Source organism: Phaseolus vulgaris, chromosome 3, assembly GCF_051622355.1.
Source record: "Phaseolus vulgaris cultivar YP4 chromosome 3, ASM5162235v1, whole genome shotgun sequence".
Lineage (NCBI taxonomy): Eukaryota > Viridiplantae > Streptophyta > Magnoliopsida > Fabales > Fabaceae > Phaseolus > Phaseolus vulgaris.
Window position 1 is genome coordinate 31354925 of NC_143500.1, and position 72089 is coordinate 31427013.

Below are 72089 nucleotides of genomic sequence, written 5' to 3' on the forward strand. Positions count from 1 at the left end.
CACCAAGTTCTTGCTCCCTGCCATTTGGAACCCCAAAACTTCTTCCTGCTGGACTCCTCTCTAGATTATTTTCTCATTCCTTTATCAAATCTCTATGTCATTTTTACCATTTTTATGACAGTATAAACTAATTTTTTCGGGATAAAAAAATAAAAAATAAATTAAAAATAATGTATGTGTGTGTATATATATATATATATATATATATATAGATTAAGCGCATGAAATTTGAGGTGACCGTCATTTAATATGATACGTATAATTATTAATGAGTTCTGTAATTTCTTATTGCCTTCATTTTTAAAACATGGATAAATAGTATATTAAGTTTCTTAAATTGTATAAAAAATCCATAGAATAAACAAATTATGTTGTCATCCATGTATTATGGTAATTATTTGGTAAAAGTGTATTTAAAAGTACAAAATGAGAAAATTTCACAAAAATATCATATTTGGATTCTTTATTTCATAAGATAGGATATTGTGAAAAATATTTACCCAGATTAATAAATAATTATATAAATAGCACAATTTACTCTAACAATTCATAACTCGGTTCCATTCTTAACTTGATTTTATAGTTTTATTTATTCATTTAAAAATAAAGAAAAAACAATTTTAAAACTTTAAATCGAAAAATATTATCTTAAAAAATAAATATTATAAATAAAATTGTATAAAAATATGTATTTAAAAAATAAAAATTTAGAAAGGTAATTGTATTGAGGAATAATATTTTAGAAAAATAAATATATTAAAAAATATAAATTTAGTAAACTAATTATATTAAGAAATAATTATTTAAAAATAATATACGTTTAATAATAATTATTTAGAGAAGTAATTATTTTAAGAACTAATTAATTAGAAAATAAAAAAAAATGTGAAAATTTAATTTGTTAAAAAAATATAAGTGATTGTTTAGTTTTGTATTGAATTAAAAAACATAATATTAATAGCTATTTATTTACAAATAAAATACATATTAAGTAAATGTAAAAATGTTAAAACAAATCCTATACTAAAAAATATTCTAGTCAGTTTTCAATATTACATTTACAAATATTTGTTGTTACAAATCAATAATTTTAATATTGTTACAAATTTCTACTTAGTTTTTAAAATTCCTTTCCTTTTTTTCTATGATTTTTTCAAACTAAAAGTTCAAATATATCGTTTTCTAAATTATTATATCCTATATAATTATTTTTATAATTGTACCCGGGACTAGACCAATCACATTACCTATAAATAAGCATGTCCTAGGTAATAAATAAGCATGTCCTACCACTGAAGGAAGAAACATTAACCACTAGACCAGATAAGTTCTTTGGTCATATTATCATTTTTATTATATTTATTATTATTAATATAATTTATACTTATTAATATAATTATTATTAATAATAATAAAAAAATAAATTATATTCATATTATTAACATTTATTAATATTATTCATATTATTAATATTATTACTAATATTATTATTATTATTATTATTATTATTATTAATATTATTAATATTATTAATATTGTTATTAATATTATTAATATTTTTAATATTATTAATATTATTAATATTATTAATATTATTAATATTTTTAATATTATTAATATTATTAATATTTTTAATATTATTAATATTATTATTAATAATATTAATATTATTATTAATATTATTAATATTATTATTAATATTAATATTATTAATATTATTATTATTATTATTATTATTAATATTATTATAAACCCTAAACCCTAAACCAAAACTGTGGTTTTAACCATGGTCAACACCCTAGGCAACCCCTCTCCCTTGTCATTTCTACCCTTCACCCATCTTGCCCACCAAGGCACCCCTTCCTATCAATAGGATGTCTTGTCGCATGTATTTTCAACATTGAAATTTTAAGTAAAGAAACTCTGCTTGGGTAAATTGAGAGTTTGAGTACTCCGTTTTATCTGGGTCTTATCTTGGGTGGGCAGTATCCAAAGTGGCGACTCTGGGTCTTATCTTGAGTGAATGACATCTCAAGTGGCGGCTCTTGCATCACTCATCTTAGAGTCCCTCTGCTCCAAGTGGAGTGAATTCTCTTTCTAATCCATAAATTATTTTCATCCCTTCATCTTTTCCTTCTTTATTTGCGCCATTATCCATTTCCATTTCATGTTCCTTCCATTAGGTCATTCTTTATCATTTTAGTCTTGTTTCGTTTCCTCTTTTATGTTCTCTTCAATTCCGCACCTTTACATCATAGGCACCATAGTATTGTATTTTTCTCTTTGCCCTTGTGAAGTGGACCTTCACACTTACTTAACCACTTGATTAAGTTCGTGTCCAGTGGGGATCTTCTTAGGGTTCTCACCTTTAAATTGCTAAACTCCAAAATCTAAACAAAAGCGAAACCTTTAAAATGTGCAATCTAAAATAAACTCACATCATGTGGTAATCAGAGCATGGTTCTAATTGTGCTTATCTTTTTTGAGTTGATTTCTGCCTTTAATTTTTCAGCATATTTCAATTCTTGTTTTTACCTTCACGCAATTAATTTCCGCTTTACAATTCAGCACCTTTCTTTTCCGCCTTAAATTCCTGTCATTTACAATTCCGCTTTTTATTCATTAAGCACCTGAAATTCTGCTTTTGAATTTTTTTGTGTCAATTTTTTTTCCTTACCTTATTTGCTTGAGTCTTATGTTCTTAGTGTTCTAGGAGTCTTTAAATCCTTTCCACTTATTTTGCTTTTAATTGTGAAGAACTAAAAGGAGTTAGAAATTTGTTTGAGTAGAAGTTAATTTAGTTCCAAACAAAGAATTCAAGTGATCATATAAATTGAATCCCAATCTATTTGTGAAAATTGAAAGTGAATTAAAATATGCATGCCAATATAATAGAAATTTTGAATCCATAAAACAAAAGCAAAGACAAAAAAAAAAGTTAGTGCAATTCACTTTTCAAATTCAAAATTATTAAAAGAGGATTCCTTTTACGTGACAAATTGTTTTCATATTTGTGGAATTTTTCCTTCTTGATTTTACAATTTCTAAGAAAATTCAAACTTCATAGTTAAAAGTTTAAGTAAGTTTCTTTGAGTCTTCATTCTTGCTTTTCTTGTTTGTCTTCTTAAAGTTGTCATTATCTTAATTCCAATTTGGTTTAGCTTTCTTTCTTTTAAGCTTTTCTTGCTTGTCTTTCAAATCTTTCTTAAGTTTTGTTGTGGGGATCTTTGGTGAGCAAGTGTAAGAGCTTTGTCATCTTTCACTTGAAGTATTGCTACCAAGTGTAGACCTTTTGGAGTGTGAATCTTTCTTGAGTGATACACATGAGTGAAGTTTTAAATTAAAATTTTCACTAATTGTTTGTTTCCTTGTGCAAAATCATGGCTCAGGCTGGTGGAGGGACAATATTGGGTGCAGGAGTAGAGGCACATGGCTCAGCAGGAGGTGTAGTATCAGAAAAAAAAATCAAAATCAGAATTATATGTGTTAGAAATAGGGAGAAATAAAGTGTTAAGGTCCCTAGGCAAGTCACTCTCCAATTTATATGGAAAGTGGTTTTCATGAAAGATTACATGTCTTGATATCTCTATGCTATGAAACTTTAAATTTAAGATAATATAACCTTTTGTATTTTGCGGGAAGCCAAGAAAAATACCTTTGATAGATCTATCATCTAAGTTTTTCCTATGTGCAGTAATGGTACTAGCATAACAGAGACAACCAAACACTTTTAAAAAGGAAATGTCATACGGTTTTCCAAACAACTTTTCATGAGGAGTGATGTTATTAAGTAATGGAGTAGGAATAGCATTTATTAAGAAAACAACATGATTTACAACAAATTCCCAAAAAATAGGAGGAAGATTTGCTTGAAAAAGTAAAGCCCAGGTTACATTTAGTATGTGTTAATGTTTACGTTCTACAATGCCATTTTGTTGTGGTGTTTCAACACAAGATTTTTTATGTATAATTTCCTTTGAAGCATAAAAATTTGACATAACAAACTCAACATCATTGTCAGTACGAATCGTTTTGATATTAGTTTTGAAATGATTTTGAACGAAAACAGTGAAGTTAATGATGTGCTGACGCACTTCGGATTTGTTATGCAGCAGAATAACCCAAATATAACGCGAGTAATCATCAACAATAGTCAAGAAATAACGAAAACCTTGCATAGAAATTATGGAACATGGTCCCCAAATATCAAAGTGTAAAAGATAAAAAAAATAGCAGAGGTAACAATATTACTTAAAGTGAAAGAAAGTTTTCTATGTTTTGCACGACTACAAGTGTCACATACATGATGAGTATCAACAATAATAAAAGAGTATTATTTGCTTAAGACATGTAATCTTTCAAGTGAAGGGTGTCCTAGTCTATAATGCCACAGTGTTTTGTCCGTGATATTACAATTAATAAAAGGAGCAAAACAATGCGGTTTAGAACGGCTAGAAACAGGCAAGGTAGTGACAAGGTACAAGCCAACAATGGCTTTAACTATACCAATCCTCTATTAGGTGAGATTGTTCTGTATAATGTAATGGGTTGAAGTGAAAGTTAAAGTGCATTTAAGTTGATGTGTGAGTTTAGAAACCAATATTAAGTTTAATTGAAAATGAGGCACATATAACAAATCAGACAAATAAAAATTATCAGAAAAACGTACTAAACCAAAATATGTGGCATAAACAGTTTGGTCATTTAGAAGACTAATTAAGACAGGTTTAATTTTAGTATAAGTAGTAAAAACGTTCAAATTGTGGCAAACATCCGTGGCACCAAAATCAATAATCCAAGATTCTTTTATAGCAGATAGTGAAGAGAGAAACTTACCTGTTGAAGAATGCTCAGTATTAGGGATTTCATCCGCAGAGAAGCGCAACAGAGCTCTTCATTCGAAGAGCTCTGATACCATATTACAGTCAATGAGGATGAATATTCTTTGTCTGATGTGGTGCATCAAATGGAGCGCACGTAATTACAATGGAGAAAGGGAGGTTCTGATGAACCCTAATTGCAAATGAAAAAGAGACAATGACTTAAACATAAAAGAGAGAAAAGCAGAGAAAAGAAAATACAAAAGAAATTCTTATTTACTTGTGTATTAGAGAGTAAAATACATGGTGTATATATAAGAAAAATACTAATACTTAGCTGAGACAGAAAAGGAAAGTTGGGCCAAACAAACAAAGCCCAGTAACTTAAAACAGAAAAACTAAATATGTTAACAATTTCGACAATAGAATGTGTCATCTTCAAATAGACAACTTGGCATATCATCCTTTAATGTGTATGATGACGAGTCCCTATTAATAATAAGATTTCTGAAGCCATCGTAAACAATAAATTAGAGTTTTAAGGCAAATGGGACATAAATGTGAATATCAAGTAATGAATTAAAAGCATAAAATGATAAAAAAAAATATAATTTACAACACTTTTGTGAGCCTTAGAAGATTCACACATGCATAAATTTTAGTAGTTTTATGGATCTTCTGGAAAGGATCTAAGTGATATTTGTCTTTTTGTTTAAGATATAAAATAAATGGAATAAAAATAAAATTAAAGTATATTAAATACCAATCTTTTTTAATGTTATGATGCAAGGTTTAATTCTCTTATATGCAATGAACCATAAATTATGTGATGGACATTAATCTTTTCTCGTCTTATCAATCTTGGTTCTTGTCATTCTATCGAAAATCCAAGCCTCCAAATCAACATTGTTATGCATAACATTGCATAATAACATTTTGATAAATCTTTAAATGTTTTATTTTCATATATATTATCCAAATTCGTGTCTCGTTCTTTCTATTAAAAATATTCGACATTATTAATATATATAAAAAAATTGTTAGGTAATCATAAACCACATATTCCTTATCCGCGTTCCCCAGATTGTACACCATATCATGTAATCAGAGTCAAATAGTGGAAGAGGTAGTCATGTGGGAAGGGGACGTCTGGCGATGGAACTTAAGATGGAGGCGGGCCAGGTTCGAGTGGCAGTCGGTGATGGAAACAGACCTAGTCTCATATATTTCTAGGGTTGTTATTACACGGCAGGAGCAAGACACTCGGGTATGGGGGATCAATGATAAGGGGTGTTTCTCAGTGAAATCAGCTTATGCGAGCATAAGAGGAGATGGCACCTGCAATACTGTTTTAGACCTCCTTTGGAAGGCCAAGGCTTTTCCCTCTGTTCTGACCACTGCGTGGAGGTCCTTACTGGATAGACTACCAACTAGAGAATGCCTGAGTAGGAGGGGGGTGACGATGGAATCCACTTTATGCGAGTTTTGCCATTCTAAAATTGAAACCAGCCATCACTTATTTTTGGAGTGTGAAGTGGTAGTGCGTGTTTGGGACTTATGTCATAGATGGCTGGGCATCCTTTCTGTTCAACACAATGTTCTGAGTAATCACTTTGAAAATTTCACTTTGATTCAGGCCAATAACAAACAAGACTTGATTTGGAAAGGTATCTGGACTGCTATAGTACGTAGTGTATAGGAACATAGGAACTTGGTCGCGTTCAAGCAAGGAGTTGTAGATGCTGAAGAGATGTTACAGCAAGCTCAACTGAAATCATGGCTGTGGATGAAGCATAAGGTATGCAGGTTCAATTACTCTTTTGTGGATTGGGTTTTAAACCCAATCTTATGTATCAAGAGCTATAAGTAATGGACCTCCAAAGTAAAGTCCGGTCCAGGAAAGGCAGAAGGGTCCGTGGAAGATTGGAAGATCTGTAGGCATGCTAGCATTTGTGGTAAGATCGTTGGTTTGTAGGTGTTGTGTTCAATAGGTGCAAGCCAAGGCGCGACTGGGATGGATGGAGGCTATGGTTCTGTTTGCTCGGCGGAATGGCTAGGGCATGCTCGAAGAGATTGTTGCCTTGGCCTGGGGAGCTCTATTATAAACGGGGTATATGACTGTTACGTAACATGGTGCATGTATGGACTGGTATGGAGTAAGGATTGTAGGGGACGTCTGTGGTTGATCGAAGTTATGCAAAGGTCAACATGATCGCCGGTCGACGAAGCGGCGTTCTCCATACGTGTGTAATCGGTGGTCGCCGGTCGTTATACAAGGTTAACATGATCGCCGGTCGATGACACGGCGATCTCCATGCGTGTGGAGTCGGTGGTCGTCGAAGTTATGCAAAGGTCATCGCGGGTCGATGAAGCGGCGTTCTCCATATGTGTGTAGTCGGTGGTCACCGAAGTTATACAAGGTTAACATGATCGCCGGTCGATGAAACGGCGATCTCCATGCGTGCGTAGCTGGTGGTCGTCGAAATTATGCAAAGGTAAACATGACCTCCATGGTCGATGAAATGGCGATCTCCATGCGCTAGTCGGTGGTCGCCGAAGGCAAAGGTAAACATGATCACCGTGAGCGAGTAGTCGGTGGTCGGTGAAGTTGTGTATCATGGCCGTATTCGAAGAACGGAAGATCAGGTACTGAAAATCACCGAGGTAGACACATCGCCGGGTTTGTGCTGGTTCGATAAAGATGTCTGTTAACCTTAATAAGAGCAATGAGATGGGGATTTCCCGAGTGGATCCTCCTCGAGAGCAGGGTTTACTTAGGTCAAAGCATACATGGCAAGAAGCATTGGCGGCAGGCGATCTTGCTTGGGTATATTTTTGGGTATGTTTTTCTCACTTTAAGGTTGTTTTTTTCCAACCATAAAGGAGAGATATGAAGTACTTTTGTGGTTTCTGTATATGGGTTGGGATACCCCTGAAGTATCTCCTTTAATTTTATTTATTCATTGCTGATAAAAAAAAAATAAACCACATATTCCTCACACTTAAGTATAACCTTTTTACCTCTTTTGTATTATTCTTGACTACTCACAAATTCTCTTTTATATCTAGGAAATCTCCAAGTATGAGCTAAATAAGCCGATCACACTTATAAAACGACACACAATAAACAACAAATACAAATTTAAATAAATATAACCACTACAAGAAAATGATTAAATGGTAACAAATTTAGAAAAAAAAATTAGTTTCTATAGTAACTAATTTAGATACCATTTTATAAACTAAAAATTATTGGTTACTAAAATGGTATCTACCATTAATAAAAATTATAATATAATTAGATACTATATTTTTGGTAGTTAAAAAAAAAGTTTTTTTTATATAAACCATTTTTTTAGTCTCTTGTTAAAATGTAAAGGGAAACCATTTTTTTAGTCACTTTTAATCTATTTTAGAAACTAATTTTTGGTCTAAAAATAATAAAATTAGAAACTAATTTTTTAGTTTCTAATCATCATATAATTAGATACTTAAATTTTTAGTCACTATTATTTAAAATTAGATACTAATTTTGGACTAATTAAATTTTATAAAATTAATTATTAATTATTAATTTATAAAATTAATTATTAATTTATAAAATTAATTATTAATTTATAAAATTAATTATTAATTTATAAAATTAATTATTAATTTATAAAATTAATTATTAATTATTAATTTATAAAATATTTTAAATTGATATGAATAAAATTACTAATTTATTAATTTTAGTATAATATTAAAATAATTAATATCAGTTTAAAAATTACATTTATAAAAATTATATTAAAATAAAATAATCTTTTAATTTTATTTAAATATAAAATTAAATTAATAATTAATATAAGTTTTATAAAATTAATTATTAAATTAATTTTTTTTATATTTGAGAAAATAGGCTGCAGGGGCTGTAGGGTTTGAATTTCAATCTTTTTCTTTCTCTTTAATATTTTCTACATTTTCTGTTCATCTTTCACTCTCACGGTAACGCACTCTGCAATTGGAACGGTACCTACGCAACGTACCCGCCCGCGACGGCAACGCATTGCACCCTACGACGGCAACGCACAACGACAGCATGTAACAGCAGCACACCTTGCGACGGTAACACGCTCAGCGAAAACGACGCTTCTCTGCTTTAAAGGAGGCTCTATTCTCGCTCTATTGTAAGTTTCAATTCATGCTCTATTCTCTCTGTATTTTTTAATTTTAAGGAGATATCAGATTTGATTTTGAATCTTTTATTTTCAATGTTTTTTCATTACAATGAACATATTCTTTATAGATTTTAGGAACCTGGCTAAACTTTGTTTCGTTGCATCAGAGTAGGATGTTTTTCCTTATCTCAAATTTAACAATTATATTCCAATGTGGAGTTTAAACATTTGATCTTCAATCCCGTAGACTCTTTGAATAGTTCTCCTACACATTTTTTTAATTATTACCATTTCAGAAATCCAAGACTTGGCAATTCTTTTTAATCTTCTCATCCAGTAATTGCGTAAATACTTAACTAACTATCTCAACTGATAATTCTTTTAATCTATGTATAGATTCTTTATAAGATAATAGTGTTAGGTTTTTGGAATAGAGTGTTCCCTGTGTGGTATAAAATCAAAATCAATCCGTTAATTTATTCACAAAATTCTCCATCACTTAAATTTATGCATCTTGAACACATTAATAAGATATATTTTTATGAAATTGGCCTTGTAATCTTGCACACACTTTTTGATTCTATAAACAATACATATGATGTTTCTATTCCAATCTTTTTAGCCCTCTTAACCACTGTGTGGCTTTTGGTATTTCCCTGCGATGCTATATGCTGTATGATATTGGCTTTTGAGCTTTTAGAATATTAACAATGTTGTTTGTAGTCTGACATGCAAGTTTCTCCAAGGATCTTCAATACCCTCTTCCTTTGAGAAACAACACTTCAATATTGGAACAATTCAATTTCCAAAAGTATTGAAGTAAGCTCTTGGTCTAAAGTTGACGGAACAAATGTTTCTTCAACTTTTCAGAACAATTCTGATCATGTCTTGTTATGATAATATCACCAACATAAATTACTAGATAGAGATGTTATGTATATAAAAGATTGTAGGACTAGAATCAGAACAAGACATGCCAAATTTTTTAACATAGCTAAACCTTCAAACCAAGCATGTGGCAACCATAAAAAAAAATGAAATTTAGTACAAGGCACATACGAGACACAAACTTTGGAGGAATGGAAGATATGCGAAATTTCAAATACAGTATATATCCCTACTGTCCAAATTTTCTGACACCGGGATAACCTCAAATTCCTGCGGCTTGATGACTAAATTTGATTTCTGAACTGTTTGTATGTTTTAAAAAATTGAAATTGTTGTGTGAGATTGTACTCCTTGAATGTGTAGGTTCAGTTTCGTGGAATGCATTATGTTGTGAAATTGATGTTTGTTGTTGTATGATTTGAAAAAGTTGTTAATAACCTACTACAATTTGTAATTTAAATGCATAGTTACATGGACGACTTCATGTGTAGGGAAAAGAAATTTCAGTACATATATTAAATTCCATTTGAAACATAATTTATTCTTTGAGAGTGAATACCCTTGTATCAGCTAGTCAGTCAATTTCTTGTGTTTTAATAAGTCCCCTTTTGTGCAATTTTTTTTTGAAAATTTTCAGTTGTACTTTCATTTTCATAGGGCACTACCATCAATGTTTCATATAGGATGTCTTTCTGCTTTCCACAAACTTAAATGACACTGGAAAAGGAAAATTTTCCATAATTGGATTAGATCTTAAATGTTTTTATGGTTTGAATATATGTCCAATTATACGTTATACTACAATTGCACATTATATTTCCAGACATTTTTTAAGTAATTTGGGGATGCATTGATCTATCCAGCTATTTCTTCTGTGATGTTGGTTTTATTGTTATGATTAAAAGAATTCTGCATAACCCTTATATATGTACTTTTCACTTCCTTTTTATTCATAGATTATCTATGGTAGAAATTGTGTCCGTTAGTCCCTGAAGAGTTAAAAAAATAGCAGATCTTTTGTTTCTTCGCTGCTATTACTAATTACAATGGACTTTTGTTGTTATCCAATTGAATGGGTAGAGTTCTGCAACTTAGACGTCTTTGTTGTCTTTCACTCTAAAATTTTGTTATTTTTCTGTTTGAAAGGAGTCTAAATGCAAGACCTCAACCACTTCCAACATGGGAGGTTTTCTCGAGATGTATTGTTGGTGCATGCAGAATTATCAGAGGAAAAGGTGACAAGTTTTTGGTTGGCCGACCTACTAACTCAGATAATAATACCTTTCAGAGTGTGACTATATAGGGTTTTTGACCATGATGGGGTTATTTTTTTTTTTTTTTACCAAAATGGGGTCCGTTTAAAAAAAATTACAAATTTAGGCAAGTCGTGCCAATTTGGCACGACTTCATATGCATAAATTGTCCCAAATTGACACGACTCTGTCATGTCATACTGAAGTCGTGCCAAGTTGGCACGACTTCTGCCCTGTCATACTGAAGTTGTGCCAACTTGGCATGACTTCTGCCACGTCATATTTTTATTTTTATTTTATTGTTTATATATTGGGTAGTAAGTTATGTAATGTTAAAAATTAATTTGATACATAATTTTCTAAGAGTGTTAGTTTTAAGGAACAAAAAATTGGATAATCGTGTATGGATCATGTTTGACGGTAATGTAATACAATAACTTGTTTATTTGATTAATTAAAAAATGATGAAAATTGTTATTGAATTTGGAAATAAATAGATAAATGAAAATTTATTGTATTAGGAAAATAAATAGAGAATTATTGTTGCGAATTAGCAAAATAAATAGCTTGAGAAGTAATGATTATTAGCTGACTTGACCCATGTCGCCACTTATAGTCATTACTTCTCAAGCTATTTATTTTGCTAATTCACAACAATAACTCTCTATTTATTTTCCAAATACAATAAATTTTCATTTATCTATTTATTTCCAAATTCAATAACAATTTTCTTCATTTTTTAATTAATAAAATAATCAAGTTATTGTATTACATTATCGTCAAACATGATCCATACACGATTATCCAATTTTTTGTTCCTTAAAACTAACACTCTTAGAAAATTATGTATCAAATTAATTTTTAACATTACATAACTTACTACCCAATATAAACAATAAAATTAAAAAAAAAATTATGACGTGGCAGAAGTCGTGCCAAGTTGGCACGACTTCAGGATGACATGGCAGAGTCGTGTTTAATTGAGACGATTTGTGCATATGAAGTCGTGCCAAATTGGCACGACTTGCCTAAATTAGTAATTTTTTTTAAACGGACCCCATTTTGGTAAAAAGCAAAAAAATAACCCCATAATGGTAAAAAAACCGACTATATAAGTTTTATGCAGTCCAAATCTGAGAAGAAAAGGTGGAAAGATATAGTTAGAGATGTTTTAAAACTGCTTGCCCTTTGGATTTAAGAATCTGTTATTTTTCTTGATCAGGGATCATAATTTGGTGTTACCCCTAGTATCAATCTGTGCACATACAAGGTGTTACTCACTTGTGGGCATATATTTTTGTGTGTCCAGTTTTAATGAAACGCATCAGTATCTTGCCTAGTACTATCACTACAAGAAAATGATGGATTTGCGTGGGCCAGAAACGGACGCTTATGCGTCCGCTAAGCATCCCACGAAAAAACCCTGGAAGCAAATCGAAATTAACGTGAGCCAGCAAATTGGACGCATTTTGCGTGGGTCAAGCCCACGCAAAAAGCGGACGCACATGCGGCGGCCTATCCCTAAATTAAATTAATATTCCAAGGAAACTGCAAAAACCAGGATTTGAGCTTGAGTCCTTCCAGTGACCCAGGGTAGCATTAACCACTAGACCAGAGAAATTCTTTAGTCATATTATCATTTTTATTATATTTATTATTAATATAATTTATACATATTAATATAATTATTATTAATAATAATAAAATAAATTATACTTATTAAATTATTATTAAATTATTATTAACATTATTATTAATATTATTATTAACATTATTATTAATATTATTATTAACATTATAATTAATATTATAATTAACATTATAATTAATATTATAATTAACATTATTATTAATATTATAATTAATATTATTATAAATATTATTATACATATTATTAATATTATTAGTATTAATATTTAATAAATTTAATTTAACTAATTTATATCATAATTTCAAAAATAAAATAGTTATGACAATATATAAATAAAATAAATTTAAAATAAATAATATTTAAAATAAACAAATATTTTATATAACATTTAAATAATTTAAATATATATTTTATTTTACTCAATTAATTTTAAATCAAACGCTTATTTAATTTAATAAATCTAATTTAATTAATTTATATTCAAAATTGATAAATTAAATAATTTATTATGAAATAATTCTAAAATAAATATAATAAAGAATTCAAAATTAAAATATTTATTATACATTAAAAATATTTAAATTTTAAAATTCTAAACATGCGTGGGCTATAGCGAACGCATATGTGTGGGTTCTGTGGGCAATGCAAAACGGACGCATATGCGTGGGCCGCGGCCGACGCAAAACCGACGCCTATGCGTGGGCCGCGGCCGACGCAAATTTTTTTTTTAAAAAAATAAAATTAAATCAATATATGCGTCCGTTTTGCGTCCAATGTAAATCTTGCGTGGGCTTTTACTCATTTTGGCCGACGAAAATAGTTTCCGCAAATGGCCCACGCAAAAATTTGGAAGCTAAATCAAGTTTTTCTTTATGGAAAGAATGTAACTTTTGTTTTTATTAGTGTTTCCATCCAGGGTGGGGTATTCTGGATGTGGGTTATTCCTGGAGTCTACAGTAGGCTGTGAAAATCTTAAAGAATACTAAGGAATCGAAGATATTGGATCTTGGCCTTTCATGTACCTATTGGGTGAAAAATATGATTGTGTATATAATTTTGGATGGGAGTGTGTTTTTGATATGATTGCAACCACTTTGAATGTTACTGCATTTATTAGTTTCATCATAATATTTTAGCTAATTGTGTTGGTTTTTATGTGGCAACAGTTCTCCTTCTATAGTTGACTATACTTAGATGAAATATTTCATGAATTGCTTGATTGTGTGTTTATAATTATTAATGTTGATTTTTTGGATGCGATAAGTGTAAGTGATAATTATGTCAGTCAGAAGGAGTTTATTTTATCATATTTTTGAGTGGTATTTAATTTTTCTATATTCGAGTTTTTTACTCAATAAGATCATGTTCGATGACCATATATTTTCGCCTCAAGGTTAAGATGATTTTCTTTGTTCTTCAAGTATTTGTGTTTAATAATCACCTAATTGAATCAATTACTGAAGAATAAATAAATAATAATAAAATAATATTTTATAATAAATTATATTATTTAGAGACCAATATAATGACCATTTTTTAGTATTTATATATTTGGTCACTAAATGAATTTCTATATATTTTGGTCACTAAATTGGTTTAAATAAAATTGGTTGTTAATTTGGTTTTATATAATTGGTCACTAAATTAGTTTTTACATATCTGGTCACTAGATTAGTTTCTATATATTTGGTCACTAAATTGATTTCTAAATTAAAATCTAAATTGGTATTTAAAATTAGCGACCATGATTTTAGCCACTTAAGACTATTAGTTTCTAAATTAGTTTCTTATTAAGTTAGTTTCTAATTTTATCATTTTAGAACAAAAATTTAGTTTTTAAAAACACTGTAGTGTAACAAGTGATTTAATAATTAAAAAAATTCTCATTTCTTAAACATTTTGTGAATTTGGACGAATCTATCTACATCTAACGGTATCAACCTTTCAATCAAGTTAGTGCTTCTACTTAACATGTTGTTATTAACATTAAGCATTGTTAAGGACAACACAGGAGAAGAAAGAGAAGAGAAAACACAAAAACTTATGATAGAATTAAAGAAAATGAGTGTTGAATCGTCATCATAAATATAAATTTCAAAACAATTATCATTTAAAAATTCTTTTTTAATTATAAAAATATCACAAGGTCACTCTCAACAAGAGTTTACATTTAAAATATTTTTTAAAGACAATTTTAATATTAGTGCACATATAATAATATGTTAGTTTTATTCTTATAAAAAAAATCTATATAATTTGTATTTAAATTACTATTTTAATGAATTAATTAATAATTTTTTAATGATTGCAATATTATTTTCCTTTTATGAAATGTATTGTTATCACATTCATTTTGAAAGAAATAAAGAATTAAAAAGAATTTCTAAAAGTGCAAGTAAGTGTCGTTTAAGTCCTTAATTAAGCTTTTTTATGAGTTCCTAAATATAACCACACTTTATGGTTTTGATTCATAAGGATAATATTTTTAAGTCGCACATTAAAAGTTAAAATAAAGTGAAGGGCAAATTATACTTTTTTTAAAATTATTTTAAACTTTTAAATTGTAGATATTATTTTGTTAATACCAAAATAACCTTTTAATAATTTTCAATGGAGTAATTTTTTTTCGTTAGTCGCTTGGATTTGTAAAACTATAAATTACTTTCTATCCGACATAAACCAATTTCAAAGACCTGTATTTTTGGTTTAGAAATCAAATAAAAAACAATTTAATATGTGAATCTATTTTTAAAAAATTAACATAATTCAGAGACCTCTTTAGTTTAGAAATAAATTTAAAAATAATTTAACTTTCTTAACCTATTTAATAAGTTAGAGATTATTTGTATTACTATTGCAATGGCGGGAAACAGGAAATTGTTTCCATTATTTATAATAATTGAAAAAGTTATTTTGATACCATTACTCATAAGTTACTTTCATCTTACAACCCTTTTCTTTAATAAAATAATTTGTTTTAAAGTGAGTGTAAAATTAAAAAGGAGTTGTGAAAATATAATGACTCATTTTGTAATTTTTAAAGAAGATACTCAAATTTCCGTAGCATGCGAAAGTCAAGAAACCTGAAATTTACATCAAAATTGAGAATTAATGTGACAGGAAAGGCATAAATTAAATTATTTATTTAAAAAAAAATTAAATAAAAAATGTAAAGTATATTAATCATTAATTAGTAGGTGATTATGATGGAAACTATGTTGATTGCGTTTGGATTTGCTTAACTTAATTGTAATGTCCATGAGACCATCTAGATTTATAGGATTTGGATCTTCGAATAGTATTATTAAGAAATTATTAAATAAAAATCAATTTGTAAATAAAATTAAATAATTATTATATTGATGATTAAATTAAATATTATTTTAAAAATTAAAAAAATTATTGATATTTAAATTAATTTTTATTATTGATAAATAATATTTAATTAACAATTAATTATCAATTTTTTTTTATCTTTAAAATTGATTTATTTGAATCTTCAAGGAATGCAACACAAAAGTTTATAAATAAGATATTTGCACTCTTTGAACGTTGAATGAAAGAGAAGCACAAAGGTATAAGTGATCTTTTTAATCAAAACTCTAATAGATAGAGTGCGTTTGTGAGAAAATATATAGGATAAGTGGCAAACAAAACCAATTTAACTGTTTAAATTCCAAAACATATTTCTTGAGTAATAAACCTGGAGACTGAATTTTAATTAGAATAATATATTATAATGGATAATTTATATAATAACTGATAATAATGTTAAAAGGATAAAACTTATAGATTTATAAATGTTATTGGTACTGTTCTCTAATTAGAATTGAATTTTACTTCAATAATTAAGATTAACATTTAAATAAATAATTTATTATTTTGACTATTAAGATAAACTTTCAATCTTGAACGAGAACACTAACTAATTTTAGACTATGTAATTTAAAAGTAAATAAAGAAAGAAAATGTCAAATATGAAATGACAGATAAAAAAGTAAAAGACAAAATCCAAAAAGATGCTCGCATCAGCAAAAACCAACAGATAGAAATAATAAATGAAGGGAAAAGATTTCTACATCACACACAGTAAAAACATATATTTAATATGACATTATAATAATACAATAATATTTAATAAATTAAATATAATTAAAATATTATTTTATTGTATTTGTAAAATATACGTTCTCTACCGTTTATGGTGATATATGACCATTCTAAATGAAGTTTATTAGTAGTTAGTTACATATGTTGAAGTATGAATCGAATAGAAGACTTTTAGCTCCTAAAGAGATGTTGAAAACTATTTTGACGAGGGATGCTTTAAGATTTGGAGAACAACGAGAGGTATTACGTTGGGTTTGAAGTAGGCGTTATTCTCCGTTGTTAAAGGAGAGTTGTTCCCTGTGGGATTGGCGAATAACAGTTGACAACCCACTGGGGTATCTAAGGATTCGCTGAGCTTGGTGCCAGCAGTGTCAAAATCCTTGGCCTTGAAAGCAACCACAGCAGCATCTAATTCCACAATGGTATCCTTGTAAGAAACAAAGCAACCATTTAGGCCATCCTTCACCTGTTCATCAATGCTTTTGTCCTCCAAGAGCTTCGAAATTAAAGAAACCATGTTGGTTCCGTTCGATTTTAATAACTCAATTGAATTCACCCAGTAATCTTCCAGGTTGCTGCTTGGTGGCTGCCAATTCGAAAGGAATGCAACACAGAAATCAAAGCTCAAACCTGGGTCAAATTTAGAGGCCTCCATGCAATATTCAGAGACCGACCCACCTGAGCATTGAGAGACAAACACACAGAAAACGATAAGGCATGCTGAGAATTTCATTTCTTTATCTTTTTGTTTGTGATAAATTCTGTGAGTGAAAGGATTTGTGTCATGCAATGCAAATTCCCTGTGCATATATAATGAGAAGGGAGATACCATTTTAAAAGTTTTTATTTTCAAATCTCCAGTAATAAATATGGCTCAAAAACATGCGATACGATATCAAACTAAAATCATTCCAAGTATTGATAAATAAACTTTTTTATTTCAAACAAGTATTGATATTGTATAGCATAATACTAACAAAAGTAACAATTTCCAATTTTGGGGCTCCAAAAGGAAAATAAAATTATATACAAAACATCATAATCAAATCTTACTTATTTTTTAGGAACTAATTAAAAAAAAATTAAACCTTATACCATTAATATCAATGTGATTAATAGATAAATTGTTCCATGTTTAAAACATATTTTCAGAAACTTTATAATTAATTAATACGTAATCACAAAAATTTATACGTCATTGATACGTAATCAGAAAATTTAATTCAAAAGTTGTATATTTTTATACGTAATGAATATGAAATCAGGAAATTGCATTAGCTGATTTGCATTGTTATATTTTTATATGCAATTAATATGAAATCAAGAGCATGATTTGTGTGTATCTTACTAACGCTACATAAATAATATTTTAAAAAAAATAGATAGAGAGACCTAGATCATAAATATATTAAAAAAAATAAAAATAAAGATGGTCTAGCCACCTATAAGCCATAAATTATATTTAAAAAAAAAAGTTAGAGATGACTTAGCCTATATGTCATAAATTATATTTAAAAAATGTAAAAAATGAATAATCCACTAGGAGAATTTGTGTGGGTGACACTACACAGATTATATTTTGAAGAAAAAAAATAGAAAAGGAGGTAAAGAGAGCTTAGCCCACGCATGCCAATGTTAATGGAATGACGAATTTGTGTGGGCTTGGCTAACACTATTAATAACATGGTGCAACAAGGGTTTGATTGATGCTAGATTTTAAGTGTGTTTGTGTGGGCTTGACGGGCGCTATGTAAGACTTATTAGTGAGTTCAAATTCACTTTAGAGACATGATTCAACATCATTATTGTTCTATTGCTTAAGGATAAGATATATTTTGCACTAGAGGATGTGGTACTAATTAAGATCAGTGACTAAGTGAAAAATTCAACATAAATTCATATGTTCTCTAACAAATATGACTCTTCTTTTTCAACAAATAACATGTCTTCCAAACCTTTTTTTTTAATTAGCATTCCAAATTCTTATTTTCTTCAACTACATTGACATTTTAAGAACTTTTTAAGAACTTGAAGAAGAAGGTTTAAAATTTTCACCCATTGATCTTAGGTTATAAAATCATCTTTTTTTGTTCATTATTTCGACAATAGAATGTGTCATCATCAAATAGATGACTTGACACATCATCCTTCACTAGCACAGAAATGCTAATCAAATGCGGCTATTTTACATTTACAAATGCGGAGCCGCATTTGTAAATGCGATTATTTGAAATAGCCGCATTTGTATATTCTTCTGAATGAGCTGGGGTTTTAGGGGTTTTAGATTTACGAATGCGGCTTTGGTAAATAGCCGCATTCGTAAATCACTATTTACAAATGCAGTTATTTACCAAAGCCGCATTTGTAAGTTACTTGACTTACCATCCAAGCCTCATTTTGACGGCTTTCTTTAAAAAGATGCCATGTCTTTTCATCAATATGTTTGTACTTTAAACATGGATTTTCGTCTTTAAGGTCGCCAAAAACGCATCTCGAAGTCAGTCTTGACTTAAAGGTACGAAATTTGAGTCCGATATTGGATATAATCTTTGATTGAAGCGGTTCCACATCAGGAATTTCAAAGTTTGCCTACAAAATAACATCAGCAAATTAAAATTAATCAATGAATATTAAAAAGCATTATATCAAAATGTAAAGCTTACTAGAACATCCTCCCAGATCATGTTCCGGTCGACCTCTGACACCTCATCCCATGAATTAATCAGAATGGAGAGTCTCTCACGAGAAACAACTCCAAGATATCTCATAAACTCATCTGCTTTAGGACCAAAAGCCACTCCAGTGTTGACGTCAATGTCAACACGTGTCTTCTCACCAGCAGCACGTCTCAATGCGAGACGCTTCAATCTAGTAGGTCCTCTGCTGCCTCGTCCGGATCGAGGTCTGAGTGGGGTCTGATCGTCATCCATGTCTCTGTTAAAAAAATTAGGTAACAAACATTAGTTAATCTGCATCGAATTAAAATCTTATAAAAATAATACATAAAATTCTAAATCTAAAATGCTTATTTACAAGTTGCATGGGGGTTGAAAGTTCATATGTAAATTCCTTCACTGTGGTCTTTACGGGTTGCATGTACATCATCAAGTACATCGTCATCTTTATTATTTATCATTGGTGTGAATGAACGGGGGTCACCATTTTCAATATCATCTATGGCCTCCCCTTGTTTTTTGCCGTGTAAAACGACATACCAATGTTCTAACGTAGGATCTTTCACGTAGAAAACTTGAGATGCTTGTTGAACCATTATAAATGGCTCATCTCGATACCCTATCTTTCGAAAGTCCACTAGTGTGAATCCTGAATCATCAATTTTAACCCCACTTTTATTGTCAACCCATTTACACTTGAAAACTGGAACGAAAAACTTAGTGTAGTCAACCTCCCATATCTCTTCTATAAACCCATAGTATGCCATTGATCCAAGTGCTGGATTTGTATCTTTCGAAGTCGAAAACTGCATTGACTCGGCTTCAAGAGTAACACCAGAATTTTGAACTGTACTCTTTTCATCCATGGACTTCGTGTAAAATATACAATTATTCACTTCGTACGTTGTACATAGATGACATCAAACTTCAATCCAGCAGCCATTCAGGTCAAGGTCTCCGATGCCGTTGAATCCTTGAACACCTCGTCTTTAAACCAAGGCATGAAAGTTCTATTATGTTCCATCAAGACCCATTTCTCTGCTTGTCTTGGGTTATTTGCCTTCACAATGGCTTTATGAGCTTCTACGTAAGGTATAACTTCATCTGTGTTATTCAATATGTACAAATGTGCTTGCAAGACTTCTGATCGAGATTTGCTTACAATATTCACACCACGTAAACATTTACTTGTAGAACGCCTGTGGTGCCATGAATTAGCTGGAACACCTATTGGATTTGCTTTTGTTATGTACTCTAAAAAAAATTCAATACTTTCTTCAGCTATGTACCTTTCAATCATTGAAGCCTCTGGACGATAATGATTTTTCACATAACCTTTCAAAATTTTCATATACCGCTCAACAGGATACATCCATCTTAAGTACACTGGTCCACACAATCTAACCTCTCTTACCAGATGCACCACTAGATGAACCATGATGTCAAAAAAAGACGGAGGAAAAAACATCTCTAATTCACACAAGATTACAACAATTTCATTTTGAAGTTCATCTAGTTTTGAGGGATCAATGACTTTACAACAGATGGAAGAGAAGAATGAGCACAAACGGGTTGTGGTATGTCTAACATTTTTTGGTAAGATCCCACGGATAGCTACCGGCAACAACTGTTGCATCAAGATGTGACAATCATGAGACTTCAACCCAATTAACTTCAAATCTTGCATTGACACTGGTCTCTTCACATTTTGAGGAATGTCCTTGTGGCACTTTCACACCCTTTAGACATTGACAAAAACTAATTTTTTCATCTTTTGACATTGTGTAACAGGCTGGGGGCAAATATGTATGCTTACCCATTTTTATGGGTGCCAACTCGCCGCGTATGTTCATCTCAATCAAATCTAAACGAGCATTTAGACCATCCTTCGTCTTCCCGTTAATGTTAAGAAGTGTACCAATTAAGCTATCACACACATTCTTCTCAACATGCATTACATCTATACAATGTCTGACTTCTAACCTCAACCAGTACGAAAGATCAAAGAAGATTGATTTCTTCTTCCAAATATTTGACACAGATGACTTTTTTTTTACTGACTGAAGGTGTGGTCTATGTTATTTACCTTTTCGTAAACCTCAACACCGGTTAATGGAGTTGGTGGACCACTACCCTCTTGGTGTCCATTAAAGGCTTTTTTCAACCTCCGGTAAGGATGATGACTTCTAAGAAACCTCCGATGCCGAAAATATACTTTTTTCCTTCCATGTTTCAATTGTTGAGAAGCAGTGTCTTCTTCGCATATTGGACATGCTTTATGACCCTTAACACTATAACTTGATAAGTTACCATATATGCCAGAAAGTCATTGATGGTGCAAAATAACATGGCATGAAGCTTGAAAGTTTCATAAGCAAATCCGTCAAATACTTCAACACCGTGGTCCCACATTAACTTCAAATCTTCAATTAGAGGACTTAGATATACATCAATATCATTCTCTGGCTGTTTTGGACCGGATATCATCATAGACAACATCATGTATTTTCGCTTCATGCACAGTCCAGGAGGTAAGTTGTAAATAACTAGTAAAACAGGCCATGAACTGTGATTTGTACTCATATTACCAAACGAATTCATTCCGTCTGTAGCTAAACCAAGTCGGATATTTCTTAATTCTTTACCAAACTCTGGAAACTCATCATCAAATTTCTTCCACTGAACAGAATCAGCTGGATGTCGGTACATGCCATCACATTTCCTCTCATCTACATGCCATCTAAGATTCTTAGCATCGTTTGGGTTTGCAAACAAACACTTCATCCTTGGAATGATGGGAAGATACCACATAACCTTCATTGGGGGTCCCTGCTTTTCTATATCTTCAATAGTATCATTATCTTTTTGTTTCAACTTATAACGTGATAACCCACACCTCGGACAACTTTTCAACAATTCAAAATTTTTCCGGTATAATATACAATCATTAGGACATGCATGTATCTTTTTATACTCCATACCCATTGGACAAAGAATCTTTTTGGCCTCATAATTACGATTAGGTAGAGTATTTCCCTCTGGAAGCATATCCTTCAACAACTGAAGCAATTCCGTGAAGCTTTTATCAGTCCATCCATTTATTGCCTTCAAATTCATCAATCTTAACACCGCCGACAACCGTGTGAAGTTAGTTGATCCATGATACAATGGAGTCTCTGCATCGCTTGACATACTTTCATATCCATGCGCTTTTGCAAAAGACTCAGCTCCTACATCACGAATCATGTCTTCCAATTGATCATCATCGTGTACTACTTCATCCATGGTGGACCCCACGTATTCTTCAGTTACGGAAACACGTGGTAAATTTAATAATTCACCATGCCATGTCCAAGTTGTATAAGATCGAAGAAACCCATCACATAGCAGGTGCTCCCTCATTATATTAACATCAAGTATCATTCCATTCAAACAATTAATGCACGAACACCTGATATTTGCTCCATCATGACCACTATTAATTGCGTTACGTTGTGCAAATTGTATAAATTCTTCTACTCCTCTTTCGTACTCCTCACTTATACGAACATAATTCATCCAATTTCTATCCATATTATATATTCTAGAATAATTAGAATTTTTAAATCAGTGTTCTATTTCTCGCGTTTACCGAGGGTCAAACACCCTCAGACTCAATACCAGAACGTATTATTGCTAAATACAAGTAACAACTAACTTATTTAGTATACTAAATAATATAAATTACATAATACATAAAAAACATACAAATTCAAATTATAAATTTTGAAAAATAAAAATTATAATACATAAAAAACATACAAATTTGAAAATAATAAATACTAAATAATATAAAATTTAAAATATACAATAAATTATAATACATAAAAAAAAATCCAAAAAATGCAAAAAAATAAATAAAAAATGTAAAAACCAACCTTGTGGTACGTTGTTGGTGAAGAGTGGAAGGGGAGAAGAGGAAACACGGCAGTGGCGGCGAGTGCAACGGCGGAAGCAGTGGCGGAGCGGCGAGAGCGAAATGCGACAGCGGCTGAAGCAATGGAACAGTACACCTTCAAAATGCAGAGCGAAACCCATTAAAAACGAAAGCACAATGGAAAACGAAAGCCATTGGAGTTCAATGCAGTTGTGAGGGGCAATGGAAACAAGAGAATGAGGGGCAATGCAGTTACGTACCTTCGAAAATGCAGAACTTTGCAACGAGAGAAAACGAAGAAGATATGAGTGCAAACGGAGAATGAACAAAACTGTTGAGCGCGTAAAATTTTTAGGGTAAAAACCATTTACAAATGCGGCTAAATGTAAAAACCGCATTTGTAAATCAAAAAGCTTGATTTACAAATGCGGTTTTTACGTTTAGCCGCATTTGTAAATCAAAATAATTTCAAAAATGCCACCGCGTTTTTTACGAATGCGTTTAAGCGCTGAACCGCATTAAATAAGGAGCGCTCTTTTCTTATTTTTGTACTAGTGTTTTAGGCTCTGTTTGCTTCTATGGATGTACTATTCACAGGAAAAGAAGTGAGAGGATATCAATTGTTTGGATCCATGGTTTTGTAAGGAAGAGGAGGAGAGGATATACATGTGAACAGTAAATATCCTTTCCCCTCAAAATGAAGAGATGTAGAGGGAAAACCACATCAACATGTATTAATTCTGAATTTACCCGCATTCATCTGCAAAGATTTTTAATATTAAAAACCAGTATTTTTTATTTATATAAGATGTGATTTATTTTCTAAGATGTGATTTATTTTCTAATTTTATAGTATATATTTAATATTTTAAGAAATTATTTGAAGTTCTCTTTTTATTTAATTTGTTGTTGCATTTACATTAATATATTTTTTTATAATTATAATGTTTATGAGTTAGTAATTTATTTGATAATAGTTTTTTATGAAATTACTTTCTATTGTTAATTACATTATATTTTTTTATAATATTTTTTTTAATTTTTCATTACTATAGGGTTTTTAATAATAAAAAATATTATTTTTTATTTATATAAGATCTGATTTATTTTCTAATTTTATAATGCATGTTGAATATTTTAAAAAATTACTTGAAGTTTTTTTATTTAATTTGTTGAGTACATTTTTTTTCTAATTATAATTTTTAAATTGTATCTATTTATATTTAATATATATTTATTTTCTAGTTTTAATTTTTAAATCTACGAAATATGTGAAAGTTGTTTATTTTTAAACAAAAATAACTCATTTCATTATTAAAAAATTTTAATAGGTAAGGATAAATTTGTAAAGTAAAATTTAACAATTTAAAAAAAATTAAAATTCTCTCACAACCATCACATCACTCACAAACTCTCATAAACTTTTCTCACACATCCACTTTAACATACCTCAATCCAAATACTCTCACTTTCTTCTCACTTTCCTCTCACATCTCCACACATTCACTCCTTCATATCCCCACACATCCCCTCACCAATCCAAACACACCATTAATGTGTCTTATGACGAGTCTCTATTAATAATAAGATTTCTGGAGCAATCCTAAACAATAAATGAGAGTTTTAAGGCAATGAAACATAAATGTGAATATCAAGTCATGAATAAAAAACTTAAAATAATAATAAAAAATCTAATTTACAACACTTTTGTGAGCCTTAGAAAATTCACACATGCATAGATTTTAGTAGTTTTATATCTTCCGGAAAGGATCTAAGTGATATTTGTCTTTTTGTTTATGAAATAAAATAAATAAGCTAATTTTTGTGGAATAAAAATAAAAGTAAAGTATATTCATTTTTTTTAATAATATGATGCAAGTTTTAATTATCTTATGTGCAATGAACCATAAATTATGTTATTGACATTAGTCTTTCCTCGTCTTATCAATCTTGGTTCTGCTATTTTTGTTGTACTGTCTCATATTCTATAGAAAATCCAAGCCTCCAAATCAACATCGTTATGCATAACATTGCATAATAACATTTTGAAAAATCTTTAAATATTTTATTTTCATATATATTATCTAAATTCGTGTCTCGTTCTTTTGTATTAAAAATATTCAACAGTATTAATTGTTGGAGATCCCACATCGACTAGAGATTAGAGCCTTTCATTGTATATAAGTGGGTGCAAACCTCAACCCTATGAGCCGGTTTTAAGGGGTTGAGTTAGGCTTAAAGTCCACTTTCGTAATATGGTATCAGAGCCATTTCGAGCCTATCCTAGCGAGTGTTTGTGTTGGGCCTATCGTGCCACCCGCTATCGGACCACCCATAATATATAGTCCCACGCACGAGCTTCTATCTATCACTCTCGGCGTGAGGGGGTGATTTAATAATTAAAAAGTTGTCGTGTATAAATAAGAATTAAAGAAAATGAGTTTAAATCGTCTTCATAAGTATAAATTCTAAAAAAATTATCATTTAAAATTCCTTTTTAATTATAAAAATGTCACCAAATCACTCTCAACAAGAGTTTACATTGAAAATATTTTTTAAAGACAATTTTAATATTAGTGTATATATAATAATATGTTACTTTTATTCTTATCGAAAAAATCTATATGATTTGTATTTATCTACTATTTTAAATAATTAATTAATGATTTTTTAATGATTGCAATATTATTTCGCTTTTATGAAAATTTATATGATAATGAAAATCCTGAGTAAAGGCATAGTATTTAATTGAAATCCTTGAATATAATTTTTTGAATTAAAATTATAATGTAATTTAATTTTTTAAAACTAGTTAATCCAATGAATTTAGTTAATTAAATGTTAAGTATACTTAAAAATTTAAATTTAGTTATTTTTTATATATATTAATTTAATATTTAAATGCATGTAATTAGTATATTTTACCAGTTACGAAAAATATTACTTATTTTATTTTAAAATATAATGATTTAATTAAAAAGTGTATTATATTTATTTATACAGTGGATACACTGAAAAATCTCATTTGATATTTTGTTATAATAATTTAAGATAAAGTATAAAAAACAAATAGAGTAAAGGTAAAAAATCACATTGAAATTATGTTTTCTTGACCCCTATTATAACAAAAACTGGTATTTTGGAGAGGTAATAAGACGAGTCATTTTTCATCTTCAAGAATCACACTTGAAATATTCAATAACCATCTTGTAAGATATGAAAAACATCCATACAAATACTAATATGTTCAATTTCAGAAACTAGCCGACTCAATTATAATTTTTTTTCTTTGAAGTATGGTATTCAAAAACTTATATATTTGTGTTTGTAACACCTGAGATACATATTTCATTTTTTAATCTCTCATTTTTCATAACCTCTCTTCTCTTTTTCTTTCAGTTTTTTACTACAAATCTCATATTTTAAAATTTGGTCATACCTCATAATAGATTAGAAGTCAAATAGATCTTCAAACAATAAATTTCTAAGATCTCTTGTTATCTGATTTTTACTATATTTTTGTCATCAATCTTGGTCGGGTCAGTTGAGAAAAGTGATCATCTACACTTGTTTTACCACATACTGAAATATGTTATGTTTGGATAACTTGTTCTAGGTCCCTAGATTTTGGAGTAACCCAACTGCTTGGTTTTACAAATTTTCTTGAAGAGAAACAATTTAGGTAAGAAAAACTACTTATATGTTTGATAGAATTTTAGAATAATTGATATAGATAAGAAATTAGTCTATAAACCAGGATTATGCATATTAGAGTGGAAAACTAGATAAACTAATTAAGATTTGATTTTGGTTGGAAAGGTGGAGGAAGTTGATCTAAATATGGTGGTATAATAGTTGGATTGCTACATTGAATGCATGTATTAATTGAATTAACTTTGAATGGATCTTGAGAATGAATATAAACTATTAGAAATGTTAGATTTTTTGTTTAAATTAGGTATTAAATTACATGTCTTGTTAAATCTGCTCAGCTCAATGCAAGCATAAGTGGATTGAGCTACATATTTTGGGATGCTCTCTGCCCCAAATTCGCTCAGCACCCGAGCTTTATGCTTGAGTGAATGCCTAATCTACTTAGGACATCTCAAATCTGCTCAACATATTTTTCTTTGCACCCAAGTATATTAAAATTTCTTATTTGAGGGTACTCTTGATCTCAAATATGTTCAATGTTTTTACTTACGCTTAAACGAATTTATGTGCAGAGTTTGAGGTGCTATTAGTTATCCAATTGATTTTAACCAAGGTACACGGATAAGAGTGAATCTAACCTTCTTGCGTTGTGAGTAGAAAATTAAACCTAAAGTTATGGCATGGAATAGTGCAGGAACTAATTGAAGGAAATAACGAAAAGCAAAAGGTTGTAGAAACTGATTGAACGTAATTGCACGAAATTGCAAAATTGTTGAACTGATTCATTCATTTTGATTTACTTCAATAATATATATAATAAAATTACAAATGCTGGTAGCTATAAAATAGGAATATTAACAGCCCTGTAAACTGACCATTAATGCAATAGTAACGGTAAATAATTTAAGGGTAATAAAATTTGAATTAAATAACCCACATCCTCCCTTAATTCTGATTTGGAACAACCTTCATGCCCAACATATCTCTTAACTTGATGAACACATTGATCTTCAATGGCATAGTGAGAATATCTGCAATCTGATCTTCTGATCTGCAGTATTCCAATTTGATCATGTTCTTCCCAACTTGATATCGCAAGAAGTAATATCGAATATCAATGTGTTTACTTCTTTGATGAAAAACCGGATTCTTTGCAAGATTAATTGCAGAGACATTGTCAACATAAATATTAATTGGAATATCTAGATTAAAACCAATTTGAGTCATGATATTGTTAAGCCAAAACTGATTGACAAGCACTTGCTACTGCTACATACTCAGCTTCACAAGTAGATAATGCAACAATTGACTATTTCTTTGATAACCATAAGCAAACCGTCTTTCCGATCATAAAACAATTACCACTAGTTTCCTCTTGTCTGAATCTCCACCCCAATCATTGACTGAGTATCCGACGATCTCAATCTTCTTAGATGAAGAGTGAAATAGAGCAAAAGTTGTAGTACCTTTGATGTAGCACATAATTCTCTTTACAGCTTGTAAATGAACTTGCCGAGGTGACTCCATACTGACTAATCCCACAGCATAACATATGTCAGGTCTAGTACACGTGAGATATCTAAGGCTCCCAACAATCTGCTTAAAGTATGTTGCATCTACAGTTCGCCCATCACCTTCCTTCGTAAGCTTAATTCCAATTTCAATTGGAGTCTTAACTGGGTTTGAATCCGCCATCTTAAACTTCCTTAAAAACTCAGCAGCAAATTTTCTCTAATGAATGAAGATTCCATCGTCTCCTTAGATGACTTCAATGCCCAAAAAGTAGGACATAAGACTGAGATCAGTCATCTCAAAGTCCTTCATCATGATATGCTTGAAGTCACCAATCATTTTGAGATTACTTCCTGTAAAAATCACATCTTCAACATAAAGACATAAAATTTGCAAATCTCCATAATCATTAGTCTTTACATAAAGACCATGATCTGATGCACATTTTTTGAATCTAGTGACATGAAGAAATGAATCAATCCTTTTGTTCCAAGCTCTTGGTGCCTGTTTAAGACCATATAAAGCCTTAGTTAGTCTATACACCTTCTCCTCTTTTCCAGATTGTATGAAACCCAGCGACTGCTTTACATAAACCTATCAAGTGGGTCGTTTAGAAATTCAGACTTGACGTTCATTTGGTGAATTTTCCATTGCCTTTGTGCAGCTAAAGCAATGATTAATCTCACTATTTCCATTCGAACTACAGGAGAAAATATTTCTTCGTAATCATAGCCTTCTCTTTGCTCGAATCCCTTTGCCACCAACCTTGCCTTGTATCTATCAATCTCACCATTTGCTTTCACTTTAATCTTGTACACCCACTTCACATCAATTGCTTTGTGTCCTTTTAGAAGATTAGTGAGCTGTCATGTATTGTTTTTTCTCAATCGCCATCAATTCTTCATTCATAGCCTCTTGCCATTTGGGGTGTTGAATGACATCTACAAGTCTCACGGGTTCTAAATCTGCAAGAAAAGCAAAGTGAACCAAATCTCCATTGTCATCAACTTTATCATCAAGATTTACTTCGCAATCTTGAAGGTGTACAGGTTGTCGTTGTTGCATTCTTGGTCGTTCCATCATAGTTGCAATTGGAGCTGCAACTTCAGGTTGAATTACAACATCAGTTTGAACTGTAGGTGCTTCAAGAGTGACTCCATCTTCCACATCATCGTTCAAAACGTAAATATATCGTTTTTTCGAATCCATTTCAGTTGCTGCATTCCATTGTCATTCCTCATCTTCGGCAAATGTAACATCACGACTGACAATCACCTTCTTTGTCATTGGATTGTACAGTTTGTATCCCTCATGCTTATATCCAATGAAAATGGTCTTCACTCCCTTATCATCTAACTTCGATCTTGCTGCCTTGGGGACATGAGTATAAGTAATTGACCCAAATACCTTCAAGTGTTGCACATTGGGTTTTCCTCAATCGAAGTTGTGTTAGGAACACTTCGAGTGGATGATCTGTTTATCAAATAAACCGCACATGTTACGGCCTCAGCCTAAAAAATAATTTGTCATACCTTTCGCTTTAAGCATGCTCATCGCAATGTACATGATTGTTCTATTCTTCCTCTCAGCAACTTCGTTGTGTTGAGGTGTGTAGGGACATGTTATGTTATGCTACAACCCAAGTTCTTCACAATGCCTCTTAAACTCATTAGACTTGTACTCACCCCCTCCATCACTATGCACCATCTTAATTAGTCTACTACTCTGTCTTTCAACAAATGCTTTAAATATTTTAAAGCAGTGGAATACCTCATCCTTGCTTTTCAATAAATAAATCCAGGTTTTCCTTGAAAAATCGTCAATAAAGGTTAAAAAATACTTATTACCTCTAATTGATGATATGTTCATCGGGCCACAAACATTTGTATAAACAAGCTCCAAAGGAAATTTCGCACTCCAAGGCTCCTTAACAAATGGTATCATGTGATTCTTTCCAAATATACAAGTCTCACACAATTATTCAGGGTGATGAATATGGGGTAAACCATTCACTAAATTTCGTTTGGAGAGATTTTCCAAACTTTGAAAATTTAAGTGCCCAAAGCGTAAATGCCACAACCACGATTCATTATTCACTATTGCATTCAAGCACTTGAAATCACCCATATGAAAATCTACTGGAAACATGTGGTTTTTTGATAAAAAGGTTTTAAGAATCAAATTACCTTTTTTTTTTATCAAAAATTGATAATTTATTTTCAACTATGTGCATCACGTAACCCTTTTCGGTCAGTTGTCCCATACTCAACAAATTACTTTTCATATAAGGTACATAGAAAACATCATAGATGTACATGTGATCACCATTCTTCAATGTGATAAGAATTCACCCTTTTCCAGTCATCGGAACGAACCTGCCATCACCGAATTTCACTTTTGTGCGAAATGAGTCATCCAAATCTGCAAACAACTCCTTCTGACCACACATATGATTAGTACAACCTGTATCCAAATACTAAGTCTGATTGTTTGGAGTTTTATTTGATGTGGCTGCCATTAATACTACATGATCCTCTTCTTCTTGTTTGTGATTACTATCTTCTTGAGCACAATTGGCAGCATGATTATCACCTTTTGATCTGCACTCATTTGCATAATGGTTGCATTTATGGCAGTTATAACACTTAACATTTGATTTATTATACATGCCTTCTCATCCTCCACAACCACGTCCTCCGCACCAAGAGTTATTTGAATTTGGATTGTGATTGGGACCAGTGTTGTTTTGCTCAGCACCTCCATGATTCTGGCCACCACGACCTTTGCTGGAATAGCTACCACCACGTCTTCGTCCTTTGCCTCGTGAACTACCATGTTTATGATAGGAGCTACCAATTGAGGCTTGTGCTTGTAAAGCTTGTTCAATTGGATTTTCAATCTTATTTTCATTCATCCGCTACTCATGCGCTCGTAAAGACCGGACAATAACCTTACTGTCATTGTTGAAATGTCATTGGGCTCTTCAATTGCGGCAACAACATGTTCAAATCTGGGAGTTAAAGATCTCAAAATGTTCTCCACCTTTGTCTGGTCCGAATGTGTTTCACCATTGGTCTTCATTTGATTTGCCAAGGCAAGGACTTTATTTATATAGACATCAACAGTCTCTGTGATTTCCATCTGCAACAGTTCATATTGGCATCTTAGGGTTCGAAGACGCACCCTCTTGATCTTGTCATCACCTTTATAATTGGGTTACAAAATGGTCCAAGCCTCACTTGCTGTTGTTGCTCCTTTTATCTTGTTCAAACGTCTCATCATTCATCCCTTGATGGATGAGATACAAAGCCTTCTTATCCTTCTTCTTTTGGTTAGGATGCGCTACTCGTTTCGCCTCCGTTGCATTATCAGCTAATGCAGACACTCCACTCTCAACGACATTCCGTAACTCATGATGATCAAACAAAACTCTCATCTGCACACACCACCGATTGTAATTTTTTTCCATCAAGGATAGGGACTGATAATTGGGTAGAGTTCATTATAACAAATTGGCTCTTGATACCAGTTGTAGGAACTAATTGAAGAAAATAACGGAAAGCAAAAGGTTGTAAAAACTTATTGAACGTAATTGCACGAAATTGCAAAACTACCGAACTGATTCATTTATTTTGATTTACTTCAATAATATATATATTAAAATTACAAATATTGGAAGCTATAAAATAAAAATACTAACATACTTGAAACTGACCATTAATGGAATAATAATGACAAATAATTTAAGGATAATAAAATATGAATAAATAACCAATAAATAATTCATCACCAATCATGTTACCATTTTCTATCCTCCTTAAGCATAATTATACTTGACTTCGACTCATTCCAATTCCAAACAAACACATGTACAAATGCCAAGAACAAAGAGATTTAGTTATCTAATTGATTTTAAACAAAGTAGCATATCACACATATGGGAATTATGAAGGTAGGGGTGTGGAAAACTGCCCAACCCACGCTAGAAAAGAGGTACACGTTCCAAGTCCCCGTCATGACGTTCTTTGTACTATTTCGTTCACTTTGAATACTTATAATATTATCTATTTTGTTCCGGTGAACAACGTTTTGGTGTTCATAATTGTTCCGGTCGGTTGACCTGGGTTGTCTTTGTGCGTGGCTTGTTCTAACGAGCTAGGGCACCTTCGTTTTGCTTCGTCTGTCAGTACCTGAAAAAAGAAGAACAAAGGGGCGCCCTCGCGGCCGTTTGCACTTCGACGATCAAGTCAGCTAGCGAGAAACACCAAAGTAACTAGAAACTGTATGATTATCTCAATGACTGAAACTGTATGGCTAAAACTATGCTACCCTAATTGTCTTGTGCTCTCAGCGGATGCGCCGTCAAGAACAATTAGGGTTTTTGCTCTGTATGTCTATCTGGGAAAATTAGGTTAAAACTCGTGTAACTGTGAACTGAAAAAATGTACCTCCCTAGGGCTTATTTGCGCCCTATATATAAGTAAAACTAGGGTTCACCTCTGTGTTGCCTGTTATTATCTAGGGTTCCTTGGAGAAGGTCCTTGCGCCGCTATCTTTAGGATCTTAACGTATCTGGCCCATGGACTTCCCTTATCTGGAGTGCAATGTATAACCTTATGCCCATTTGGGCTCTAACTTGGGCGTTGTATTTATCGCGCCATCATACTATTCGAGTGCCCTAATTGGACACGTGTCATGCATGCAGCCTTTCTGGATACCTTTAATGAGCACGTGGGCATTACCACGTGCCCTTTTGACTTGATCATTTATTCTGTGCCTAGGGACCCACAGTTCCGCTGCCCAACTTAGGGTTATTCCCTCGTGTGGGCCCCCTCTCTGTGAAATGCTTACGTCATGCGGGTTGACTCTTCAGGCGATGTCTTACTTAGGCGATGGGCGATGATCCATCTTGGCGGTGACACATCCCGGCGATAACCGCTTATTCATGCTGCAGAACGCCGCCTTTACACACAACGACTACGTTGACTTCTTGACTACATACCTTTCTCTTGTCCACGTCATCACACCCGATGACCTGGTCGGTACACAAGCCCCCCAGTCTTGAGCTGATAACTTGCTTTCAGCGAAAAGACTAAAGCTTGCCCCCTACTACCCTTGCGGCGTTTTGATGACATGCCACCTTCCGATCGATTGACGTGACATTTCTGTATCGTCGGCGCAATGTACCCTTAAGGACTCTGACGATGTGACATTCTCTGAGTGAGACAAATGACATTTTAATCTGTACCTTTACCTCGCGACACGTGGCCCACTCACGAGGCGTTTGTTTTACCGCTTCAGCCATAAAGCTCGAATCTTGAAAACCCCGCATCTCAACTCATTGTCTCTGCTTCTTTCGTATCTTTCTTGCACTATTCACCTTCTTTCCAAGAACTTCTTGCCCCACGTTCTTTCTTTGCGACCCTTCCCTTTGTTGCGTTACTGAACCCTTGACCTCCAGTTTCTTTACCGCCAGTACACACTAGGATGTCGACCAATCCATCTTCCTCCCGAGTGAGTCACAAGGATCTCTATCCCTGGGCTTCGAGTGAACTGCTCGACGAGTACTCTTGCTTACTTTCTTCCAGGGCCCTGAGGGAGCACGTGGGGGAAGCATGCTCCTATGACCATCGTGCCTTCGCAAAGAGGCACGATGATGACATCGTCGTGCTCCCTTGTTCCATGGGGGAGCCGGTGTGCGGGGATGAAGGATCCAGTAACGGGGGTACCCTTTTTCTATTTCTATCAAGTAGTTTTTAAGTGCGTCGGCGTACGCCTTCCCTTTTCTAGGTTCGAGAGGGAGCTGTTAACGGAGATGAACACCGCTCCAGCCCAACTGTACCCTAACAGTTGGGCCTTCATGAAGGCCTTTGACATTTTGTTTGGCTTCCTTGGGTGTGCGCCTTCTGTGGATATTTTTCTTCACTTCTTTGAGGTGAAGAGGCAGAGAAACAATCTTTGGGTAACTCTTAGCAATGTCCCTGGTAGGATTCTTTTGACGCCCTTTCAGATAGCCTTCACAGGGTGGAAAGGCAGGTTTTTTAAGGTATGCTGCTCCAGCTTGGTGCCTTCTGCCCTGGACGGCTTTCCTTTGTACTGGACAAAGGACACCAGAGCTTTGAAATCTAAACCCCTTAAGAAACTGTCTTCAAGGGATCAGGAAGCTTGCAAGATCCTGGCGGGTGTTGGAGGATTTGATGCGGCTGCTTTAATAAGCTTGGAGTATAATGCCGAGCTTCTGAAAAGATATATATGTGTGTGAGGCTTTTCTCATGGCTTTCCCACTCCTTGTTATGATTTTGCTTAGGAATACTTTGTTTCCCGTATGCCTCTTAGTATGCTTTATTCCTCTCTTTCACGTAGGTTCAAAGATAAACGATCATTAGAGGACGCTTCTGACTCGGGCTTTGCGGTTCGGAGACGAGGCCTTTTCGTCGCACTGCTTGAAGCCTGGGGCCACTGATGAGTGATGTGTTCTTGCTTTTTGTGTAGATATTTAGGACGTGTATAGGATTACAATTCCATTTTGCAAATGTTACAAACTTCGTCTGTAACCCTAACATTGGTTCTGCACTTTTATTTATGCTTAATGCTGTTTAAATTATCTTGCATGCTTGTGTTCTTTGTCATGCCGCGCACGTCACTCCGATATTGCCTTTACGCTTGGCGTGAATTTCTTAGACTTTGTTTGTTCCCATTCCTTAAACATCTTGTTTCTGGTTGCCTTGTTTATGGCTCTTCGGTCTTCGCCTTTGTGATGGATGCCTTTCCGTTTGAGCTTTCATATTCGAACCTTCAGCATTATCGCGCCTGAGCTCATTGGGATGGTTGGCGACATACTGCTCGTAGCGATGTCAGACCGCCTAGCCCTTCGTTTGCCGACGACCCGTCGGCGGTCGTGTACATTTTGCAGACCACCCCCTTCGCACTTCCTGATCACGTCATCGCCCTTGGCGACTCGGGGAGGGTGAGTTTAAACTTCGGTGATCTACGTGGCTCCGCGCGCTAATGCGCACGCCGGTTACTGATTTGACACTTCACCAACCTTCTCCCATCAAATGACACGTGGATCCATCGACGGTTGTTATTTCGTGTCGTTTGCGCTTCCCATAACCTTTGAAACTCTAAACTTCTCGCGCCACCCCACTGTTACATTATCTTCCTGCTTCACTTTCAAACTTTTGATACGCTCTGGTGAACGCTTCATCTCCCCAATCATCATTTCCTCGTACGCTCCCTCGATCATAAAAAAGGTAAGCCCTTTATCACTTTGTTGGTGCTCATCGCATTTTGATCAACTTGCATCATCCCTTAACTGTTTGATGCATACGCTGTGGGCTGTTTGCTCTCTGTTTCGCTTTTTTCCCTGCGCTTTTAGGTTTTCTTTCCCTTCCTACGACCCCTGTTGTTCATGCTGCTTTCCCTTCCTATTTTTCGAATTGAATCATTCCTTTTAGCGATCCTCCGCTTTCCTTTTCTTACTTTCCTTTCGTCTCTCCTGCAGTTCTCGATGGCTCGTACAGGTGCCACCCCTGCCCCCTCTCGAAACCCTCCTTCAAAATCTCGCAAACAACTTTCGTTAGGAAACCCCTCCACGTCTCGTAACCCACCTAGAGATCCTGGCATCCTTTCAAATCGGGCTCAGAGGCCTGCGCCCTCTCGTCCCAACCAATTGCAATCAACTCCCCCACAAACTAGCGCCACTGCCCGCCCCATTCCTGATTACAAACTGTTGTACTCATGGGCTTCTCCAGCTTTGCTGAACGAGACTTCCTCGATTAACTCTGAGGCCGACATTCTTCGCTTGAGAGATTAGACCCACCTCACATTCCATAAGGAGCATGATGACAAGGTTGTTATTCGTCCTTGTCCTCCCGGGGAACCTGTTTGTACTGATAGCGACGTCAACGATGGCCACCCTTTCTGCTTTGTTTACGCAACCGTGTTTAAGAAGGTTAAGCTCAGGTTCCCCTTTACTCGCTTTGAGAGGGAGCTCCTTACCGAGCTTGATATTGCCCCTGCTCAGCTGCATCCCAACGGCTGGGCGTTTGTCAGGGCATACCAAATTGTTTGTGCACATTTAGGCCATCCAGCCTCTGTAGACGTGTTCTTATTTCTGTTTGAGGCCAAAAACCCGGGGGACCGCCTATGGGTAAGCTTTAATGGGATTGCTGGGAGATCCATCCTTTCCATCTTCCAACAATCTTATAAGGATTGGAAGGGTAAGTTCGTTCGTGTTTGCTGTAATGATCAGAGTCCCACACTTCTCGACGGGTTCCCCTTGTACTGGGTTGACAAGGGAAAAAAAGATTCTCAGGATCATTTTCGGAAAGCTAGGAGTCCAGAGAAGATGGGGGAGCTCGATAGAGACTTGTGTCACTTCTGGAAGGAAGTTGCCTCCACCAATACCACCTTACCTACCTCCTCAATCATCAAGTTCGAATTCTATGAGGATCAACTAGACTTTTACATAGGTCTGTCCCTCCACTCCGCCTGGATTTTCCTTCCTGTGCCAAATCTGTTTTACTTTTTTACCAAGTTTGTTCGCATTACATGTCCTGCACTTACCCTTGCACTGCTAATTATCTGTATCTGTAATTGTATTGATCTGTGAACATCGATCACTTCGTGCAGGCACAATGCTGGGAAAGGATCATATGGCCAGACTGCGTTCTATAGTCAAACGCCACAAACTCGCTGCGGGTTCTCAAACCGTCGCGAATTCTGTAGCCGAAGCCGCTGTTGCCCGAGGCGAGCTTCCTCCCGTGGGCTCATCTTCCCTTATCGCCCCTCCTGTCCCTTCGAGAAAGAAGCTGCCGCCAAAGAGGGCCAAGAGGAAGAATCCCATAATGGTGTCGGATGAGGAGGATGACGAGAGGACTGAAGACGGTCTTATCTGCAAAAGGAACAGGGCAACCGTCACCGAGCTACCCGCAAACGAGAGTACGGGCCCAGATTATGCGAAAAATCCCCCCAGCGTCTCTACGCCCTTTGAGAGTGCTGGGGATGCTCTACCATCAAACACCTCAGCTGCTGGGAGTGTTCCGGAGCAAGCTGCGGACATTCAGTGGTCTCCCCAACCTGTAGTGGAGCTAGACGTGTCGCCGCCATGCCTTGATGTTCCCTTGGTTGTCCATACTTATGAAGGCGGCGGCGAGAACCAACCCCCAAATCCTCTTCCGATCCCTGCTCTTCCAGCCCCCGTCGAGGAGGTCTTGAAAGCCCATGCCGCTTACCTTAGCGCTATGACTACCGAGTGCGTAGAGAAACGCCTTTACCAGATGATGGGCGAGGCTTTAAGGGACTCCTTGAGCCAGTATGAATCCGAAGCCGGTGTTGCGAAAGACCAAGTTCAACAACTTAAGCGTGATCTTACGATGCGGGGATTGGAGTTTTCGCGGTTAGAGAATGCTCTGAAGGAGGAGTTGCGGAGGGAACGCAAAAATAGCGCTGAACTAGGCCAAAAACTCAACGCCAAACTCTCAGAGGTCACTGAACTCGAGGGCAGACTCATGCATCAGCAGGAGAATATAGCGGGCCTTGAGGAGACTCTCAAGGCTAAAGGGGCCTACGCAGACGAGCTCGAGGCCAAGTCGATTGAGAGGGAGGATCTACTGGGTAACATCAAAGCTGACATGGACCAAAAAGCCAAGGAACTGAGCGAGAAAGATAAGGAGCTGAACGAATCTGCAGCGAAACTTGCCCAGGCGCTTGAGGAGAACGAAAAGCTGAAGAAACAAAGTGAAGAACTCGACCTCAACGCCGCGGACGTTCTGACTTCCGGGTTTGGCGCAGCCTTGGAATAGTTCGCTTGTGCTTACCCCGACTTGGACCTCTCCCAGTTCTCGATTTGCCATGAAGTGGTAGACGGCAAAATTGTACCCTCAGATTAACGTTTTCATTTGTTCTCATTTGACATTTTCTTTAGAAACATTCTGAAAGACTTACATATTCGACCTCTGTCTATGTGCAACGAATCTGTTTGTAATGACTTCTTTTCTTCGGACCGTGTCGACTTATGCTCATGATTTATCTTTTACCTGTTGTGCAATCGCCTGATAATTTGGTGGGCTCTCACTCATCCCAACTAACTTAGCGCAGACTGATGTTTAATTTTCTGGCGATCAACTTATTTTAAACAAGCGGTTAGTCTATAGCAATAACATTTGACACAAAATTACTTACTGACCAGTAGGCGAGAGTCATTTTTAGTATCTGAAATCTCGCTTGCCCGATCTGCCAAGTGACATGTGCGTTTCCAAGTCATCGCCTAAAACTTTGTTGGCCTGATTCTGCACTGAGGACTTTCGAACTTGCCTCAATTTGCTTAAGCAAAAAGGTCTTGTATCCTGTTCTTGCCTGAACTCACTCAAGGGCGAGAAAGGACTTTATCTTGCCTGAACTCGCTCGACGGTGAGAAGGACTTTATCTTGCCTGAACTCGCTCGACGGCGAGAAGGACTTTATCTGGTGCCTCAACTTGCCCAGGGGCTACCTTTTCCCTGGATGCACTGAGGACTTTTAATCTCATCTTGCCTGAACTCACTCGAGGGTGAGGAGGACTTTCTCTGGTGCCTCAACATTGCCCAGGGGCTACCTTTTCCCTGGATGCACTGAGGACTTTTAATCTTGCCTGAACTCACTCGAGGGTGAGGAGGACTTTCTCTAGTGCCTCAACATTGCCCAGGGGCTACCTTTTCCCTGGATGCACTGAGGACTTTTAATCTTGCCTGAACTCACTCGAGGGTGAGAAGGACTTTCTCTGGTACCGGGGCTAGCTATTCATACTTGAGGAGGGGGCGTCCCGAAGGAATCCCTTAACCCCTGCTCAAGGACTAGACGCCCGGATTTTAACTGTTATCTGGTACCGGGGCTAGTTATTCATACTTGTGGAGGGGGCGTCCCGAAGGAATCCCTTAACCCCTGCTTAAGGACTAGGCGCCCGGATTTTAACTCATACTGGACACACCTGTCATCTTGCTCTGAACACTCGCCTATACTCGTTCTTGGCGAGTAGGAGTTTTTATTCTGTTCTCGCCTATACTCGTTCTAGGCGAGTAGGACTTAAAACTTAACTTTCACCTCCGATTGCCAGGTGGCGACAAGGACTTAAAAACTTTATACTTGTGCCTCCGATCGCTAGGTGGCGATGAGGACTTAAAAAACTTTATACTAGTGCCTCCGATCGCCAAGCGGCGATGAGGACTTAAAACTTTATACTTTAAAACTTTGGACTGAATGCATGCGATCTGAATCTGCCCTAAATTACACAAGGACGACAAAGTCTTTTTTGTTTAAAAAAAAATTAAAATCATAATCAGGCAAACTCAATAACTGGGAAAACTTGATAGACTATTTAAAATGATAATCATGCAAACTCAATAACTGGGAAAACTTGATAGGCTCGAACTTTCTTTATTGGGTGGCCTCATTAAAAAACCCTTCTCAGGGAAAAAGAGCGCCACCTTGAAAACTGTTTTCACTCAACTGTTCGAGTTAACTGCTACTTACAATGCTTCAACTGTAATAAAACTTGAGATGGGTAGCGTTCCAAGTGCGGGGAATCGCCCCTCCCTCCAGCGTTTCCAAACGGTAGGCGCCGTTCCCGAGTGCTTCAGTTATTCTAAACGGTCCCGTCCATTTGGGTGACAATTTATTCTGCATTTCGTACAGGTGGGCCTTCCTCATTACCAGGTCGCCATCACTGAACTGCCTTGGCCTTGTCCTAGAATTGTACTTGCGCTCGACTCTTCTCTTTATTGCTTCAGCCTTTACCCTTGTCTCCTCCCTGACCTCATCCAACAAATCTAAATTCATCCTCCTTTCCGCATTCGAGTCTTCTGCCACGAAATTTTGGAATCTCGGCGAGCTTTCCTGGATTTCAATCGGGATCATCGCATCGCACCCGTACACCAAACTGAACGGGGTTTCGTGGGTTCCCGACTGTTCAGTGGTGTGGTATGCCCATATTATACGAGGAACTTCCTCAGCCCAAGATCCTTTGGCCTTCTCCAATCTCCTCTTCAAACCTCTTAGTATAACCCGATTAGCTGACTCCACCTGCCCATTCGTTTGTGGATGCTCCACAGAAGCGAACACCTGTTGGGTTCCAACGTCCTCGCACAGCTTCTTCAGCAGGTGACTTGCGAATTGAGTCCCGTTATCTGATACCAAACGTTTGGGCACACCGAAACGACACACAATATTCTTCCATACGAAATTCTGAATTTTGTGCGCTGTGATCTGTGCTACTGGTTCGGCTTCAATCCACTTCGTGAAGTATTCGACTGCCACGACCAAATACTTCATCTGTCTGATCGCCAATGGGAAGGGGCCCAGGATATCGATTCCCCATGTGTGGAAAGGCCAGGGACTGTAGATTGATTTTAACTCTTCCGGGGGCGCCTTGTGCCAATCGGTGTGCTCCTGGCACTGCTTGCAACGTTGGGCATATCTCTTGCAGGCTTCCCTCATTGTCGGCCAATAATAACCTGCACGGATGGTTCTTGTTGCCAAGGCTCGACCTCCGATGTGACTCCCGCAAATTCCTTCATGGAGCTTAGTCATAATTCTCATGCACCTCTCTCCATGCACACATACTAAGAGGGGGTGTGTGAACCCAAACCTGTACAACTCGCCATCGATGAGAGTGAACTTGCTGGAGTTCTTTTTTACCTTCCTAGCTTTCGTCGGGTCTATTGGGAGTACGCCATCTGCCATGTAGCGCTGGTATGGCGTTATCCATGTGTCCGGCTCGTGGACTGCGCAAACTTGTGTTATCTTTATCTCTCCCACTGGATGTGCTCTAACCCTCGGCGTCCTCAAGGTCTCCTGAGATAGAGACTTATGACCCCTTGCCATCCCTTCCTTCGACTTGCAGATTTGGAGAACTTGGTGGTCCGCCACGAATGCTCGAGGTGTCTTCAGGGTTTCTTGTATGAAGGTCCTCTGCCTGCCCCCCTTGCCCGAACTGGCGAGCTTGGCTATCAAGTCGGCTCGAGCGTTTTGCTCTCTTGGCACATGTACTACCTCGAACGAAACAAAAGACTTCCTCAACTCCTGCACATACTCCAGATAAGCTGCCATCTGCGGATCTTTAGCCTGGAACTCGCCGGTCACTTGGCTTGTGATTAGCAGTGAATCGCTCTTGGCCAACAGCATCCTTGCTCCCATCTCCTTTGCCAACAAAACACCAGCGATCAAAGCCTCGTATTCCGCCTGGTTGTTGCTGGCTTTAAAGGCGAACTTTAGGGACTGTTCTATCAACACGCCGTTGGGCCCTTCCAGAATTATCCCGGCCCCACTGCCCAACTGGTTAGAGGATCCATCCACCGAGAGCACCCAACGAAAACCATCTCCGGCGTTCTGCACTGTTTCAGAAGATAATTCGACCACGAAGTCAGCGAAGATTTGTCCCTTGATCGGTCCTCGGGGCTCATACTTGATGTCGAACTCCGACAACTCTACCGCCCATTTTACCATTCTTCCAGCCACATCTGGTTTCTTTAGGACCTTCTGGATAGGTAAGTCGGTCATCACCAACACTGTAAAGCTCTGAAAATAATGGCGCAACCTCCTCGCCGAAAACACTACTGCCAGTGCTGCGTTCTCCAAAGCCTGATATCTCATTTCTGGACCCTGCAACACCTTGCTGACAAAATAAACGCGTTTCTGAGTTTGATCTTGGTCCTGGACGAGCACCGCACTCAGCGCCCTCTCGGTTACGGCGAAGTATAACCTGAGGGGCGCTCCCACTTGGGGTTTGCACAGAACCGGCGGGCTTGCCAAGTACTCTTTGAGTTTTACGAAAGCCTCTTCGCACTCCTTCGTCCAGACAAACCTATTGTTCCTTTTCAAGCATTGGAAATATGGGTGACCCCTCTCTCCACTTGCAGACACAAATCGCGACAGGGCGGCCATCCAACCCGTGAGCTGCTGCACCTCCTTCACCGTAGCAGGGCTCCTCATTGCCAAAATGGTCGCGCACTTGTCAGGGTTTGCTTCGATCCCTCTTTCGGTTAAGAGGAAACCCAAGAACTTTCCCGCTTCCACGCCGAAAATGCATTTCTCAGGGTTAAGCTTTAGCTTGTATTTGGCTATCGTAACGAACAGCTCCTCTAAGTCGGCTATATGCTGGTTTTTTTCCAGGGATGTCACGACCATATCGTCAACGTAAGCTTGCACGTTCTTCCCAAGCATAGGTGCAAGCACTTTATCCATCAATCTCTAGTACGTGGCTCCCACGTTCTTCAGCCCAAAAGGCATCACTTTGTAGCAATAGCACGACTTCTCTGTCATGAAGGCATTTTTTTCCTCGTCCATGGGGTGCATCTTAATTTGGTTGTACCCCGAGAACGCGTCTAAGAAACTCAACAACTTACACCCTGCTGCGCTGTCCACTAGGGCGTCTATACTCGGCAAAGGATAGGAATCCTTTGGACAGGCTTTATTTAGATCTGTGAAGTCGACACACATTCGCCATTTCCCATTGCTCTTTTTTACCAATACAACATTGGCAAGCCATTCCGGATACTGTATCTCCTTGATGTGGCCTGCCTCGAGGAGTTTTTGCGTCTCATCTCTGATCGCCTGTCTCCTTTCTTCATTGAATTTTCTTCTTCTTTGTCGGACTGGTCTGACTTGGGGGTCCATTGCTAGGCGATGACAAAAAAAATCGGGGTTGATTCCTGGCATATCCGAGGCAGACCACGCGAACGCGTCCAGATGCATGCCGATCACCTTGGCAATCTGTTCCTGTGTCTCGTCGTCTAGATTTTTCCCCAACTTGAAAGTTTTACCGCCGATCTCCTTCTCGAGCCATTCTCCAACTGGGCGAGGTCTCCTCTCGCTAGCGAGCAATGCTCTCACAATGCTTGACTCCCTGGCGGCCTCCGGGCAGCTTTCCTCTTCTTCTACCCCAGCGTTGTTTTCAGGCTTCAACTCGACATCTCCCATGGTTACGTCGCCGTTGGTGGTTGCCTCCAATGTCATGTCCATACCCACGTCGCCTTCGGCGGTTCCCCCTGTCGCCGCATCCATGGCCCGTCGGCTTTCTTGCACATCCTTCGCACCAAGAGGCGGTGTCGTGGTCACATGGCACACTGATCGCCTGTTCTTGAGGCTGTTTTCATAACATCTCTTTGCCTCCTCTTGGTCAGATCGGATGGTGACGATTACCCCTTCCATTGAAGGTAATTTGACCTTCATGTGCCTCGTGGAGGGTACAGCTCCTATCCTATTGAGTGTTGGCCTTCCCAATAGGATGTTATATGCTGAAGGGGCGTTCACAACAAGGTATTTGATTTTCTCTGTGCGCGAGGCGGTCCCATCTGTGAACGTCGTTCTTAATTCAATGTATCCCCTGACTTTGACTTGATCACCCGCAAAACCGTATAAGCAGCCCCCATATGGCCTCAACTGGTTTGTGGATAGTTGTAGCCTTTCGAAGGTCGGCCAGAACATCACGTCTGCCGAGCTCCCTTGATCGACCAAGACCCGATGAACCGTTCTTCCTGCCGTGACGAGCGAGATCACAATGGGATCGTTGTCATGCGGCACAACATCCCTGAGGTCTTCCTTAGTGAACGTGATATCCACGTCGGGCGAATGGTCCTCGAAAACTTCCACTGACATTATGGACCTCACACACTTCTTACGCTGCGACGCCGTACCCCCGCCACCCGAGAACCCACCAGCTATGGTGTGGATTTCACCGAGGACGGGCGCCTCGTGCTGCTGCGCCTCACTGCCCCCTGATTGCGAGCCTGGTGGTCGTCCCGCCTGTTTCTCCATCAAGTAATCCTTCAGGAAGCCATTCTTCACGAGCTCATCCAACTGATAGCCAAGTGCTAGACAGTTGTTGATATGGTGTCCGAATGCTTCGTGGAATTCGCACCACGACTCCTTGCGAGGCCCTAGCACCTTGTCAGCTTTAATCGGCGGCCTCAACCTGTCGACTATGCTGGGTATCGCAATCAGATCTTTGAGTTCCATCACGAAGTTGTGTCTTGGCGGTTTCCTGTCAAAGTGTTTCCTTTCTGTGACGGCTTGGTGAACCCGAACAGGTTGCGTGCGTATCTGTGCCTTGGGGCGCGCTGACATAGTGGTTGTACATTTTTCATACGTTTCACCTTCCGAGGCAATATGTTCCACCGCTTGTCGCCTTATTTCAGCGAAAGTTTTGGGGCGACTGCGGTTAAGCGTCTTGCTGAAAGATCCGGGGCGCACTCCCTTCTTGAACGTGTACACAATCATGGGTTCCTCCTTGGTACCTACTTTCACCACCTGTGCCCCAAAGCGGCTTATGTATTCCTTTAGGGTTTCACCTTGGAACTGCTTGACGTCGAAAAGGTCGTACGAGACTGGGGCGGGAGTTCTGTTGGCTAGGTACTGTTCTCTAAATAGTTTTGAAAGTTGGGCGAAGGACGTGACGTGGCCCTCTAGGAGGCTGATGAACCAGTCCATGGCCATCCCTGTCAGGGTACTCATGAAAAGCTTGCACTTAACAGCGTCCGAACCACCTACCAGCAACATGTGTGTGTGGAACGCCGTGAGGTGCGCTTCGGGATCCTCCATTCCTGTGAAGGTCGCTTTGGGTCCTGTGAACGTATTGGGCATTGCCGTCTCCAAGATTGCCTGTGAAAACGGTGTTGTGAATTCCCTGGGTAGGGATGCAGCCTCCGATTCGTCTCTGCCCCGCCATCTATGACGTAACTCCTCGTTGGTGCGGTGGAGTTCCTCGCTTCTTACTTGAGAAGCTGTGAGGTCCGCCTGCATGTGTTCCTGTTCTACTTTCGAGGCGGCCACTGCGTCTTGTAGCCCGTGCACCATCCCCATGAGCTGTTGTAGGGTCATCTCTTCACTCCTAGCGCGTGCTGGTCGGGTGGCCATGGCTCTCCGGGGATCCTCTCGACTTATCTGAGTGTTGAAATCTTGAACTGAAAGCTTGTGTGGTGGAACCGATGTTTATATCGGCCCCACGGTGGGCGCCAGATGTTCCGGCCGGTTAACCAGGGTCGTCTTTGTGCGTGGCTTGTTCTAACGAGCTAGGGCACCTTCGTTTTGCTTCGTCTGTCAGTACCTGAAAAAAGAAGAACAAAGGGGCGCCCTCGCGGCTGTTTGCACTCCGACGATCAAGTCAGCTAGCGAGAAACACCAAAGTAACTAGAAACTGTATGATTATCTCAATGACTGAAACTGTATGGCTAAAACTATGCTACCCTAATTGTCTTGTGCTCTCAGCGGATGCGCCGTCAAGAACAATTAGGGTTTTTGCTCTGTATGTCTATCTGGGAAAATTAGGTTAAAACTCGTGTAACTGTGAACTGAAAAAACGTACCTCCCTAGGGCTTATTTGCGCCCTATATATAAGTAAAACTAGGGTTCACCTCTGTGTTGCCTGTTATTATCTAGGGTTCCTTGGAGAAGGTCCTTGCGCCGTTATCTTTAGGATCTTAACGTATCTGGCCCATGGACTTCCCTTATCTGGAGTGCAATGTATAACCTTATGCCCATTTGGGCTCTAACTTGGGCGTTGTATTTATCGCGCCATCATACTATTCGAGTGCCCTAATTGGACACGTGTCTTGCATGCAGCCTTCCTGGATACCTTTAATGAGCACGTGGGCATTACCACGTGCCCTTTTGACTTGATCATTTATTCTGTGCCTAGGGACCCACAGTGCCACCGCCCAACTTAGGGTTATTCCCTCGTGTGGGCCCCCTCTCTGTGAAATGCTTATGTCATGCGGGTTGACTCTTTAGGCGATGTCTTACTTAGGCGATGGGCGATGATCCATCTTGGCGGTGACACATCCCGGCGATAACCGCTTATTCATGCTGCAGAACGCCGCCTTTACACACAACGACTACGTTGACTTCTTGACTACATACCTTTCTCTTATCCACGTCATCACACCCGATGACCTGGTCGGTACAATAATCAATGTTATTTTTTTTTTCACTCATGAACATTGAATAATTTAGGAATATTATTTATTTCAGATTTTTTTAAATAAGAAAATAAATAATTTAGAGTTGTATTTATTTATTTTGAATAGTTTATAAATTTTATTTAGTTTAGATTTTTATTTAAATAGGACATTAAATAATTTAAGATTTATATTTATTGAAAATTTTAAATAATTTAGGAATTTATTTATTTCATCTTTTTTTTTAAATAAGACATTAAATAAAGTATCCTTAGGTGTTTTGAGAAAAAGTTTGAAAACTGTTTTGAATGGTTAAACTGTTAAGTACCAAAACAACTGATTGATTTGAGTAAACAACCGATTGATTCGAGTAAACAACCGATTGTTTGTTTTGGGACCATAACAGAAAAACTGTTTTCTTTGACTGAGCTTTAAATGATTTAACTGTTTACGCTCCAGTCATTAAATGCTTTGACCAATCTTTTAATGCAATTTAAGAGTTTGTTAAGATTTGATAACAAACTACATCTTTGAATATATTCAGAAAAACAGATTTAAGAATTAAGAATCTTTGACAAAGTTTTTTTAAGAGAGTTTTTCAAAGTGTTGAGATTGCTAAGTTGTTTGTGATTGATCAAAGTGATGGAATAGGATTTTGCTTGTATTGATTTCAGATTATCTTTTGTAACAAGTGTAATCCTTGTACTCTGTTGAACAATTTTGTTTCTGTGTTTGCTAAGATTGGTTATGTGTTCTTGAGGTGTTCAAGATCAACAATCTTAGTGTTGGCCAAGGAGAGTGTGTTTCTTGAGGTGTTCAAGGTCATTCTCTTGGTTGTTGTGTAAGTGATCAAGTGGTGATTGCTTAGTGGATATCCTCAGGGTTTCTGAGAAGACTGGATGTAGCTCTGGATTTGGAGTGAACCAGTATAAACAACTGTGTACAATCTCTCTATCTCTAACTCTTTAAATTCAGTTTGTTTGTTGTTTACTGGTATAAACAACCGATTGTTTCTATGAAATAACCGATTGTTTTTCTGGTCTATAGCTTTTGCTTGCTGTTTTGGCTAACTGAATTGCTGAATCATTTGGTTCCTGAGATAAATTCATTCTAGTTTTTGAAATATTTGCGAAAACCCTTTTAAACAATTCACCCACCCCTCTAGTTTAAAGCCATCTTTTCTAACAAGTTCCACCAAGTGTTCGACCACCCCATACGTAACTGTTTCGCGCTTAGACACCAGTTGTACGAACTGCTGAAGAATGGTTTTCTAAAGGACTACTTGATGGAGTCACAGGGAACCCAGACCTTGACAGCACCAAGAGGAGATCAGGGGCACGAGAAGCCCATTCATGGCGAGATTCACACCATTTCGGGGGGTTTCTTAGGTGGAGGGTGCACCGCTTCCCAGCGAAAAAAGTATGCGAGAGCGGTGATGACGGTAGAGGCGCAAGAGACAGATTAGGCCTTCGATGTCGACCTTGTCTTCACCAAGGCTGACCTCCAAGATGTCGTCCCACACGACAATGACCCAGTGGTGATCTCAGTAGTGACCGCAAGGAGAAAGGTACACCGTGTCCTGTGGACCAGGGAAGCTCGGCCGACGTGATGTTCTGGTCGACTTTCAACAAGTTGTGATGTGATTCCAATAGCCACATAGAACAAGATTCTTGACACTTTGAGGAATCACCTTGAGCTGGAAAATATAGAGGCACTTTCTTAGAAGTTGGATCATGGTTCTAAGTCAAGAACTCACCAATAACAAGCACCAAATCCCAAACTCATTTGGATGAACCAAATATTGTCAAATTGAATCAACAAAGGAAATATAAAATGAATTGACCGAACAGAATTATGCAAGAACACATATGAACCGAACATAAAAGGAATTGAAACAAAAACAGAACATAGGTGCTGGAAAATTGGAATAGCCGAACCAAAACAAATCAAAAACACAAGGCAACATGAACAATTGAAAAAGAAGAAAGGAAGGAGAAGAGAATGCTCATGAAGATGGAAGAATGGTTGGATGATCACGCCACTAGAAGTATGGATGCTCCTAGATGAGTGTGCAAGCCGCCACTTGAGGAAACCATGGTCCTTCAAGATAAGACTAGAGTAGAAGCTCAAAAGCTCTCCAAATGCTCACTCCAATTTTGAGTATAGTTTCTTTAGATAAATTCAAATCTGAATTTTACAAAGGAAGCACCTCTATTTATAGCCTAAGGTGCTGAAAAATAGGTGGGAAATTTCAAATAAACTCATTTGAAATTCCCACCAAAAACAAGTCACATGGGAGGTGTGACCTTTTTCTACTATGACACCTCCCAAAAACTACACCTACACCACTCTCCTAAGTCACATGGACAATGTGACTTTATTTTACATTTTCACACACCTTTATTTAATAACCACACCTCCTAAAACTATACAAGAGTATTTCAAAGCTTGGCCTTGCCCCTCATGGGATGGACTTGGGCTCTTTGGGCTTTGGCCTTCTTGGGCTTGGGCTTGGGCTTTGGGCTTGGGCCTCATCTTTATTTTATGTCTTCTTTTAATTTTGAGAAGACTAGAAGGAAGAACTTCAAATGTGAGGGTGGATGTCCTCTTCCTCCATTAATAAAAGCCTCCTTTATTTGATTCTCATCAAGTTGCAATTATCTCCCGATCAACTGAGGCCTTACACTGGTTGTCTGTATGGTTTTGCGGGAGACCAGGTGGATGTGAGTGGGCACCTAGAGCTGAGAACCACCTTCACAGATGTCGTCGCCTCCTGCACAGAGAACATCAGGTACCTTGTCGTTAACGCCCCCTCGGCTTACAATATACTGTTGGGTAGACCCGCACTGAACAGGTTGAGGGCGGTGGCGTCGACGAGGCACATGAAGATGAAGCTACCTGACTTGGGAGGAACGGTGATCACCATCAAGTCAGACCATAAAGAGTCTAAGAGATGCTACGAAAATAGCCTCAAGACAAAGAGAGGGGTGTTCACAGTCACCACCCGGGCACCAAATGAAGAAGGGGTCGCCCGTGCTGAAATCTCCCGGGAGAGGCAACCTGAACCAGTAGGAGACGTCCTGAAGAGGGAGATTGGAGGTGGGATGTTCAAACTTGGCAAATCACTAGGCCAAGGGACGTAGGATCAGATCGTCGAGGTCATAGCACGACACCTGGATGCCTTTGCATGATCCGCCCCGGACATGCCTGACATAGACCCTGACTTCCTGTGACACCGCCTTACGATGGACCCCCAGGTCCGACCTGTCCGACCTGTCCGCCAGAGAAGAAGAAAGTTCAACGAGGAGAGGCAGCAGGTCATAAAGGAAGAGATGGAGAAGTTTCTGAGCAATGGCCACATAAGGGAGATCCAGTACCTTGAGTGGTTGGCAAACGTGGTCTTGGTGAAGCAGGTCAACGGGAAGTGGAGAATGTGTGTTGACTTCACGGACCTCTACCAAGCATTGATGCCTTGGTGGATAGTGCATCGGGCTGTAGGATGCTCAACTTCCTGGATGCTTTTTCTGAGTACAACCAGATTAAGATGCATCCCAGGAACGAATGCAAGACAACGTTCAAGACAAAGCTGTCTTGCTACTGTTACACAATGATGCCCTTTGGGCAGAAGAATGCATGCGCCACCTACCAGAGGCTAATGGATAGAGTGGTCGCGCCCATGATAGGGCGAAATGTGCAAGCCTATGTGGATGACATGGTGGTGACCACACAGGTGAAGGATCAGCATGTCGCTGATTTAGAAGAGCTATTTACAACAATAGCTAAGTATAGACTGAAGTTGAACCCCGAGAAGTGTGTATTCAGGGTGGAAGGGGGTAAGTTCTTGGGTTTCCTACTCACCAAGCGTGGGATAGAGGCGAACCCCAAGAAGTGCGTTGCAATCCTCGCGATGAGAAGCCCGATCTCAGTGAAGGAGATGCAGCAGTTGACAGGGCGGATGACCGCTCTGTTTAGATTTATATCAGCGGGAGGAGACAAAGGTCACCCTTACTTCCAGTGCCTAAGGAGGAACAACAGGTTCATCTGGACCAGGAAGTGAAAGGAGGGGTTCCTCAAGCTGAAGGAGTACCTGGCCAGTCCCCCAGTGTTGTGCAAGTCACAATTGGGTACTCCGCTCCGCCTGTACTTCGCAGTGACAAAACGGGCGATCAGTTTGGTCCTTATGCAGGAACAGGACCAAGTGCAGAAGCCGATATACTTTGTGAGCAAAGTATTGCAAGGGCCCGAGGTAAGATACCAGACCGTAGAGAAGGCTGTTAGAATATATGACCTTAAACGAGAGGGGGGTGAATTGTTTAAGAGGGATTTTTGAAAACTTTTAAGCTTAGAATGAAAATACTTCAGAAGAACCTTGATTAAGGATTCAGTTTTTCCAAAACAAACAGCAAAAGCACAACGCTGGAAAAACAATCGGTTGTTTTAACGAAACAATCGGTTGTTTATACCAGTTCCAAAATATCAAACTGAATTAAAGAGATAGGGATAGAGAAATTGTACACAGTTGTTTATACTGGTTCACTCCAAACAAGAACTACGTCCAGTCTTCTCAGAAACCCTGAGGATATCCACTAAGCAATCACCACTTGATCACTTACACCACAACCAAGAGAATGACCTTGAAAACCTCAAGACACACACTCTCCTTGGCCAACACTAAGATTGTTGATCTTGAACACCTCAAGAACACACAGCCAATCTCAGCAACACACACAAACAAATTGTTCAGCAGTTTACAAAGATTACACTTGTTACAGATGGAAATCTGAAATCAATACAAGTAGAATCCCTATTCAGCACCTTGATCAATCTCTCAACTCTTTAGCAATCTCAGAATACTTTGAAAAACTCTTTTATGAAAACTTTGTTTCAAGATTCTTAATATATCAAAAACCTGTTTTTCAGAATATATCTAAGAATATAGTTTGTTATCAAATCTTAACAAACTCTTAATTGCATTTAAAATAGATTGGCCAAAGCATTTAATGACTGGAGCGTATTCAGTTAAAGCATTTAAAGCTCAGTCAAAGAAAACAGTTTTACTGTTATGGTTTTAAAACAAACAATCGATTGTTTCCTCGAATCAATCGGTTGTTTTATTACTTAACAAAATGCACCATTCAAAAACAGTTTTCAAACTTTCTCAAAACACCTAAGTGTAAACAATCGGTTGTTTCGACAAAACAATCGGTTGTTTCAACTTAGTTTGTAAAACATTTTGCTTTGTTAAAATTGAGATGCTAATTGCTTTGAGATTTAATCTAAGTGTTGATTACAACATTGAACTACCCCAGAACAAGGCTAAAACCAGCACAGCAGCATCAAGCAAAGCAGAGGCTTCATCATCCTTCAAAGGATTTGGATTCTTCAAAACATTGAACTCCACTTGGTTCAACAATCTCCCCCTATTTGATGAAGACAAATCCCTGGAGCTTGTGTTGTACTGATTAAATCTGAAGTTGTTCCTGCAGAGAAAGCATTCATACTATCCAAAGCTTCTTACAGTAGCAAGTTGGATTTCACTCATTAAGCATAATAAACAATCAGTTGTTTACACGAAACAATCAGTTGTTTACACGAAACAATTGGTTGTTTACACGAAACAATCGGTTGTTTCTATCAGCAGCAGAAAGCAATTTTAAATTCAGAGATTTAAACATTTTATGCATATAAGACATAGATATACAAGAACCAATAATTCTCCCCCTATTTGTCTTCACAAATAGACTTTAACATGTATTAAAAACAGATTTAAGAGAGATTATTAAGATCAAGAAGACCTAACTCATTTCTCAAGAAGAAAAACCTCTCTTTTGGCAAAGGCTTTGTGAAGATGTCAGCTAGCTGCAGTTTGGTCTCCACAAACTTCACTTCACAGTTCCCATTTTGCACATGATCTCTGATGAAATGATGTCTTATTTCAATATGTTTTGTCCTTGAGTGTTGAATCTGATTTTTGGTAAGATTGATTGCACTTGTGTTATCACACATCAAGGGAACTTTGCTGATTTGTAAACCAAAATCTGCAAGTTGTTGCTTGAGCCATAGGATCTGTGCACAGCAGCTACCTGCAGCTATATATTCTGCCTCAGTAGTAGAGAGAGCAACACATGCTTGCTTCTTGCTATGCCATGAGATTAGGCTTGAGCCAAAAAGGTGACAAGTGCCACTTGTGCTTTTTCTATCTAGCTTGCAACCTGCAAAATCAGAATCTGAATAACCAATTAAATGTATTGGAGAATGAGAAGGATACCGTAGTCCTACAGAAGATGTTCCTTTGAGATACTTCAGAATCCTTTTTGCAGTTTTGAAGTGTGACTCCTTAGGGTTTGCTTGATATCTTGCACATAGACACACCGCAAACATGATGTCCGGTCTACTTGCTGTGAGATAAAGCAATGATCCAATCAAACCTCTATATTTTTTTTTATCTATACTCTTTCCAGCAGCATCTGCATCCATATAGCAGCTTGATGGCATTGGAGTGCTTGCCTCTTTGCAATTCTCCATGTCAAACTTTTTGAGAATTTCCTTGCAATACTTTGATTGACTTAGGAAGATCCCATCCTTTGTTTGTTTAACCTGCAATCCAAGAAAGAAAGATAGTTCTCCCATCATAGACATTTCAAACTCACCTTTCATTGCAGCCAAAAATTCTTCACATAGCCTATCTTGTGTAGCACCAAAGATGATGTCATCAACATAGATTTGCACAAGAATAATTTCTGCATTAGACTTTTTGATGAAGAGAGTCTTGTCTACCATTCCTCTTTCATAACCATGAGATAGCAGAAAGTTGCTAAGCCTCTCATACCACTGCCTTGGAGCTTGTTTCAGACCATACAAAGCTTTCTTCAACTTGAAGACATGATTAGGAAACTTGTGATCTTCAAAACCCGGTGGTTGATCTACATAGACTTCCTCATTGATGAAGCCATTCAAGAAGGCACTCTTTACATCCATTTGGGAGAGTTTGAAGCCACTCATACATGCAAAAGCTAGCAGCAATCTCACAGCCTCTAATCTAGCCACAGGAGCAAAGGTTTCACCATAGTCTATGCCCTCTTCTTGATTGTAGCCTTTGGCAACTAGCCTTGCTTTGTTTCTAGTGATCACTCCATCCTCATCTAGCTTGTTCCTGAAAACCCATTTTGAACCAATAATATTCATTTCATTAGTTTTAGGGACAAGAAACCATACCTCATTTCTTTCAAATTGGTTTAGCTCTTCATGCATAGCCTCAACCCATTTCTCATCCTTGAGAGCTTCTTCAATTGACTTTGGTTCAATTTGAGAAACAAAAGTTGTGTGCCTGCAGAAGTTTGAGATGGAGCTACGTGTGGAGACACCTTCCTTTATCTGCCCTATGATGTTATCCACTGACAGATCTCTAGGAATCCTCCACTCTTTGGGCAGCTCACTCTGTTGCAGAATTTCAATCGGTTGTTTCTGCGAATCAACCGGTTGTTTTTCTACGAATCAACCAGTTGTTTTTCTGCACAGATATCTAGCTTCTCCAAACTGATGCTCTATTCGTCTTCCTCAGCACTGATCTTTGGGTTCTCACTGATTCTGCGATCTACCTCATCAAAGACTACATGTACTGATTCTTCTACAGTCATCAATCTTTTGTTGTAGACTCTATATGCATGGCTTGTGAGAGAATAACCAATGAAAATGCCAAGGTAAGCTTTTTCATCAAACTTTCCCAAGCTTTCCTTTCCATTGTTGAGAACAAAACAGCTACAACCAAATACTTTGAGGTGACTGATGTTAGGCTTCCTTCCATTGAACAACTCATATGGGGTTTTCTTCCAGATGGGCCTTATAAGCACCCTATTCATCACATAGCAAGAGGTGCTCACTGCATCTGCCCAAAAATACTTAGGAAGTGATGATTCACTAAGCATTGTCCTTGCAAGCTCTTCAAGAGATCTGTTCTTCCTCTCTACAACTCCATTCTGCTGTGGTGTTCTTGGAGCAGAGAAATTGTGTAGGATTCCCAACTTCTCACAGAACTTTGCAAACTTCTCATTTTGGAATTCTCCTCCATGGTCACTTCTTATGGAGCCAATGTTTTTGTTCTTTGTGTTTTGAAGCCTTCTTGCTAGCTTTTTGAATGCAGCAAAGGCATCACTCTTTGATTCCAAGAACAAAGTCCAAGTGTACCTAGAGAAATCATCAACAATAACAAGAGCATAATAATTTCCACCAAGACTCATAGTTCTAGAGGGTCCAAAGAGATCCATGTGAAGGAGTTCAAGAGGTCTCAATGAAGAGACAAGATTTTTGGTTTTAAAAGAACTCTTCACTTGTTTCCCCTTTTGGCAAGCTTCACAAATGTGATCCCTCTCAAACTTGAGTTTTGGCAGCCCAATCACAAGATCTTTTGATATTAGCTTGTTCAAATGATTCATGTGAATGAGCAATTCTTCTATGCCAAAGCCAAGATTCATCTTGCTTGGATAGAAGACATCCAATTGAACATGGTGTAGAGATATCTAGAAGATACACATTATTAACTCTCTTACCTACCAACATTACCTCTTTGGTGTTGGGTAGACAGATTTCACATGTGTTTGTCTTGAACATTACTTGATATCCCTTGTCACATAGTTGGCTAATACTCAGAAGATTGTGCTTTAGGCCCTCAACAAAGAGCACATCATGAATCACCAAGATGCTTTCATCTCCTATGGATCCTCTTCCAAGTATTCTTCCTTTGTTGTTGTCTCCATAGGAGACATAACCCTCTTGCTTGAAGGATATTCTCAGGAACTTTGATTTGTCCCATGTCATATGCTTGGAGCATCCACTGTCCAAGTACCAAAGATGTTTTCTTTCCTCCAAGATGTCCTACAAAAAGATTATCAAGTACATAGGTTTGGTCCCCTTATGAATGTGGGTCCATTTGGTTTATACTCATCAATACAAGCTTTATTTTTCTTGGGAATCCACTTCATAAGCCCTTTAGGAACAACATGTTTTTTGATTTTACAGAATCGCACAGAATGACCTCTTTTCATGCAATAGAAGCATGTAACAATCAGTTGTTTCGATGGTCCAATCGATTGTTTTTCTGGCATTTTTGAAAATGATTTTGAAAATCTATCTTGCTTGTTTTGTGGATTAAAACCCAATCCAGATTTTCCAAAAACACAATTTTGAGATGCTAGCACACTCTCAAAGTTAGATTGGCCTTTAGAAAGTTTATCCACTGTTTTAACAAGATAGTGGACCTTCTTTTCAAGATTTTCGCAATTTTCACAAATTAGAGTATCACACTTGCAAGAGGAGTTTTTGTAAATAATTTCCAGATTTTCAAAATCCATTTTTGAGTTTTCTAAATCCTCTTCCAGTGCCTTTACTCTGTTTTCAAGCCAGTTATTCTTTTCTTTCAACCGATTGTTCAAGAGAGCCAATCGGTTGGCTTCTTCATGAGTTTCTCGAAAGGCTTGAAGCAATTGACCATAATTTTCAGAGTTTGAAGAGTTTGATGAACTTACACTACATGAGTCATCTTCCCTTCTGGCCATTAAGCAAAGATTGAGGCTTTTCTTGTTTTGCCTTTTCTTTCTTCTTGCTTGACTCTTTGTCATTGCTTTCTTTGGTTCATGAGCAGCTTTGAGTGTCTCCCACATTTCCTTAGCAGTTTTGCACTTTGATATTCTGAAAAATTCATTAGTTTCTAGTGCAGAAGCTATAATATTTTGGGCAGACTTATCAAACTGAGCCATTTTACATTCATCATCTGTCCATTTGGACAAAGGTTTTGTAAAAAAAGCATTTTCCTTTTTGAACTTTGGAATGTAAGGACCATTCTCAATTGAGTCCCAAATTCTTTGATCAATAGATTCAATAAAGATTTTCATTCTTGCTTCCCAAAACTTGTAATTCAATCCACAGAATAAAGGTGGTTTGTAGATTGAAGCACCCTCCTCAAAAGATAGTTTTCCAGCCATAGAAAAAAGATTTTTGGATCAACTTGAATAACTTTCAAGAACCAAGCTCTTGATGCCAATTGTTAGAATATATGACCTTAAACGAGAGGGGGGTGAATTGTTTAAGAGGGATTTTTGAAAACTTTTAAGCTTAGAATGAAAATACTTCAGAAGAACCTTGATTAAGGATTCAGTTTTTCCAAAACAAACAGCAAAAGCACAACGCTGGAAAAACAATCAGTTGTTTTAACGAAACAATCGGTTGTTTATACCAGTTCCAAAATATCAAACTGAATTAAAAAGATAGGGATAGAGAAATTGTACACAGTTGTTTATACTAGTTCACTCCAAACACTACGTCCAGTCTTCTCAGAAACCCTGAGGATATCCACTAAGCAATCACCACTTGATCACTTACACCACAACCAAGAGAATGACCTTGAAAACCTCAAGACACACACTCTCCTTGGCCAACACTAAGATTGCTGATCTTGAACACCTCAAGAACACACAGCCAATCTCAGCAACACACACAAACGAATTGTTCAGCAGTTTACAAAGATTACATTTGTTACATATGGAAATCTGAAATCAATACAAGTAGAATCCCTATTCAGCACCTTGATCAATCTCTCAACTCTTTAGCAATCTCAGAATACTTTGAAAAACTCTTTTATGAAAACTTTGTTTCAAGATTCTTAATATATCAAAAAACTGTTTTTCAGAATATATCTAAGAATATAGTTTGTTATCAAATCTTAACAAACTCTTAATTGCATTTAAAATAGATTGGCCAAAGCATTTAATGACTGGAGCGTATTCAGTTAAAGCATTTAAAGCTCAGTCAAAGAAAACAGTTTTTCTGTTATGGTTTTAAAACAAACAATCGATTGTTTCCTCGAATCAATCGGTTGTTTTATTACTTAACAAAATACACCATTCAAAAACAGTTTTCAAACTTTCTCAAAACACCTAAGTGTAAACAATCGGTTGTTTCAACAAAACAATCGGTTGTTTCAACTTAGTTTGTAAAACATTTTGCTTTGTTAAAATTGAGATGCTAATTGCTTTGAGATTTAATCTAAGTGTTGATTACAACATTGAACTACCCCAGAACAAGGCTAAAACCAGCACAGCAGCATCAAGCAAAGCAGAGGCTTCATCATCCTTCAAAGGATTTGGATTCTTCAAAACATTGAACTCCACTTGGTTCAACAAAGGCAGCCTTAACAGTGGTGTTCTCAGCAAGGAGACTTCGCCACTATTTCCAAAGTTTTACCGTAGTGGTGATGACAGACCTGCCTATCCGCAAAGTCCTACAAAAGTCGAATGTGGCAGGGAGAATGGTACGTTGGGCAGTGGAACTATCAGAGTTCGATGTCCAGTACGAGCCCAAAGGCCCTATCAAAGGCCAAGTCTGCGCAGATTTTGTGGTAGAGTTCTCCTCGGCAGATGCACACCAAGAGGAAGCCAACTTCCGATGGGTGCTCTCTGTAGATGGGTCCTCTAACCAACAAGGCAGCGGAACAGGCGTCATCTTGGAGGAACCAAATGGGCTATTGATCGAGCAGGCCCTATGGTTCGCCTTCAAGGCCAACAACAATCAAGCGCAGTACGGAGCCTTGATTGTTGGCATGCTATTAGCCAAGGAGATGGGTGCGCAGAGTTTGTTGGCGAAGAGTGACTCCCTACTTGTCACGGGTCAGGTGATGGGAGAATACCAGGCCAAAGACCCTCAGATGGCCGCGTACCTAGGGTACGTCCAAGTTTTGAAGGGCTCGTTCTCGTTGTTCGAGCTGGTACACATTCCTAAAGAGCAGAATGACGAGCTGACTTGCTAGCTAAGCCTGCCAGTTCAGGCAAGGAGGGCAAACAGAGGACTGTCATACAGGAAATCCTTAAGACACCTCGAACCTTCACATCAGATAATCTAGTGGGGGTCCATCAAGTCAGCACGTCGAGAGGAGGGACGAGGAGTCATCGGTCACTGACTCAGGAGACACCGAAAACTCCCAGGGTAAGCACATATCCAGTTCTTGGGGAGGAATCATTGCAGGTCTGCCTGGTCGAAGGAGGAGAAACCTGGATGACGCCTTACAAGCACTACCTGGCTGATGGGATACTACCGTTGGAATCCACAAAGGCCATAAAAATAAAGAAAAATTCTGCCAAATACACTCTCATCGAAGGAGAGCTGTTCAGACACGAGTTCACCCACCTAATCTTGGTATGTGTAAGCAGCGACCAATGTGCACGTATAATGGCAGAGCTCCACGAAGGGATATGTGGGAGTCACATCAATGGTCGATCTCTAGCATCGAAGGCCATTCGCGCGGGATACTATTGGTCAACCATAAGGGAAGATTGCACGAGGTACGCACAGCAGTGCAAGTAGTGTCAGCAACATGCTGACTGGCACAAGGCACCACCGGAAGAGCTCAGGTTGATTTACAGCCCCTGGCCATTACATACATGGGGAATCGATATCCTGGGAGTCTTTCCCTTGGCGATACGATAGATGAAGTACATCGTGGTCGCCATAGAGTACTTCACGAAGTGGATAGAGGCTGAGCCGGTGGCGCAGATCACGACCCACAAGATCCAGCGCTTCGTGTGGAAGAACATAGTCTGCCGCTTCGGGGTACCGAAACGTTTGGTGTTCGATAACGACACCTAGTTTGCAAGCCAACAACTAGGTAAGTTATGCACAGAAGTTGGAATAAAGTAGGTGTTCGCATCTGTTGAGCACCCCCAGACGAATGGGCGGGTCGAGTCTGCCAACCGAGTCTTGCTTAGAGGTCTGAAGAGAAGGCTCGAGAGGGCCAAAGGAACTTGGGCAGAGGAGGTTCCTAGAATTGTGTGGGCTTACCACACCACTCCTTATTCCACTACCAGGGAAACACCCTTTAGCTTGGTGCATGGGTCGGACGCGATGATTCCCGTAGAGATCCAGGAGAGCTCGCCACGCTTCCAGAACTTCGTGGCTGAAGAGTCTAACGAAGAGAGAAAAGTGAACCTGGACCTACTGGATGAAGTCAGGGAGGAAGCAAGAATTAAAGTTGAAACTTTAAAGAGAAGGGTGGAGTACAAGCACAACTCCAAGTTGAAGCCTCGCCAGTTCCAGGTCACCAACCTGATGATGCGGAAGACCTACCCGTACCAGTTAGAGAACAAGTTGTCCCCCAAGTGGATTGGTTCTTTCAGAGTGACAGAGGCCCTTGGGAATGGGGCATACAAGCTTGAGATGTTGGAGGGAGGCACGATTCCTCGTACATGGAATGCGACCAACCTCAAGTTTTACTTCAGTTGAACTTTAGCATTGTACATAGTTCTTAGAGGACACTCTTTTTTCCCTTACAAGGGTTTTTTAATGAGGTCACCCAATAAAATTCGATTGAAGTATATTCTCGAATGTCTTGTACAATGCAGTTACGAACCGTTCACTTGGGTTAGAAGTCTCGAGAGCGGGAAGGGTAGGTTCGCAGAGAACACCCCCCCTTCGAGTGAGAACGCCAAGAATAAACAAGTATGGTTCACCAGTGAAATCCTCCTTCGCCTTTGAGCGAAGATGATGTCAGTTACGAACCGTTCACTTGGGTTAGAAGTCTCGAGAGTGGGAAGGGTAGGTTCACAGAGAACACCTCCCCCTCGAGTGAGAACGCCAAGAATGAACAAGTATGGTTCACCAGTGAAATCCTCCTTCACCTTTGAGCGAAGATGATGTCAGTTACGAACCGTTCGCTTGGGTTAGAAGTCTCGAGAGCAGGAATGGTAGGTTCACAGAGAACACCTCCCCCTCGAGTGAGAACGCCAATAATGAACAAGTATGGTTCACCAGCGAAATCCTCCTTCGCCTTTGAGCGAAGACGAGGTCACTTATAAGTTGTTTCCCTTGGGTTAGAGGTCTCGAGAGCGGGAAAGGTAGGTTCGTAGAGAACACCTCCCCCTCGAGTGAGAACGCTAAGGCTGAACAACGCAGTTCACAGTTAAATCCTCCCTTGACTTTAAGCAAGGGCGAGTGCAACTCAGAACCTTCCCCTTGGGTTAGAGATCTCGAGAGCGGGAAAGGTAGGTTCGCAGAGAACACCTCCCCCTCGAGTGAGAACGTCAAGGCTGAACAGCGCAGTTCACAGTTGAATCCTCCCTTGACTTTAAGCAAGGGCGAGGTCAACTCAAAACCTTCCCCATGGGTTACAAGTCTCAAGGGTGGGCAAGATGGTTCGTAGAGAACGTCCCTCCCCCTTTGAGTGAGAACACCAGGGGAAAGAAGCAAGGTTCTCCAGTTACATCCTCCCTTGACTTTGTACAGCAAGGACGAGGTCAGTTATGAGTTTCTCCTCGGGCTAGGAGTCTCAAGACGGGGCAAGACGGTTTGTAGAGAACGCCTTCCTCTCTCGAGTGAGAGCGTCGTAATGGAGACAGTGTGGTCCAAAAGGTGAATTCTCCCTGAGCCCATGGTGGTCAGACTAGGGGACATACATGTTTCTCTCCTAGGGTTAGAAGACTCGAAGTGGGATAGCGCGTAGTGCGCCTCCCTCTTGAGTGAGAACGCCAAGGCGAGGACAGCATGGTTCACTAGCGGCATCAGCAAAGCATCTCCTTACTCAGTGAGGTAGGAGCAAAGTCAGTTAGAAGTTCTCTCTCTTCCTTGTCTTATGAAGCAGACTCGAAGAGTGATTATCAGAAGTTCCCTCTCCTTCGTGTTACGGAGGTGAGGTCGGCTAAAGGTTCGCATGCACATCTGATGGAGATCAAGTAAGAGAGGATTTCAATAATGGAGGAAGAGGCCATCCACCCAAGCATTTAAAGTTATTCCTTCTAGTCTTCTCAAAAATTAAAGAAGAATTAAATAAAGAGAGGACCAAGCCTAAAGCCAACAAGAAGACTACAAGCATTCAAGAATGGGCTCCAACTAATATCTCTCTTTATAGTTTCTTTTGTATAAATTTGTAAATAATATAGAATAGCTTTAGGATGTGCTAAAGATGGAAACCTTAAAGACACCTCCATTGTATAGCACTTTAGGCGTTAGTTTTAGGAAAAATCTAGAAAGGTGTCTCTTCACACTCCTTTAGGCGCTAGAATAGAAGGAGTTGGAAGGTGACCTTTCAAAAGCTTCTCCTATAAGCTTCTCTTGTACTTTGTGACCAGCCCTCTCTATTATAAAAGGGGTGCTTAGGTCTTTGAAATAATAAGATTAATTTTTTAGAGTAAAGAACCTCTACCAATTTGGTGAGTGAGTGAGAGAGACTTGTGTCTTCTTCTCTTCTAGTCTTATCTTAAGTGAATTCTTGGGCTCTCAAGTGGCGGCAACAACACTCATCTTGAAGCCAACCATCCTTCAAGTGGCGTGCACATTCCAAGAGCTTCATCCACATAAGTCCATTTTCCCTTCATTCCAAATTACCCATTTTTGTTCTACTTGTTTGTTTTCACTTTCAATCGGTGCAATTTCTTCCTTATGATGTCCTCTTTCATTTGCTGCACTTATATTCAATTTTAATTGGTGCAAATTGGTTGTTCTTGCTGTTTTGGTCACGTCTTCCATGGGTATAAATGCTATATGTTGTGTTCTTCAGTTTCTATCCATTGGTTTGTTGTTCAAGATGGGTTTCTATGTGAGTTTGGCTTGATTTTTGTGTTTTGGTGAGTTCTTGAATGTTAAGAACATTGATCCAATTCTTCAAAAGTACCTAATCATATTCCAACTCTTGTTGAATCCATAACATGTTCATATCATATCCCTATCATGTTATTGGAATCATATCAACACCTCCGCTGCCCTAAGCCATTGAAGAAGAGTAAGGTAGGGCGGGGGTGGACAGGCGTACTACATAGAGTATGAATGATTGTCAGAAGCGTTATTAGCGGATGGTTAGTGTGAGGCACGACAGTTAACAATCAAAGACAAAGAATGCAAGCTAAAGCGAGATAAAGGCATAGCAATTAAGAAAGCAGTTAAAGCGGTTAAAGTCAAACAAAGCATTCATAAATATGAGAAATTGTTCATTAGCGGGCCAAATACAAGTTAAGAAGGAGGGGCCCTAGGCACAACCTGCCCATCTACGACCTGGTTTGACGTCGCGAGGGTGAGGTGTCCATCTCAGAATGCACGCAGGCAACCTCAGCAAGGGCATCCTCAAACCCTGCTGCGTAGGTGTCGGCGACATCTTCGATGAGTTCCGCCTCAGCTTTCTTGAAGGATTCAGATTGTTGGGCAAGTTCACCCTCCACCTGGCCAAACTACACTTCTTGGTTGATGGCCCTGTCTACAAGTTTAGCCATTTTGGCCTTAGTTTGCTCAGCCTCCTCTTCCAGCTCGACCACTTTGGTGCGTAGGGGTAGGATTTCCGCCTTCAGTTGAACAACCTCATGACCCTTATCGTAGAGCCGTTTGGTGACATCCTTCTCAGATTGGCGGAGACTGCTTAGTTCTTGCATCAGAGTAGTTTCGCGAGTGGCAAAGACCTGAGCCTGTTCGGCCAACTCATCCTTCTGCCTCTCCTCTGCCAGGGCCAAATCTTCCTTCGCCTTTGCCTCCGCCAGAGCCAAGTGCTCCTTCATCCTCGCCTCAGCCTTGCTCGTGAGGGTATTTGAATGGACAAGGAATTCGCCTAGACCGAGGCCCTTGCACTCCCTTATCATGTCCTCGAACAAAGCATCTACTTCCCTTTTTTCCTGGAAGCTCTTGAGGGCGTGTTGTAGGACAGCAAGAAGCTTAAGTGCGGTTGGCGCTTGGTCGCCCTCGGATGCGTTCTCCCCACCACCTTCAAGTGTGAGGAGCCCGCGTGGAGAGGAGGCGTTGGGAGGATGATCTCTGAATGATGAAGGGCGTTCAGCTGCCCTTCGCCTTTTAAAGATGATGCCCTCCTTAGTGTCCTTGTCATCGTCTGAATCAATCGCCACCACGCCCTTGTTCTTCTCAAAGGGGGTCAGCATGGGCGAGGCTTGGGCGGTGGTGAGTGGGACCGCAACAATAGGAGCAGAAGGGGCTGAAGAACCGGCGCCACTCAATGCCCCTTGGCGGCGGGCAAGGGCATCAACCAGCCTAGCCCTCTTTTCCTCGTTGAGCATCATACCTGCACAAGATAAGCATAAGAAAACAATCCTATGCAAGGCACAGCCAAACCAGAAACACAAGAGCAATAGTACAAAACGTATAATGCGTAAGTTAAAGCAAGCAAGTGTAAACCAAGGTGGAGGGAGAATGGAAACAAACCAATATAGTCCTTGAGGTTCGAGGGACTATACTTGTGCTTGATCAGCTGGGCAGTGTTGAACACTGCTCCCAAGCTCGCAAGGACAGGGCATAGTGCACAATCGGGGGGTGCTAACTCCTTGAGGCTCTTGGGTTTCCTAAACTTCAGTTTCTCCACCCAGTAAAGGGGGAATCCGTCCAAAAGAGTAGGGTCATGGTCGGTGCAGCAGGCCTTGAAGAACTTCCCTTTGAAGCCCTTGTAAGACTGTTGGAACAGAGTGAGGAGGACTCTCCCCGCCACCCCGTTGAAGCTTACCCAAAGCTTCTTCCCGGGACTTTTGGCCTCAAAGAAATGGAGGAAAATGTTCACAGAAGGAGGGTGTCTGAAGTGGTTGCATAGAATGGATAAGGCCCTTACGAAGGCCCAGCTGTTGGGATGCAGCTGGGCGGGAGCCACATTGACCTCCGTCAGAAGCGCCCGCTCGAAGGGCGAGAACGGCAAGCGAAGTTTGATCCGCTTGAAGACGGTGGCGTAGAGGAAGAAGAAGGGTTCCCCGTAGTTACTCTATTTAGTTCCTTTTTCTCTTCTCCTTTCTCAAACTTTCTCCATTACCAACAATCTTCAATTTATTTTTTATTATATCATTAAAATTTATACATTCACATTTCCTAGCTCTTGGATGAATAAAGGAAATTCATGATGTAGTAAAAATGTCAAAGAAGTTATCAAATATTTTAATTTAAGATTGAATGGAAACAACAAAAAAAACACCCATAGCATAAGAGTCTTCTAGAAAGAAAAGAAAAAAATAAGAAAAACATGAACAACCTGTGGAGTGGAGGCAACAGAGGGTGTGCCGCCGTGCAAGAAATGAAGGCGGCGAAGGGCGCTGAGAAGGCTGGTGGTTATGCCGTTGTGCGTGGAGTGGAGGCAACGGAGGCACCATGCGTGGAGTGGAGGCAACGAAGCGACGACACCATGCGTGCATGAAATGGAGGTAGCGGAGCAGAGGCACTAATGTGAGTTGATTTTAGGATTTTTCATTAGATTAGTGGCACTTTACTTAGATTTAGATTTTAGAACAATTATAGGTGAGAAGCCTAAGGAAAATTCCCACTGGACATTAACTTAACAAGTGTTAAGTAGATGTGACAATTCATTTCCATAAGGCCAAAGGAAAAACACAATTAAAGGTGAATATGAATTACAAACTAGATGCAGAATTTAATCAAACACAAGGAGTGCTAGAACATGAACCGAATTGAATTAAAGGAAGCAAAAACAAGAACAAGACATATTTTGGAATTGAAAATAGGAATGGAAAAAGATGAGTGAAAGGAAACTTAGGAGATGGTGAAATTGTGAATGAGCACGACACTTGGATGGTGAATTGAATCCAAGATAACTATAGATGCCGCCACTTGAGAGCTCACAACACTCACAAGATAAGACTAATGGTTTAGAGGGACAATGCTCACAAACTCTAATACAATTTGTGTATAGTAACTTTACTCTTCATTCAACTTGTCAATACATGAGGTAGGCCTCCCTATTTATAGATTTAGGAGCCTTGGAAAAGAAGAAAAGAGGGTAGAATGGGGAAAAGGGAAAAAGTGGACAGCCATAGGGTTTGACTAAGTCAATCCCGTATTCTAGGCTTATCCTTCTAGAAACTAGGTCAAAAGGCCTTCAAATGGGCTAGGAACAAGCTAGAATGCTACCCACATCCCCTACTATGCTAAAGGCACTTTATTCTAGCTTATTTCTACTATTTGGACCCCTACAAATGAGCCTAAATTATTTACAACATTGTCTAAATATTTAAGAAGACTAGTAGGAAGAACTTCAAGTGCTCTGGACCTGGTCCATTCCTCCTATTGATGAGGTCTTCCTTTGATTGTTAAGATGACCCTTCATAGTTGGCATCCTTTGTCATCTTCTTGTGGACTTAGTTTTGGGGTCTTTGTGGGTTTGCATCAGGCACGGTGCATTGTGTTGAAGGCAAGGAAGGAGAAACGTGTATGTTGGAGGAAAACCTAATTTAGGTTTTAATTTTTGTAGAGTGACTACAAGAGCATAGAGCAAGCAACACTTCCAGGACAACACATACTTTTCCTTTTTTTTGGCAGGTCAATAGGCTAGCTCGTTCTGCCCCGTTGTTGGCTCGCACGGGCTACGGGTTATGTGAGGCGGGCTAAAGCGGGTCAGCAGGTTGAATTACTAAGGCCGCCTCGCATTTTTTACTAGTGGGTTGCAGGTCGTCCGCATGGCCTGCCCTACATTGCCATTCATATCTAGTGGTGAGTCAGGCTTTATCATGGTGACTCTAGATATGAACTCATCAACTGCAGAAGAACCCAAAAATTGAGTAATCTGTTCAATGACACGAGGATCTACCTAGTCATAACCACCATGATGAGGTGGTCAGCTAGCAAGGTCGACCACCCCACTAGGACCAACCAACCCATCCTGAACATCACCTGGTATAACCCAAAATCCCCTAGAAGATGGAGAGCATGAAAACTTAGAAGAAGACATAACTAACCTTTAAAAGAAAGTAGAAAACACCTCGCCACAATTCGACACTCGGAATATAACTTCGTATTCAGAACCAGAGAGAATAAGCAAAGGATAACATTTGAAATGAACTACTATTTATAGAGGTCTTACCACAAGAATATGAAACATCGTCCCCCTTTGAATTGTTAGATCCACTTTGATCTCACGAGTCTAACTGGTTGTACTTGAAATGACATGGCTAGTGGAATCGTTAGATCTACTCAGATCGGACAACTAGGTTAAAACTTCAACGTCAAATTTGCAGTAATCAATGATTAATATTGTCCCCTCCAACCTCGAAACACCAAATGGTCACATCTAGACTCTTCTGGAAGATTTTCCCTTGAGACTGAGGGGCTAATGTACCGGTCAGGACCAGACGAACTACATCACCCAATATCGGATGTTATCTGACCGACTATAGTCGATGCTTCAAGGTAAATTAAGAAGATATACGATAAATAAGGTAATTTCATTTGAAGTTATGATACATATTAAATACGACTCATCAACAAGGGAGCCCATTACAAAATCTTTAAATAAACATGTTAAACAAAAATAATGTATGTCTTCATCAATACATTAATTACACTCAAACAATTAGTACTTACTTCATTGTCGAAAAATCTTTTTTATGTACACTTCCGATCGAGAGCTAGAGATCAAACAAGAAAAAGAAAATGAGGGAAGCATGATCGAAAAAGAAAATTCATATTGTCTAAGCCCCACAAAAGTACAATAAATAATTTTTTAAAATCATTTTCAAACCAACTTTAATAAAAAATAATATTTTAAAACATAAAATTATCAATTTTCTTTCCTTAAAATTTAAATAAAAAAATCAAACCAAAACAAATTTAGAATGAAACTAAATTTCGAACTGCTACGGTAAATTGGATTACTTGGATAATTATTTGATATTATTTTGATAAATATTTGATTCAAATTGGAGGAAGTAAATAATTTAAGTGTGTTAATTTGGTTAAAATTTCACAAAAATATTTTAAATAAATTTATAAGCCTATACACAAATCATTTTATAATTGAAAAAAAATCATAACAATTTAAGCGTGTTTTCTTTTTAAATTTATTCTTCCTTATATTTGATTTAAACATAATATTATTGGTGTTGAATAATACATTTACAAAATTCATATAAAATAAATATTTAAATGTGTTAATGGTATCTTTAAAATTTTGATTTTAGTTCTTATGTTTTTTTTTCTCTTTATTTTACACCCTCTAAACTCTTAAGTTGTAGTTTTTAGTCCCTAATTATTAAATACATGAATTTGGTTTTATTTTCTATAAAATGTTTTTCTTTATTTTTTATTCTTTCCAAATTTTGAGAACATTATTTTGGTCTTCACATTCATTTAAGATTAATAAATATCAATATTGTACAGATCTTTTTTTTTTTCTGAATTGCTGTATGTTTTTAATTGATCACACTAACAAGAACCAGTTACAATAATTTTATTTTTTTTATCAATGTGTCACATAATAATAGAAATAAAAAAACGATCTTACGGGATTAAAAATAAAATAAAATCAAAAGACACGTATTTTAAATTTAAAAATAACATTATAGGAAAAAAAATGCACTAACAGTCAAAATAATATTGCTTTATGAATCAAGCATTTATACGGAATCTCCCACTTCTAGCTTTTTTTAAGCTCAACATTAAAAACCGAGATCTTAGTATTTGTTCAAGATCATTCTAACGAACCACATGTATTTAAAATATTTTTCTCAATCTCTTTTTATCAAATATATAATTTTTTATTTATAAGATCAATTTTAAAATTTCTTTAAAAATATGAATTATAAAAAATAATAAATCATGATCATATATGTCCAATAATAATTAGTTCGGTGGTGGATAAAAGATAATTATGTGACACGTTATATATGTGTCCAATAATATTTCTTTTGCGTCACGAACTTTGAGACTGCATCATCTCTTCCTAAGCCAACTTCACATAAACAGCAAGTTTTCCAACCATCGATTCGGGTTAAACATGGATCGGCAATCACCGGAGAAACTAATACTCGTGAACCGCCACCCAAACGGCGTCGCAGTGGTCACGATCAATCGTCCAGGTTCTCTAAACTCGCTGACCCGGCCCATGATGGTGGACCTGGCCCAGGCGTTCAAGACACTGGACGGGCAAGATTCGGTGCGGGTCATCATATTGACCGGGTCGGGCCGGTCATTCTGTTCGGGTGTGGATCTGACGGCGGCGGAGGACGTGTTCAAGGGCGACGTGAAGGATCCGGAGAGCGACCCCGTTGTGCAAATGGAGCTCTGCCGCAAACCGATAATCGGAGCCATAAAAGGATTCGCCGTCACCGCTGGGTTCGAAATTGCTCTCGCCTGTGACATCTTGGTCGCTGCCAAGGGATCTAAGTTCATGGACACTCACGCTAGGTTCGTTCCCTTTATCCTTAAAACAAATCGACTCTTCGAATTTTGAACACGCCCCTGGCGTGTTTGTTGCAGGTTTGGGATATTTCCCTCATGGGGTTTGTCTCAGAAGCTTTCGCGCATCATTGGGGTTAACAAAGCGCGCGAGGTATCTCTCACAGCCTCACCTTTGACCGCTGAGGTGGCTGAAAAGCTGGGTTTCGTGAACCATGTGGTTGAAGAGGGTGAGTTGTTGAAGAAAAGCATGGAAATTGCGGATGCAATTGTCAAAAACAACCACGACTTGGTGTTGAAGTACAAGGCGGTCATCAATGATGGCGTCAAACTTGATCTTGGCCGTGCACTTTCCCTTGAAAAGGTTAGTACCTTGTAGAATTTATGTGTATATGGCATGAATTAAATAAAAAAGATTGGTTTGTGTTAGGTCCCGGGAAAGGAGATGAGGGATGGGTGAAGGTAGGATAATAGGTGAATTTCAATATTATGGCTAACATGTTTAAAATCATTTTTAATACGAATTGTGCAAAGTCATGAGTCTGGTCCGATTGTGGTTATTGATGGTCGTGAACCGATCCTTATAATGTAACAATGTAGCATAAATCAGGAGATCTCATTAAGTTAGCCTTAACTGTCCAATTAAAGCCGAATCATAACGATAAATAAGTTTTAGGATTTTGTCCATATGTACCATCTAATACTGTATAGAAAGGGACGAATCTAATAGACACAAGAAAATGGTACACTTATCCTTTACCATTTCATGCTCTAGGTTATTCTTACTCTTGTCTAGAACAAATTGCAATATTAAAGAAATGTAGTAAATGCTATGAAAAAAAAGCTGAAAACAGGATCTTATGATCCTATGTGTGTCATAATAAAGAGTGAGAATGGTCGATAATGGAGAAAACGAGATATTTCTAGGCCCTGCCCTTGCTGGAGATGTCACTGACACCCACAGTAGAGCTGGGTACAACTTTTCCTAACTTCACAAAATAGTGTAGTACGAAATTATGAAGAACCATTATTTCCCTTTTTGACCACGAAACTAAACGACACCAAGACTCTCTTCAATGACATCTCCAGGAAGGGCAGGGACGAAATGCAATTTAGGGGCAACCAGAGATTAAAGTATTGTATTTTTCATAAACATTGGAAAAGAGTAAAGGTTGTGTTACACTGAAATTCTATCTGGTGATTGATTTGTTTACTTTCTCTTTGGCACTATTTCTTTCCTAATTGTCTGGCAATCTGCATTATCCATTTAACGCTTCTCTTCCATGTAATCAATAATCTTCCTTGCTGGGGATTTTGCCATTTTCCTCATTTGTGTATATTTTGAGCTGTACACTCCAAATCTTCTTACATACAAATTCTCCACCTGTGTAAAATATTTAGGAGAGGGGTCATGATTATTATAACGGAATGACGAAGGAGCAATTCAGAAAGATGCAGGAATTCATAGCTGGTCGAAGTTCCAAGAAACAGTCCAAATTGTAGTAGGTTCTTTATTTGCGCTGATTTTTGTGCTGTAATTGTATAGGATTTTTCTTTTCATGGACTAAGCTCACGCATTAGCCAAATCTTGATAACCAATAACTAATTTGTGTGTCGTTACTGTGCCGGTCAACAAATTTCAGGTTTTACTAGCATACATCCATGCAAAATCTGCAAACTTTAGTTTTTAGTTACCAATTATGTAAATGATAGCACTTCCTTCCTTCTTAAAATTAATGGTACGAATTATTTCTGGATTTTGTTTACTTATATATGTTATTAGCCCCTTTAAAATACGGAATTTCGTTTAATTCTACGACTGTATTGAGCTCTTAGGATCTATTTAGTAGAGAGGGGAAAATAGGATTAGGAAAAATTGATATAAAATTTATTTTTATAAAAACAGTGTAACTAATAGAAAAATTACCCTAAAATTCTTTTCATTTCATTTTAAAGAAGAATGAGAATTTTTTTGTCAAACAGTAAATAACATATATTTGACATTCTTTATAATAATATAGTAATATTTTTAAATTAAAAATAAATTAAAAAATAAATTAAAATATTAATTTACTAAAATGTACATTTGACACTGTTTATAATAATAGTAATATTTTTAAATTAAAAAATAAAATAAAATAAAATATTAATTATTAAAATGTGAAGTGTATGTTTTTGATGTGTGTTAATATGATGAGGTGTTAATCTATCAGCAGCCAAGAAGAATATGCAATAGTTACTGTGAGAGGAATATACTACAGAAAGAGATAGAAGGAGAGAGAGGAACAATAAAAACAAAACAATAATTACAATTGCATGAACATTGTAGCTTGTTCAACTGGGGATAAGATAACAACCAAAGATTGCATCATGAACGAGTACATTGTGGCCTTTTCTTCTGTTTTTTTTTTCTTCTAATCAACAATTCAATCTTATGAAAAGGCCATAATAAGATATATATATTTATACACACTACTTAAATTATTATAGATAAATAAAATTAAACAGGCATAGGTTAATTTTCAAACACTTTCAAGACCATGATTTCTCCCCTGGATCTCGTTAATTTTGTTCTTACCAAATTTCCTCGATCTGAAAACCTGTTTGATCTTTTCCACTATCTTTTTGAAGACTCCACTGCTTTTTTTTTTGGATTCTTGGCTCTCCACCTCCAACTGTTCTCCCAAACCCTCCAAAGAAGCACCATTCCGACGAAAAGCTTTGAGAAGCCCAGGGTAAAGCATCACCAACCGCTGTATGAAACTCCTTGAAACTTGGACCATCGGAAAACGCAAGTCGCAACCGTAATACCCAACTCCGACGCGCCCATTCGCGTACTCGCGGCAGGCCGCGAGAATCGAAAACGCCCGCCGGCGAAAATGATCTCCAACGAAGGCTTCGAAGTTCCGCGGCGGGCGCTTAAGAAGGTGGAAGGAGGCGATGCAAGTAATAAGGAAGACGTGCTCGTTGTACGCACGTGATTTCTTCTCTGACGGCAGAGCATCAGGTTCGTTGAAAAACGGCTTCTCGTTCAGAACCAGAGCTTGAATCGAGAGCAACACTTGCAACATCGTGGACTCGGATGGGTCCCACGTCTCTTTCTTTTTCCCGTACCAAGTGTTCAGCAGACTCAGACACACCTTCCCGCTCTTGTAGAGGTTCGGGTTGTGTCGGTACCCGAACGAGTGGTAATACAGCTTGGGAGGGTTCCTGGGATAATCCGAAGGGAACACGATGTCGAAGAAGAAGAGACCATCGTGGTAGGGTGTGCCCGCGGCGCCGACGATCACAGCCCTCATTAGATCAATGCGCCGCTCGTAGACTCTCACGTAGATTGATTCCGGTAAGTTCTGCTCCAGAATCTTCCACTCTTTCACGATGGTT

At 37.9% G+C, this 72089-nt stretch overlaps 4 protein-coding genes across 4 annotated transcripts in view; 2 read left to right on the plus strand and 2 right to left on the minus strand.

Annotated features, from left to right (window-relative positions):
* Nucleotides 1–149, plus strand: part of LOC137805858 (protein EXORDIUM-like 6) — a 1020-nt gene extending 871 nt beyond the window's left edge. The window contains exon 1 of the mRNA XM_068605759.2: nt 1–149. This exon is cut by the window's left edge and continues 871 nt beyond it. Coding sequence (XP_068461860.1) covers nt 1–64 — 64 coding nt within the window. The 3' untranslated portion in view covers nt 65–149.
* A 16929-nt stretch (nt 150–17078) lies between these two features.
* LOC150028788 (putative invertase inhibitor) lies at nt 17079–17714 on the minus strand. Its single transcript, XM_090300121.1, has one exon. It carries the CDS (start codon nt 17712–17714, stop codon nt 17079–17081), a length of 636 nt encoding a protein of 211 aa, XP_090156247.1.
* Nucleotides 17715–68159: 50445 nt separating this feature from the next.
* Nucleotides 68160–70471, plus strand: ECHIA (enoyl-CoA hydratase/isomerase A). The gene is made up of 3 exons (XM_068607437.2): nt 68160–68714; nt 68787–69069; nt 70107–70471. The coding sequence occupies exons 1-3, from the start codon at nt 68305–68307 to the stop codon at nt 70206–70208; spliced, it is 795 nt and encodes a 264-aa protein (XP_068463538.1). The 5' UTR covers nt 68160–68304; the 3' UTR covers nt 70209–70471.
* Nucleotides 69790–72089, minus strand: part of LOC137807018 (putative ubiquitin-conjugating enzyme E2 38) — a 2542-nt gene continuing 242 nt past the window's right edge. The window contains exons 1-2 of the mRNA XM_068607436.2: nt 71284–72089; nt 69790–70089 (exon numbers count right to left, since the gene is read on the minus strand). The exon at nt 71284–72089 is cut by the window's right edge and continues 242 nt beyond it. Of these exons, the coding sequence (XP_068463537.1) occupies nt 69995–70089; nt 71284–72089 (901 nt within the window). The 3' untranslated portion in view covers nt 69790–69994. The remainder of the gene's footprint in view (nt 70090–71283) is intronic.

Coding starts and splice junctions, on each gene's coding strand:
- LOC150028788 (XM_090300121.1), bottom strand. CDS start 17,714: ATGGTATCTCCCTTCTCATTATATATGCACAGGGAATTTGCATTGCAT.
- ECHIA (XM_068607437.2), top strand. CDS start 68,305: ATGGATCGGCAATCACCGGAGAAACTAATACTCGTGAACCGCCACCCA. Junction 68,715..68,786: donor TTCATGGACACTCACGCTAG/GTTCGTTCCCTT, acceptor TGTTTGTTGCAG/GTTTGGGATATTTCCCTCAT. Junction 69,070..70,106: donor GTGCACTTTCCCTTGAAAAG/GTTAGTACCTTG, acceptor TAAAATATTTAG/GAGAGGGGTCATGATTATTA.